Source organism: Bubalus kerabau, chromosome 2 (genome assembly GCF_029407905.1).
Source record: "Bubalus kerabau isolate K-KA32 ecotype Philippines breed swamp buffalo chromosome 2, PCC_UOA_SB_1v2, whole genome shotgun sequence".
Lineage (NCBI taxonomy): Eukaryota > Metazoa > Chordata > Mammalia > Artiodactyla > Bovidae > Bubalus > Bubalus kerabau.
Genome location: NC_073625.1, coordinates 197,514,480 through 197,586,568, shown reverse-complemented (window position 1 = coordinate 197,586,568; position 72,089 = coordinate 197,514,480). Strand labels below are relative to the sequence as shown.

At 45.5% G+C, this 72,089-nt stretch overlaps 1 protein-coding gene and 1 pseudogene across 1 annotated transcript; both read right to left on the bottom strand.

The window, feature by feature from the left end:
• Positions 1–35,073: 35,073 nt before the first annotated feature.
• ETS2 (ETS proto-oncogene 2, transcription factor) lies at positions 35,074–54,819 on the bottom strand. Its single transcript, XM_055569951.1, has 10 exons — positions 54,503–54,819; positions 49,960–50,031; positions 46,559–46,670; positions 45,197–45,316; positions 44,687–44,887; positions 42,752–42,835; positions 41,329–41,553; positions 40,009–40,272; positions 38,357–38,475; positions 35,074–37,279 (listed from the first exon to the last, which is right to left on the bottom strand). The coding sequence occupies exons 2-10, from the start codon at positions 50,029–50,031 to the stop codon at positions 37,064–37,066; spliced, it is 1,413 nt and encodes a 470-aa protein (XP_055425926.1). The 5' UTR covers positions 54,503–54,819; the 3' UTR covers positions 35,074–37,063.
• Positions 54,820–67,954: 13,135 nt separating this feature from the next.
• On the bottom strand, positions 67,955–68,077 carry LOC129645147 (uncharacterized; annotated as a pseudogene).
• Between the last annotated feature and the right edge of the window lie 4,012 nt (positions 68,078–72,089).

Genomic DNA, 72,089 nt, shown 5'->3' with positions numbered 1-72,089 from the left:
CCAATTCCCTGTTTCAGAAGTTTGGACTATTGTCCACTATTGAAACCCATCACCTCTATCAAAATGTAGAGCTCATCCATCAACCCAGAACGTCCCCCTTTGTTCCTTTCCAGTTAGCTATCGGCCCACTCTGATGACCTTGAAGGCAACCACTGTATGACTTCTGTCATCCCAGATGAGCTTTGCCTGTTCTAGAGTTTCGATTAAATGGACTCTTCCAGGATGTGTTACTTGTGTGCATGACTCTGTCACTCAGCATTTTTGAGATGCTTTCACATAATTGCACCTATCCATGACTATGCCAAAGCCTTTGACTGTGTGGATCACAATGAACTGTGGAAAATTCTGAAAGAGATGGGAATACCAGACCATCTGACCTACCTCTTGAGAAATTTGTATGCAGGTCAGGAAGCAACAGTTAGAACTGGACATGGAACAACAGACTGGTTCCAAATAGGAAAAGGAGTTGGTCAAGGCTGTATATTGTCACCCTGCTTATTTAACTTCTATGCAGAGTACATCATGAGAAACGCTGGACTGGAAGACACACAAGCTGGAATCAAGATTGCCGGGAGAAATATCAATAACCTCAGATATGCAGATGACACCACCCTTATGGCAGAGAGTGAAGAGGAACTACAAAGCCTCTTGATGAAAGTGAAAGTGGAGAGTGAAAAAGTTGGCTTAAAGCTCAACATTCAGAAAACGAAGATCATGGCATCTGGTCCCATCACTTCATGGGAAATAGATGGGGAAACAGTGGAAACAGTGTCAGACTTTATTTTTCTGGGCTCCAAAATCACTACAGATGGTGACTGCAGCCATGAAATTAAAAGACGCTTTCTCCTTGGAAGAAAAGTTATGACCAACCTAGATAGCATATTCAAAAGCAGAGACCTTACTTTGCCAACAAAGGTTCGTCTAGTCAAGGCTATGGTTTTTCCTGTGGTCATGTATGGATGTGAGAGTTGGACTGTGAAGAAAGCTGAGCGCTAAAGAATTGATGCTTTTGAACTGTGGTGTTGGAGAAGACTCTTGAGAGTCCCTTGGACTGCAAGGAGATCCAACCAGTCCATTCTGAAGGAGATCAGCCCTGGGAGTTCTTTGGAAGGAATGACGCTAAAGCTGAAACTCCAGTACTTTGGCCCCCTCATGGGAAGAGTTGACTCATTGGAAAAGACTGTGAAGCTGGGACGGATTGGGGGCAGGAGGAGAAGGGGACAACAGAGGATGAGATGGCTGGATGGCATCACTGACTCGATGGACGTGAGTCTGAGTGAACTCCGGGAGTTGGTGATGACAGGGAGGCCTGGCGTGCTGCGATTCATGGGGTTGCAAAGAGTCGGACACAACTGAGCGACTGGTCTGATCTGATTTGATCTGATGATTTTTATTGTTGAGTAGTATTCCACTGTATGATTATACCACAATTTTGTTTATCCCTCTTCCTGTTGATGGGCATTTTTGTTTATTTTTTTGGTTATTGTAAATAAATCTTGCATGTGTCTTTCTGTAGACATGCTTTCATTTCTCTGGGGTAAGTACCTGGAAATGGAATTGCTGGGTCATAAGACAGACAACTGTTGAACTTTAAAGGAACTGCCAAAGAGATGGCTAACACAGTTGAACCATGTCATTCCCTCCTAGCACTGTAAGAGTGTTCCAGTTGCTCTTCATTGCAGCCAACATTTGGCATTGTCTGTCTTTTTCTTATTTTAGCTATTCCAGTGGGTGTGTAATGGCATCTAGCTGTAGTTTTAATTTTCATTTCTCTGCTGACTAATACTGCTGAGTAACTTTTCATATGCTTACTGACCTTTCATATATCTTCTTTTGTGGAATGTCTGCTCAAGTCTCTTGACGGTTTTTAAAATGGTTTTTTGGTGTTTCACGTTAATCTGTAGGAGTTCTGTTATTTACCTTTGTACCTGTCTTTCCCCCTGGTTACTCTCCAGATTCCTTGAGATATTTTACTACTTCTCACTGCAGTGCTCACCACCATTCTTTGTCAATAGCAGGTACTTAATATTTATTGGATTGTGAGCAAGTGCTAGGCTCTGCCTGCTTAGTGGTATAACTTGTTGATTTTTTTAAAAAAATTATTCAGTAAAGTTTATATATTTAATTTTTTGATAGCATCTTTTACTTTTCAGCTTTTGAATTTGACATTAATCTTTTCCAGTACTTGACCTTTGGCAAACATTCAGTATATTTATTTCCAAATGTGTCAAGCCAATCTGGCATATACTACTTGAGTTTGGAAACTATAATAAACTTTATAGTTAATCTTTATAAGACTTAGGAATATCTGAAGTATTCATGATAGGTGGTCTCTTCTAGAGGTTAAAATATTTATAGTCTTAAAAAATAGAAGATTATGACTATCATCTTATGTTTTTTCTCCTCTTCTGAAGTTTATGAGACACTTCTTAACCAAGAACCAGAGCCTAAGGGGCAGAGGAAAAAAGTAGAAATACTTTTATTTGAAGATAAAGATGGTGAGCATCAACAAAGAGAATATTTGAGGCTTTTAAACTCTTGTCTACCTGCCAGGTTTGTCAACCAGAACATTATAAATGAATGTATTACTTTGAAAGAACGCCTGCAGTGATGTCATTTCAAATTCCTAAATTAGTTTCTAGGCAGACTGGCCAGCTCAGGACAGCCAGAGAAATATTTCCACTCATCCATTTGAATTTCGTCTGACTCTTTGCTCTAGAGTATTACCCCGTGTTTTAGAAAAGCTCTTCAGATTGATTCAGAGGAGCATAATCTTGACTTCTGAAAATTATAAGTAGCCAACAAATTTAATATATTTCACTTGTTTGGTTTTAAACTCAAGTCAGTTCAACAAGTCAAAAAATTTTGGATCACCTCAAAAGTTATATTTGCTTGTTGTAGATAATACTGCGTAAAAATATAGAGAAAATGAAAATGATCTGAAAGTGTATCTTCATAAAATAATTATTGATTTTAAATTATAAAATTTATAAATAATTTTATATTAATTAAATTATATTAATTTATATTATAAAATTATAAATAATTATAAATTTATTTTATTTATAAATTATAAATATTATAAAATTAAAATTATAAATAATTTTAAAATAAAAATAATTACAAAATTATTAAAATCTCTTAAGTTTACTTGAAATCTTTTTAATTTTTCTTTTCCTGGGAATTATATCATCTCTAGCCCACAAAAAGGAATCATAGTGAATATACTCTTATGGGTTCTAGGTTTTGTTTATTCAGTTTTGTTTTTTCTAGAATGTTTTTCACACATCACTGCAGATATTTAAGGGCTGTGTTTGTCCATTTTTAATGTGCTTTTTCTCATTGTGTTTGTGCTGCAACTCCATCAAGCTTTATTCTTTTCTTCATGCTGTTAACAAGAAATCTTTGCTATTCATGAGCGTCTATTTTCTGCTTGCTTGATGTTGTTCGGTGTAGAACTTATTGACTGTTGCACATTTATTTTAAAATCTGGCTCTTTTGCTAAGCTTTCCTTTAAATCCCACACATTACAGAGTTGATTCGCTTAGATGTTTAGGTCGCCTAATCTTAAGGTTGTGTATAGTAAATATTTTGTCTCTACCTTTCCAACAGTTACAGTTCGTATTTCTCTTTCAGATCTTATTACATGAGTCAGACCTTAAGCAACATGAAGCACTAATGCTGGAAGCAGCCACGCCTGCCCTGCTTCTGATTTTAATAGGAATGCCTCCGGTGATTCACTATTCAGTAAGATGTTGGCCATGTGTTTGTGTAATTATTATGGTATAAAAGAAGAATCTTTTAGTTCTAGTTCTCCCTGAGGATTTCTTTTTTAATTTGTGAATTTATTTTAGGTGTAATTTGATTCCCTTTAAGCCACTATTAAAAAGTGGGTGTTACTGACATCGTTGGTGTTTTTTTTTTTTAATCTGAGCTATTTATTGAAATTGTATTGAGGTATGGTTGATTTACAATATGTTCCATCCTCTGATTTCAATAATGATCATCTCAGGGACAACTTTATTCTCTTGGTACTTCATTCACAGGCCCACTCATTGTCCCCTCTCCTCCATTATTTTGAACAAATGCCATCATAATTTTATCTATAGCTCTTTTAGCTTTTATCTCTAAAATACAAAGGCTCTAAAAGCTAAAGAGAATATTACTGTTCACCTAAAACAGTAACAATAATTTCTTACTACCATCAAATATCTATTTATTCTTCACCTTTCCCCAATTATCTTCCACATGTTTATGATTTGAGTCCATACTTTACGATTGGTTAAGTTTCCTACATTTTTTTTTTTTTGGAATATATATTTCTCCCTCCAACACTGTTTGCCTTGAAATTTCTAACATATAATTTCTTATTTGCCTTTTCTTGATTATATTTGCTTGAAATTTAGTTATTTTTTTTCTCATTTCTATATTTGCTCCTTTCCCCCTATTTTCTTGATTATATTTGTCTAGAGTTTAGCTATTATATATATGCTTTTAAGAATCAAATACATAACATTGCTATGTTTTAAGTGGATAACCAAGAACCTACTGTATAACCTGTGGAACGCTGTTCAATGTTATGCGGCAGCCTGGATGGGATAGGAGTTTGAGAGAGAGTGCATACCTGTATATGTACGGGTGAAGCCCTTTGCTGTCCTCCTGAAACTATCACATTGTTAACTGGCTATACTTCAATAAAAAGTAAAAAGTTTAAATGGTGAAAAAAGCAAATCAAGTACGTATTTCATTAATCTGCTCTGAGGCTGTAGTCTTTGGCTCCTGCAAAATGTGTTTAGGTTATTGCCATTTTAGTCTCCTTAGAATTCTTCCTCATCTCACCAAGCCTGTTTTCCTCATCTTATACTCCTGGCTCATCTTACATTTTTTTTTTTTTAAAAGAAAGCGAAGTTTATTATTTTTTAGTTTTTTAAATTACAATCAAACTGACGGTGTATAGAAGTACTTGACAGTAACACTGGCCACCCCGCATGTGGGATCCTTGTTCCCCAACCGGGGATTGAACCCAAGCCCCCTGCAATGGAAGGGCAGAGTCTCAACCAAACCTCTAGATCACCAGGGAAGTCCTGCAGTGTTTATTTTTCATCAACCTTATTTCCATCATCTGTGGAAGAGCAGTGAAGACTGTTATGTGCTGACCCCTACCCACTTGATGCCTGGGCAGTGGGGCTGCAGCCCTGTCTCCAGAGGCAGGCTGCGCACTCCAACCTTCAGCAGCTGGACAGCCACTGAGGGTAACCAGGAGCCTTCAGACCATCCTGGGACCTTGAGTGAAGCCAGACAGCCCACGCCACTCCTCTGTTCCCATCTCTCCGTGATCTCTATACAAGGAGAGATTGGATCTGAATTCCCACTCATGCTCCAGGGAGGTGGTGCCATGTGCATACAGAACACCCCAGGCCAGGGCCCACCACATCGGATGCACGGAGCAGAGCGCACCCTGGGCCGTTGGTCACACGTTGTGCTCCTTCCTCGAAGTTCTCATACAATTACTGTTCCCCCAACTCACCGGGCCCAAGCGTCTTGTGGAGCTGGTGACAAACTTGTCCCTCACACGTATATTACCTCTGTTTTTAATGCTCACTGTTCTTTCTCTTTCACCACAGTCAGTTCCTAGATTGTTATTTTCCGATCTTGTTTTGTGGACGTATCACCATCTTGTATTCTACCAAGGATGAAAAACTATCTCCAAAATAACATTTATTTTTCCTTTAGTAAGTGATTTTCAGAAGTTTTTTTCATCCTCCTCTGAGCCTTCAGGATTGTTGCTTCTTTCAACTTTTTTGAATTTTGTATTCAAATTGGTAACATATCTATTTTTTTCCTTTTAGAAATGAAGTACTCTTCCAAGAAGAGACATTTATCTAGACTTAAGTTTGGCCTACAGAAAAACGTATTCACTGTCCTTTTATTGTTAATGAGGTTGCTGATTACACTGGTCAAGGCTCATAGTGGCAGATAACAGAAAAAAAAATATATATATATATATATGTGAAAGTGTATATATATACATATATGAAATGTTAGTCCTTCAGTTGTGTCCAACTCTTTTTGATTCCATGGACTGTAGCCTACCAGGCTCCTTTGTACACAGAATTCTCCAGGCAAGAATACTGAGTGAGTTGCCATTCCCTTCTCCAGGGGATCTTCCTGACCCAGGGATCGAACCTGGGCCTCCTGCATTGCAGGCAGATTCTTGACTGTCTTGAGTCAGCAGGGAGTTTTATACATACATATATATATATATATGTATGTATATATATGTGTGTGTGTATGTATATATATATGTTGTTGTTGTGTTGTGCTTAGTCACTTAGCCATGTCCAACTCTTTGCAACCCCATGGACTGTAGCCACCATATATATAATTATGATTGATTCATATTGCTGTACAGCAGAATTCGACACAACATTGTAAAGCAATCATCCTTCAATTAAAAAATTAAAGTTAGAAAAAAAAGAAAGTGGTTTCTCAGATGGTATTATGAAACTGACAGAATCTCATTGAGACCCAGGACATGAGATTTGATTGCTATACAACCAGAAGCAATGGGAACCAAGGGAAATACCCAACAGTGTGTGGAAATTTTCTAGAGGAACCCTCAGTCAATGCTCACTGCCTCAGTCTCATCACTCACTGCTCAGTACTGAAGTTATTAGGAAGCAGACTTCAGAAGCTCCATCAGAGCTGCCCCAGGGGAACCAGTGTGTCTGTTGCCTTGCTTGCAAAGACCTCCAGTTTCTCGGTGCTTGGCACTGCCTTGTATCAGTTGCATCCTTCTGGTGTCACGTAGGTATTGACTTGTAAGAAATTAAGTCACACACACCATCCTGGCTCTTCCTAAATAAAGGCTTTGGTTTCCCAGCATCTGTTATTCTGGAAGACTCACTAAAAGTTGAATTTCCCTGGTGGCTTAGTCGGTAAGGAGTCTGCCTGCAATGCAGGAGACCCAGGTTAGATCTTTGGCTTGGGAAGACTCCCTGGAGAAGGAAATGGCAATCTGTTCCAGTATTATTGCCTGGAAAAATCCCATGGACAGAGAAGCCTGTCAAGGAGGGGCAGGTGGGGGGCTACAGTCCATGGGATCACAAGAGTCAGACATGACTTAGCAACTAAACTTATCTACCTCACTAAAAGGCAGTAGCAATGGCATCTGAGTGAGCCTGTGAAAAGTTTACTGCCCCAAAAAGTTCAGTGATAGATGGAACATGTCTGTCCACAATCCCAGATCCAAGAGGTCTTCATCATTGGTGACTTTGCTGCTTAAGTACTGGTCTTTACATTACAGTGATTTTCTGGAACTCTCTACCAAAGAAGGGTGTTTTTAAAAAGCAAACAGACAAACAAACCACAGTTCTTTCTCACACTAACTCTAAGGCTTCTTCTGCTTGAATCTGCTTGTTCTGAACTTTATTTTCTCAGATGAAATGTCTTACCAGCAATCTCTCCCCAAACCCTCCATGCCGCAAACCTCTATACCCACTAGTCTTTGAGACTTTCAGTTTCTGGGTGGAAATATAAATATGTGGGGCTTAAAAGGAGAAACCAGTTCTGACAGTAACAGAGTAGTCGACCAGCTGCACCATTCCTGGTTTGGTGCAGATCCTGGATGCATCAGTGGGAAATAGAATGGGGACAAGGAGGGCCTTGAGTAAATCAATTGACTTGTTTGAAGACATTCAAACAAGTTACCTCTTCGCATGTTTTTAGAGGCAATGTCCTATGACTGTATGAAACTCAAAAGTCATTCATTTACATATTAGAAGAGTGCTTTTTCTTTCTTGACAAAAATGATTCAAGACTTTTCAAAAATGGTGCTAGAAAAACTGGATATCTACATGCAAAATAATAAAACTGAAACCCTATCTCACAACAGACACAAAAATGAACTCAAAATGGACCATAGACTCAGATGTAAGAGCTAACACTACAAAACTTTTAAAAAGAAAACAGAGGAATAAATCTTTGTGACTTTGAATTGGCAGTAATTTTTAGCTACAATACCAAAAGCACAAATGACAAGAGAATATATATATAAATTGGGCTTCATCAAAATTTAAAAAAAAAAAAGCACAAAATACACAGACTGAGAGAAGACATTTGTCAATCACATATCTGATAATACACATATCCAGGATACATAAGGACACTAGCAACTTAACAACAGAAAGACAAATAACCCAATTTAAAAATGAGCAAAGCATTTAAATAGACATTTCTGCAAAGAAAATATACAAAAGACCAAAAGATGATCAATATCATCAGTTAAGAGATGTGAATCTAAATGAAAACTCGATACATGTCACACCCAGATAACCACAATGGTGTGATCACTCACCTAGAGCCAGACATCCTGGAATGTGAAGTCAAGTGGGCCTTAGAAAGCATCATTACGAACAAAGCTAGTGAAGGTGATGGAATTCCAGTTGAGCTCTTTCAAATCCTGAAAGATGATGCTGTGAAAGTGCTGCACCAAATAGGCCAGCAAATTTGGAAAACTCAGCAGTGGCCACAGGACTGGAAAAGGTCAGTTTTCATTCCAATCCCAAAGAAACACAATGCCAAAGAATGCTCGAACTACTGCACAATTGCACTCATCTCACACTCTAGTAAACTAATGCTCAAAATTCTCCAAGCCGGGCTTCAACAGTACATGAACAGTGAACTTCCAGATGTTCCAGCTGGTTTTAGAAAAGGCATAGGAACCAGAGATCAAATTGCCAACATCTGTTGGATCATCAAAGATGCAAGAGTTCCAGAAAAACATCTGCTTCTGCTTTATTGACTATGCCAAAGCCTTCAACTGTGTGGATCACAATCAGTTCAGTTCAGTTCAGTTGCTTAGTCATGTCCGACTCTTTGCAACCCCATGAATCGCAGCACGCCAGGCCTCCCTGTCCATCACCAACTCCCAGAGTTCACTCAAACTCATGTCCATTGAGTTGGTGATGCCATCCAGCCATCTCATCCTCTGTTGTCCCCTTCTCCTCCTGCCCCCAATCCCTCCCAGCATCACAGTCTTTTCCAATGAGTCAACACTTCACATGAGGTGACCAAAGTACCGGAGTTTCAGCTTTAGCATAATTCCTTCCAAGGAACACCCAGGGCTGATCTCCTTTAGAATGGACTGGTTGGATCTCCTTGCAGCCCAAGGGGCTCTCAGGAGTCTTCTCCAACACCACAGTTCAAAAGCATCAATTCTTCGGCGCTCAGTTTTCTTCACAGTCCAACTCTCACATCCATACATGACCACTGGAAAAACAATAAACTATGGAAAATTCTGAAAGAGATGGGAATATCAGATCACCTGACCTGCCTCCTGAGAAATCTGTGTGCAGGTCAGGAAGCAACAGTTAGAACTGGACATGGAACAACAGACTGGTTCCAAATAGGAAAAGGAGTACGTCAAGGCTGTATATTGTCACCCTGCTTATTTAACTTATATGCAGAGTACATCATGAAAAATGCTAGGCTGGATGAAGCACAAGCTGGAATCAAGATTGCTGGGAGAAATATCAATAACCTCAGATTCACAGATGACACCGCCCTTATGGCAGAAATTGAAGAAGAACTAAAGAGCCTCTTGATATAAGTGAAAGAGGAGAGTGAAAAAGTTGGCTTAAGACTCAACATTCAGAAAACTAAGATCATGGCATCTGGTCCCATCATTTCATGGCAAATAGATGGGGAAACAATGGAAACAGTGACATACTTTAATTTTGGGGGCTCCAAAATCACTGCAGACGGTGACTGCAGCCATGAAATTAAAAGATGCTTGCTCCTTGAAAGAAAAGCTATGACCAGCCTAGAAGCATATTAAAAAGCAGAGACATTACTTTGCCAACAAAAGTTTGTCTAGTCAAAGCTATGGTTTTTCCAATAGTCATGTATGGATGTGAGAGCTGGACTACAAAGAAAGCTGCGTGCCAAAGAACTGATGCTTTTGAACTGTGTTGGAGAAGACTCTTGAGAGTTCCTTGGACTGCCAGTCAATCCCAAAGGAAATCAGTCCTGAATATTCATTGGAAGGACAGATGCTGAAGCTGAAACTCCAATACTTTGGCCACCTGATGTGAAGAACTGACTCATTGGAAAAGACCCTGATGCTGGGAAAGATTGAAGGCAGGAAGAGAAGGGGACAACAAAAGATGAGATGGTTGGACGGTATCACCAACTCAATGTACATGAATTTGAGCAAGCTCCAAGTGTTGGTAATGGACAGGGAATCCTGCTGTGCCGCAGTCCATGGGTTTGCAAAGAATTGGACATAACTGAGTGACTGAACTGAACTGAACACCCAGTAGGAAGATTAAAATTTTTAAAAGACAAAATTTGGCAAGCATTTGGAGAAATTAGACCTCTCATTCATAGATGGTACTATTTTATTTTTTAAATAGTGAATTACATTTATTGATGGTCTTTTGTTTTTAATTAAAGTATGATTTAGTTGATAGCATTTTTAAAATAGTGCAGTGGCAGTGACTTTGGAAAACAGTTTGGCAGATTTCAAAAATTTACACATAAAGTTACCATATGACCCAGCAATTCAAGGACCTATTTCATATTTAAAACATATATCTACACAAAAATCTATACACTAATACTTATATAATCATTATCTGTGCTAGTTAAGGAGTAGAAAAGCCCAAATATCCACCAACTGATGAATAGATAAGCAATTATTGATTGGAATATTACTAAGCAATAATAAAAAAGATATGAAGTACTGACACTTGATGAATATGGATGACTCGAAAGCATTATGCTATGTGAAAGGAACTAGTCACAAAATACCAGATACTGTATGATCCTACTGGTACTAAATGTTCGTATTAGGCAAATTCGTTGAGACAGAGGGCAGATTAGTGGTCAACAAAGGCTTGAAAGAGGGGAGAAAAAAGAGACTGGTAGTGGATACAGTGTTAATTTTGGGGGTGGTGGAAATGTTTCAAAATAACAGTGTTGGTCATGCACATTTGTAAGTACGGTTGACCCTAGAATAAAACAGGTTTGAATTGTGTGGCTCTATTTATACATGGATTTTTTTTTCCCCAGTGGTATAGAACTACATGATCCATGGTTGATTGAATCCATGGATGCCGAATGGCAGACACAGAGGGCTGACTATGAAGTTAAACATATATTTTCAGATGCAGTGGGTCAACTCTCCTAACCATTGCATTGTTCAAGGGTCACCTGTATATGAAAAGCCACTGAGTCATACATTTTTAAAAGGTGAATTTGGGGGTATGTGAATTCTATCTCAACAAAATTTTATTTAAAAAGTAATGTATGAGATTTGAATTTCAAGCTCATGGCATGAAGTACAGTCCTAGCTTCAGCTAGAGGAATTAACTAAAAAAGAAAAGAAGAAATTGAAGTTCCAAGTTAAAAAGTATTTGAAAGCAAGCCAAAAGAGAGCAGAAGAAAGAAAATAATAAAGATAAAAGCAATAAGTAATCAGATAGAAATTTTAAAAACATAGCATATGTAATAAATTCAAATGTAGTTCATGGGAAAAAAAGACAACAAAGAACGTAGACAACTCTACTTAGGAAAAGAGGGAGAAGCACAACTATAATCACATAAATGACAAAGGAAATAATGAACAAAGCAGAGGAAGTTAAAATAAAATGAGAACCATCTCTGGCCATGAGAGAAGACAAAGCTCTGATTTACCCTCTCACTGTAAACAATTTGAAAATTGGACAAAATTGATTAGACAACTGTTTTTGGACATTAGACAATAGATAGCATAGATCTACAGTCCTTAGTGGGCTTCCCCGTGGCGCTAGTGGTAAAGAACTTGCCAGCCAATGCAGGAGGTACAAGAGATGCGGGTTCCATCCCAGGGGTCAGGAAGATCCCCTGGAGAAGGGCATGGCAACCCACTCCAGTATTCTTGCCCAAAGAATCCCATGGACAGAGGAGCCTGGCGGGCTACAGTCTGTAGGGTTGCACTTGATAGAAGAGTCAGACTCAACTGAAGCGACTTCATATTTGCATCCTCCCTACTCACAGAGAAACAAAAGAGATAAGCCTTTCGATCACTCCAGCTTCCTAACTCCAGACATTTTTCCAGCCGTAGGTGACAGAGGGGCAACTAAGGCAGAGCCCAGTCATTTCATGACTTGAAGAGACAGAGATCAAAATTCTGGGAGACTGGGGCTAGATGAAGTCATAGGGCAGGTTCCCAAACAGGAAAGTGCTACACAGAAAAAAAAGCTGCAGGAACGTGCATCAAGGCTCCTTGGGTGTTTGCTAAGTCCTGGGTTGCTTCTGGATACAGTGGATACAGGCAAAGACTGACCAGGTGCTGTAAGCTGACGGAGTACCGGAGTCACACAGGGAAGGAAGTGTAATGTTAAATTCTGACCAGAGTGGAGAGTCCTCAGTTACAGCCTGGGGCACTCATTGAGGAACCCAGAGCAGTCACACCAGACTGGCAGGGCTGAACTTTCTGTGGAGTCATGTTACTCTAGCCCTTCCCTAGCAAACCGAGGCTCACAGGGATCAGTCTGACCTTCAAGTAACTTTTCTCCATCCAAAACAAAGTCCATCACTCTATACAGGAAAACAAAATCTAGACATTAAAACATAACATTTACAGTAGCCTGAAAAAATTACCAAAAAAATCCCTATGACTAGGAGAAATTCCAATCTTTAGAAGCAAAGCAGAAGTTACAGATGATGGAATTAGTAGACAAGGACATTGAATCGGGAATTACACATAGATTTTAATATTTAAAGGAAAACATAATGAGGAGAGACATGAGATACATTTAAAAGAACTAAATGGAAATTTAGTTCCAGTCCATCCAGTCCATCCTAAAGGCAATCAGTCCTGAATATTCATTGGAAGGACTGATGTTGAAGCTGAAACTCCAATACTTTGGCCACCTGATGCAAAGAGCTGACTCATTGGAAAAGACCCTGATGCTGGGAAAGATTGGGGGCAGGAGGAGAAGGGGACGACAGAGGATGAGATGGTTGGATGGCATCACTGACTCAATGAACATGAGTCTGAGCGAGCTCCGGGAGTTGGTGATGGACAGGGAGTCCTGGCGTGCTGCAGTCCATTGCGTCCAAAAAGGGTTGGACACAACTGAGTGACTGAACTGAACTGAAATGGAAATTAAAGAGATGAAGCTTACAATAAAGGAAATTTAAAAAGCATTAGCAGGAGGAATAATAGTACATTCTAATACTTCAGAAGACAAGACCCATGAACTTGTGGATGTAACTACAGAATTTACATAAAAAGAAGCATAGAGCGAGAGAAAAACTGAGAAAAAATGAACTGAGATTCAATTATTTGTGGAAAATTTTCATGCCCTCTAACCTGATGGTCAAATCACCATCTGCAGTGAATTGGGCTCCCAGGATTTGGGTGATTCTGGGAGCCCAATTCACTGCAGATGGTGATTGCAGCCATGAAATTAAAAGACGCTTACTCCTTGGAAGGAAAGTTATGACCAACCTAGATAGCATATTCAAAAGCAGAGACATTACTTTGCCAACAAAGGTCTGTCTAGTCAAGGCTATGGTTTTTCCAGTGGTCATGTATGGATGTGAGAGTTGGACTCTATAAAGAAAGCTGAGCGCTGAAGAATTGATGCTTTTGAACTGTGGTGTTGGAGAAGACTCTTGAGAGTTCCTTGGACTGCAAGGAGATCCAACCAGTCCATCCTAAAGGAGATCAGTCCTGAATATTCATTGGAAGGACTGATGTTGAAGCCGAAACTCCAATACTTTGGCCACCTGATGTGAAGAGCTGACTCACTGGAAAAGACTCTTATGCTGGGAAAGATTGGGGGCTTGAGGAGAAAGGGACGACAGAGGATGAGATGGCTGGATGGCATCACTGACTCAATGGATATGGGTTTGGGTGGACTCTGGGAGTCGGTGATGGACAGGGAGGCCTGGTATGCTGCGGTTCATGGGGTCACAAAGAGTCGGACATGACTGAGCAGCTGAACTGAACTGAATATGATGGTAGTTGAAATCTCTGAAAGAGAAGTAAGCAGAAAATTACTTGAAGAAATAATGCCTGCAAATTTGATGAAAATTGTATCGTCAGAGAAGCTCAATGAATCCAGGGTAGGATAAAAACACAAAGGCACACACAGGGGTGGATGGGGAGGGAGGTTGGGAGGGGGGTTTCGGAGGGAGGGGACATACATACACTTGTGGCTGATTCATGCTGATGTACGGCAGAAACCAACACAATATTGTAAAGCAATTATCCTCCAATTAAAAAAAACCAAACACCTACACACGCTACACCATAAAACATCCCAATAAAATAGCTGAAAACCAGTGATAGAAAAACTCTAAAAGTAGAGGGAAAAGATGGGCAACAAAGGAGCAAAGGTAAGAATGACTGCAGATTTCTTGCCAGAAACTGTGCAGGTCAGAAGACAAAGGAATGATGTATTAGAGGAAAAGAGATAAAGTGATGATAGATAAATAGATGATAAATCTTGTCAACCTATAATTCTATATTCAGGAATTTGAAAACAGAAGTAAAATAAAATCTTTTTGAAAATGGAATTAAAATAAAATCTTTTTCAGACAAACATAAGCTGCAATAACTCACTTCCAGGATATCTGCTCTTCAATAAATCAAACCCAAGTTCTTTGTATCAAAAGAATATGAAACTTGGAATCACATGAGAGCTTGGATCTAGATAAAGAAATGGAGAGTTAAAAAAAATTGGAAAATATGTGGTTAATATATATTTTTTGCCTCATTTAAAAATTTTTTTAGAAGATAATTGAATATTTAAGAAAAATATAAAAATGTATTGTGTATTTAATATATGAAACATAAAATGTGACAATAACAAATAGAAGGGGAAAAATAGAAGTATAATGTTTTAATGATTGTATATTATACATGAAGTGGCATAATATTATTTCTATGTGGATTGTGATATATTAAAGCTGAATATTATAAACTTTAAGAGTAATCACTTTAAAAATAATAAAACATGAAAAGAATAGCTTATTGGCAATAATGCATGTAAATAGAAGAGCAAAAAAATACACATAATCCAAAAGAAAGAAAGGAAAGAGAATAAAGAAATATAGAAGGGATGGGACAAACAGAAAATGCAACAAGATAATAAATTTAAATTCAACAATGTAATAGTCTACACTCCAAAGACAGAGCTTCTAAGATACAAAAAGAAAGACAAAACTATGATCTTCAGAAAACCTACTTTAAATGTGATGACAAAGATACATACAAGTAAAAAAATGGAAATAGATCACGAAACTAGTAAACAAGATAAATTGAGCAGCTTTATTATAGCTCTGTTGGTAAAGAATCTGCCTGCCGTGCAGGAGACCCCGGGTTCCATTCCTGGGTCCGGAAGATCCCCTGGAGAAGGGATAGGCTACCCACTCTAGTATTCTTGGGTTTCCCTTCTGGCTCAGCTGGTGAAGAATCCGCCTGCAATGTGGGAGACCTGGGTTCGATCCCTGGGTTGGGAAGATCCCCTAGAGAAGGGAAAGGCTGCCCACTCCAGCATTCTGGCCTGGAGAATTCCATGAACTTGTATAGTCCATGGGATCACAAAGAGTTGGACATGACTGAGCAACTTTCACTTCTCTTCACTTCATTAACATAAAAGAAAATAGATTTTGGAAGAAGAATTATGAACATGGATAAAGAAAAATATTTCATCCTGATAGAGGTCAATTTACCACAAAAACGTAACAATCCTAAATGTGTATATATATACAGTAAATAGAGCAAAAACAAACAGGCCTGATAGACTAGGCAAATCAACCATTTTAGTTGGAAATATTAGCATTCCTTTCTTAATAATTTATAGAACAAGTAAACGGAAACTCAGTAAGGATATTATTCATAACTTGACGTAATTGACAAAAAAAGGTCTCCCCACACCAGCAGAATAAAGCATTCTTTTCAAGTGCTAATGGAACATACAAGATAGACTATGTGCTGAGTCACAGAATAAGCCTCAACAAACTCTAAAACGATTGAAATCATACAAAGTTTATGCTTTACATAACAGCAGAATTTAATAAGAAATCAGCAACAGAAGAGTATCTGGAAAACCTTCAAATATTTGGAAATTAAACAGCATACTTCTAAATAACCCATGGCCCAAAGGAGAAACCACAAGGGAGATTAAGAATATTTTGAGCTAAATAAGAATAAAAATGCAAGCAAAATTTGTGAGGTACAGTTTTTTAAAATGAGATGAACTTCCACCTTAAAATTCTAGTAAAGAGAAAGTGCAAACTAAATTCAAAAATAGGAAAAAGGAAATAATGAACATAAAAGTAGAAATCAACAAAATGAAAAACAACAAAATAACAATATGAATGAAACCCACAGTTGCATCTTTGAAAAAAAAATACACAATGAAATTGATATACCTTTAACTAGACTTATTCAGGAAAAAAGAAAGAAAATACAAATGACGACTTCAGGAATGAAATAGAAGCATCACTAGATACTAAAAGATTTAAAAGGATAATAGAAAATATGAGCAATATTACACCAATTACTTCAATAATGTAAATGAAATGATAATTTTTTTCACAGTATTACTTAGTGTATTAAAGAATATCCTTATTTTTAGGATATACAGGCAGAAATATGTGAAGCACAGCTCACTTTCAAACAGTTTGGGACAATTTTGACAATTGGTGGGCTGAAATTTTGACTCTAATTGGTGAGTGTATTTCTTTCCTTTTTTTTTCAGATTTTTTTGGTGTGGACCATTTATAAAGTCTTTATTGAATTTGTTACGACATTGCTTCTCTTTTTTTTATGTTTTGGTTTTTTGGCTGCGAGGCATGTGGGAATTTAGCTCTATGACCAGGGATGGAACTGCCACCCCGCTCCAGCTCCCTGCTTTGGAAGCCAAAGTCTTAACCGCTGGACCACCAGGGAAGCCCCACTGCGTTTCCTCCTTTATCTTTTCTGTATCCTTGAATGTGTTCATAATTCAAAGTTGGGACAAATTGATCAGGCATAAATGCTTGTCAGCCAAGAGGCTCTCACTCCAAATTCTCATTTTGAAATAAGATGATGGTGGGAAAGGCGGGGTCATGACCTTTTTGCCCAGAAGGCAGTGTTGTGACCTTCCCTCTGTGTCAGGGTGAAGCTTCTTGGTGGAGACGCTGGTGGGTTGTGGAACCTCCTATAAGACAAACACAGAGAAGAAGGACCTAGATTACTGGGTGACTAGTCTTCAGCCTTTCACCAGCAGCAAAAGCCAACAAAAATACCGAGTAGCTTAATCCAGGGGTCCAGCCACTCAACAACTTGTAAAATGCCCAGGGCAGTCCGCTTTGGGCCTTGCTCTGTAAACAGAGCCCTGACAGACTTAATTCTTCCCAGAGGTTGGAAAAAGAGGCCTTGACTCACACAGACATGAAACTCAGCCTAATTAAATACTAATTACTCATAAGAGCTTTGTTTACCCAAACTTCCCGTAAACCAAGTTTGGTATGAAATGAGAGCAGGCAGAAAGAAGCATAATAGCTGCTAGGAAAATGACACAGATAGCTTTATTCAGTCCTGAAAGTCTTTTTTTTTATATACAGAAATCATGTTGCTAATTGCACAAGAATAAGCAACACACTGAGTTGATAAACCCCACATGCAGGGACTGAGAACAGCTTTCCTTCATTCCTAAGGAGCTGAGTGTTCTAAATGGGTAGAATTGCAAGTAAAAAACAGTTGACCATCTAAAGCCACTTTGGATGAGACAAGCAGAATTTCCCATATTTCTATATATCTCTTTGTGATGAGAGGCTCTGTCAAGGAGACAAAACGATTTCGTGCTTATGATTTTAGTAAGATATAAGGAAAAGAGGCAATGGCACCCCACTCCAGTACACTTGCCTGGAAAATCCTATGGACGGAGGAGCCTGGTAGGCTGCAGTCCATGGGGTCGCTAAGAGTCAGATATGACTGAGCCACTTCACTTTCACTTTTCACTTTCATGTATTGGAGAAGGAAATGGCAACCCACTCCAGTGTTCTTGCCTGGAGAATCCCAGGGACGGGGGAGCATGGTGGGCTGCCGTCTATGGGGTCGCACAGAGTCGGACACGACTGAAGTGACTTAGCAGCAGCATGAGTTTCCTTTTGGCCTCTGGTCCTGGCTGACGTCTGGGCATCCAGCCACCCTCTCTGTCTGAGTGGAGACCTGAGAGGGAGCCAGAGAGAGGAACAGCATCAAAACTGTCTTGCAGGATGGTGGGACTTCCCTTGTGGTCCAGAGGTTAAAATCCACCTGCCAATGCAGGGGCATGAGTTTGATCCCTGGTCCAGGGAGATCCCACATGCTTCGGGGCAACTAAGCCCATGTGCTGTGCTGTGCTTAGTCACTCAGTCAGGTCTGACTCTCTGCGACCCCATGGACTGCAGCCCACCAGGCTCCTCTGTCTATGGGGATTCTCCAGGCAAGAATACTGGAGTGGGTTGCCATGCCCTCCTCCAGGGGATCTTCCCAACCCAGGAATCGAACCCAGGTCTCCTGCATTGGCGATAGATTCTTTCCCAGCTGAGCTACCAGGGAAGCCCAACCAAGCCCATGCACCCTAAGTACTGAAGCCCACTCACTCTTCCTAGAGCCTCTGTTCTGCGATGAGAGAAGCCACCACAATGAGAAACCCTAGAACTGCAACAATCGATTCCTGGGACGGGAAGATCCCCTGGAGGAGGGATGGCTACCCACTCTAGTATTCTTGGGCTTCCCTGGTGGCTCGGACAGTAAAGAATCCACCTGCAATTCAGAAGACCTGGGTTTGATCCCTGGGTTGGGAAGATCCCTTGGAGAAGGGAAAGGGTACCCACTCCAGTAGCTCCTGTTCTCCAAAACTAGAGAAAGCCCATATGCAGCAACAAAGACCCAGAACCGCTCCCCCAAAATATTAGAAAAAAACATTCTTGCAGGATGAAATCAATCCACTTACACAAGGGGTTAGTTGCTCAGTCATGTCCAACTCTTTGCAACCCCACGAACTGTAGCCCGCCAGGCTCCTCTGTTCATGGGATTCTCTAGGCAAGAGTAGTGGAGTGAACTGCCATTCCCTTCTCCAGAGGAACTTCCCAACCCAGGAAATGAACCCAGGTCTCCTGCACTCCTGCATGCAGATTCTTTACTGACTGAGCTACAGGGAAGTCTAAATTCACTTACCCCGTACTACTTATTTTTCTATGATCCATTTGTTCAAGAAATGGAGCAGCTCCATCATGAATGCCCTGTAGACACACCACTAGGTACAAGACAAAGACAGAATAAATTCCTGTTGTTAAGCAGCTTACATCCTGGTTGATATCATACAATCAAAGTTTTTAAATGGGAAAAAAAGCTGTGAGGAAAGCTTTGGACCCAGAAAATCTGGGTTCTCATCTCAGCTTTGCAGCTAGCTTTTGGGGGGCCCTGAGTAATGAGTCCTTTGACACCCGCCCCCCCCACCCCGCCCCCACCCAACCCAGAACTAGAGGTCTCATACACTGGGTGTGAAAACTTCACCAGATTTCCAATTACAGTCCTTCCTGTCCAATCTTCGTAAGGGGATATCTGAGTACAGTCCGGTGGGGAAGGGCCCGGGTTTTGAGGTAAAGTATTTGGGTTGCTCAGTATTGAATCTCTGATCTTAGTCAAGTCATTTAACTTCTCTCTAAGCCTCTGTTTTCTTCCTGCAAAATGAGATGATCACACTTGCTCAAATGAGACCCCACAAACAAAGCGGCCACTCCACTATTGACCTAGCTGTGGCTACCCGAGGGACACTTAACTGTGAAAAAAGTTTTGCAGTGCAAAGACGATGATCGTTTTGCTTGTAAAGCAAGCAGGAAAGTGGGCAATTTCCTCCAAATGCCCTGTCAGCCAAGGCCCAGCCTAAGAACGTTTGGCTCACAACAGAGAAGGCACCCCACCCCCCTGCCTCCTTCTGATCATCCGTGGTGGGAAGAGCCGCAAAATTCCTTTCAGCTGAGAAAAAATTCCTGGTGGCACGAAGATTCATCATCCACACGGAGTTGACATTCCTTTCAGGAAATGTGTCCATCTGAACAAGTCAGGGACATCTATCATGTGGCCCATCCTGGCTCCAAGACATGCTGCAGGAAGAGCAGAGGGACGTGGGCTCTAGCTGCTGTGTGCAGGCGTGTGCAGGCGTGCCCCTCCCAGTGAATGTGGTGGGGGACGGCTCTCCGGGGTCCACGTGTTGGGGGTGGCTCCCTGCGACCACCTGCGTCTATCCCTCAGGGGCTTTGGGGTAGAAACTTCCAAAGCAAGGCTGGAGCAGTGGTCCATTATAATACCATCATTGCTTCCAATTTCCAGACCATGGTAGATAATTAACAACACAAGGCTGGGATCCAGAGCCCGCAGAGAACCTGCACAAACCTCTAAGAGAAAGACAAACGAACCAATCACAAACTGCGTCAAAGTCCTGAGCAAGTGCTTTATCATAGAGCAGAGGTCCGCAAAGGAAGGCCCCACAGGCCAAATCCTGCCCCTCCCCAGCCTGGTTTATTAATAGCTTTATTGGAAGAAAGCCATCACCCCTGCCCTCCACCCACTTCACTCCCACATGGTAAGTAAGGGGTGCTTTTCTCTCTAGCAGTGGAGCTGACATGGTTGGAGCAGAGACTATGTGGCCTGTAAACCAAAGATTTTACTCTCAGTGCCCCCTCCCCCAACGCCTTTTTTTACTTTTTCTATTTTATTTTACTTTATTTTTTATTTATTTTTAAATTGGAGGGAAACTGCTTTAAAATGTTGTGTTGGTTTCTGCCATAAAACAAGGCAAGTCAGCCGTAATTATACAAATATCCCCTCCCCTCTTGACCTTCCTTCCTGTCCCCCTATCCTACCCCTCTGGATTATCACAGAGCACCAGACTGGGTTCCTTGTGTTACATGCAACTTCAAAGTGAAAGAGGAGAGTGAAAAAGTTGGCTTTAACCTCAACATTCAGAAAACTAAGGTTGTGGCATCTGGTCCCATCACTTCATGGCAAATAGATGGGGAAACAGTGGAAACAGTGGCAGACTTTATTTTTGGGGACTCCAGAATCACTGCAGATGGTGACTGCAGCCATGAAATTAAAAGACGCTTGCTCTTTAGAAGAAAAGCTATGACCAACCTAGACAGCATGTTATAAAGCAGAGATATTACTTTGCCAACAAAGGTCCGTCCAGTCAAGGCTATGGTTTTTCCAGTAGTTATGTATGGATGTGAGAGTTGGACTATAAGGAAAGCTGAGTGCCGAAGAACTGATGCTTTTGAACTGTGGTGTTGGAAAAGACTCTTGAGAGTCCCTTGGCCTGCAAGGAGATCCAACCAGTCCATCCTAAAGGAGATCAGTCCTGGGTGTTCTTTGGAAGGCCTGATGCTAAAGCTGAAACTTCAATACTTTGGCCACTTCATGCGAATAGCTGACTCATTGGAAAAGACCCTGATGCTGGGAGGGATTGGGGGCAGGAGGAGAAGAGGACAACAGAGGATGAGATGGTTGGATGGCATCACTGACTCAATGGACATGGGTTTGGGTAAATTCCAGGAGTTGGTAATGGACAGGGAGGCCTGGCATGCTGCGGTTCATGGGATCACGAAAGTCAGACATGACTGAGTGACTGAACTGAACCAGCTATCTTACATATAATAGTGTGTATATGTTGATGCCACTTTCTCCATCCATCCCACCTTCCCCTTCCCACACTGTGTCCACAGTTCTCTACATCTTCATCTCTGTTCCCTCTTTAAAAATGGGTTCATCAATACCATTTTTCTAGATTGCATGTGTATGCATTAGTATATGATATTCGTTTTTCTCTTTCTGGCTAACTTCACTCTGTATCACAGGCTCTGGGTTCATCTACCTAACTAAAAGTGAAAGTGAAGTCACTCAGTCGTGTCCAACTCTTTGTGACCCCATGGACTATATAGCTCACCAGGCTCCTCTGTCCACGGAATTTTCCAGGCAAGGGTACTGGAGTGTGTTGCCACTTCCTTCTCCAGGAGATCTTCCCAACCTAGGGATCCAACCCAGGTCTCCCTCATTGCAGGCAGATGCTTTACCATCTGAGCCACCCTACCTAACTAGCACTGACTTAAATTCATTCTTTTTTATGGCTGAGTAATATTCCATTGTATATGTGCACCACATCTTCTTTATCCATTCATCTGTCCATGGTCATCTAGGTTGTTTCCATGTCCTGGCTATTGTAGACAGTGCTGCTAGGAACATATAAGCCCCTTTCAGAAAAATCTGCAGATCCTGTAATATAGGGGTCCCCAGTCTCTGGGATCGAATGCCTGATGATCTGAGGTGGAGCTGATGGGATGACAATAGAAATAAAGTGCACAATAAATGCATTGCACTTGAATCATCCCCAAACCACCAACCCTCACCCTAGTCCGGGGGAAAACTGTCTTCCACAAAACCGGTCCCTGGTGCCAAAAGGTTGGGGACCGCTGCAAGAAATCTGAGTCCAATAAGCACATGAAAAGGTGCCCAACGTATTAGCCAAGAGGAACGTGTTAAGCCAAACCCACAGTAAGACACCCTTATGCACCCATTAGAATGGCGAAAGCCCCAGAGCCTGACCATTGAGACAATGATGGGGTAACTGGGGCTCCTGGCTTTAGCACCCATGGCTGAAGTGCAGACTGGCACCATCTTGGAAACAGCTGTACTGCATCCAATACAGATAAACACATGTGCCTCCATGACCAGCAATTCCTGGGGCTCAAGAGAGATGAATACTCAGGGCACCAAGAGACACTTGTGAGAATGCTCATGATATCTTTAGGCACCATAGCCCCAAACATGAACCAACCAAATGGTCATCAGCTGTGGGCCCGAGGTGAATCAATGTGGTATACTCACGTAATGGGATGGATGGTGCACGGCAATAAAAACTATCACAGAGGCAAGGGCGCATCACAGACACAGTGTGGATTCAAGAAGGCGGGTCCCAGGGTGTGTCCTGTGTGAACCCACCCGCAGGGAATTTAGTAACATATGGGTTGGGGGCTCCATACAGCAGTCATCTCCAGGTTGGGGATGATTGATGGGGGTTGGTTGTTGACCACGAGGGCCCACTGGGACCTAGAATGTTCTGCATGTTGCTGGGGAAGGTATCACATGCTGGAGATGTATGTTGAAGGTCCCTAAATGGGACCCCAAAGATTCGAGCACCTGCAGTGGAAGTGTTGTATCTCAATAAAAAAGAAAAATAGAAAGAAAGAAAAACGACCGGGAATCCTTCGGACTTGAACCTTAACACCAGCAGCAGACCGCTGCTGAGTGAGGTGAAACCATAATACCTTCTAAACTTGGCCCTGAAGAGGATTAACATTCCAGAATGTACTGAAGTCCTTCCTAGAAACTCATTTTTCTCCCCTTCCCCTCTCACCAAAGCCCAGGACACTAACTATGGGCTCACCTGGCCCTGGCCTGATCCCTGATGTAGGCGTGTTTTAAGGTGACACCCGTTGGGGATGTGTGTGTGTGTGTGTGTGCGCGCGTGTGTGAGTCCTACTGCAGAAACCCGGGACGCGGGCTGATGCCAGTTCTGCGCTGGTGGTGATGGAGACCCATCCTGTTCACCGGAAGGTGGAGATGCCTCCCCAGGGACAGCTGGTCCCATTGGGGTCCCAGTGGTCTTTCTAGGTGAACCCAAGCCCCACCTTAAGGCGCAAACACTGGGGATCCCGGTCATACTTCGGCCAAGTAAAGCGTCCTTCCTGCATGGTGCACAGGAGGCGGGCAGACGCAGGACGTGTGAAGGAGGGAAAGCCAAGGCAGCTCCTTTGGGTCTCCAAGCAGGTGAACGTCTCCCGTTAGGGGCTGGGACTTGTGCTGCTCTCCGGCAGTCCCCAGGAAAGGCTCGGAAATTTCCCCAGGTTTCACGGGTTGCGGAGGACAGAGGGGTGGACTCACCCCGGGGCCCGCCCAGGGACCTCCCCCATCACCGCACAGGTGGAGCACGTCGCAGCCGCTCAGGTAACGGGGCGCGAGGCTCGGTGGGTCCCTGAACGCCTATTCCAGGGGGTTTGACTTGGCGCCGCCTCCGCGCTCACCCCCGAGGGAGGCGAAGGGCCACGCAGGAAACTTACCGTGAGCCCCAGTCGACAAGGCACCCTCTGTGAAAACATGACCACATGATGGGGGTCGCAGGGGCGGCGGGCCTGCCTCTCCGCACCTTTCCTTCCCGCCTTTCTTGCGACAGAGACGCCCCCCACCTCCACCTCCCAGGAGCCGGCACAGAAAACAGAATGGAGTTTGTTTTCATGGAGCTTTTCCAGAATTACACGCAGGTGCGAACTGTGAGCTCAAGGTCCCTGGAGGAATTCACGATGAATCGGTGTCAATCCCAGCCCATTGCCTGGAAGGTTATTTTTGAAATATTTAAGGATGTATGTGTATGTTATTTTTCTGTTAAAAGTATGAGGTATGGATATCAGACATACATACATTTTTAATATTACCGCAGGTTCCGGCTAACTGAATCCCAGCTTCGAGTTTTTGCAAGCTGTATATTTTGAAGCATCCAGCCGCACTGTATTGGTTTACAGTGGGTGCTGCAGCAAACTGAAAGGCTGGAAAGGACAGAAATGTATTCTCCCCCAAGTTCAGAAGACCGGAAGTCTAACTCAAGGTGTCGAGCCAGGCTGGTTCCTTCTGAAGTCCTGAGCAAAGGTCTTTCCGGGCCTCTCTCCCAGCACCCTCCCAAGCTCTGCTTCTGTCTTCACACGGCTTCTTCCCCCACGAGTCTGTCTGTCTGCCCTTCTTTAAGAACCTCAGTTACCCAGGATGGGGCACCAGCCCTAACCCCATGCCACTTCATCTTGACTAATGACATCTGCAAAGATCCCGTTTCCAATAAGGTCTCCTGAGGTTCCAGGTGGACATGAATTTGGGGGGATGCTCTTCAACTTAGCAGGAGCCCCGAGTGTCCCTATCAATTTTGTCACACCCCACTCCAGTACTCTTGCCTGGAAAATCCCATGGATGGAGGAGCCTGGTGGGCTGCAGTCCATGGGGTCGCTAAGAGTCCGATATGACTGAGAGACTTCACTTTCACTTTTCACTTTCATGCATTGGAGAAGGAAATGGCAACCCACTCCAGTGTTCTTGCCTGGAGAATCCCAGGGACGGGGACGCCTGGTGGGCTGCCATCTATGGGGTCGCACAGAGTCGGACACGACTGAAGTGACTTAGCAGTAGCAGTAGCAGTGGACAGGCAGGAAAACCAGCCCGTGACCACGACCTGAGGGAAGGGCATCTCAGGACATGGGTTCTGGAAGAAGTGTCTGGTGAGCACAGGAGGGGAGGACATGGGCTGGTGAGAAGGTTGCCATGGTAACCGTCTCACGTCTACGGTGGTCCCCCTAGTTCCCGGGGGTCCCCTTCCTCCATAGATCATCCACAGTCCACCCACCCTGCACACACCCACCTCTGTGGATGGCCAGCAACCTCTGCTCCTCCCTTGACAATCTGGGATCCTGGGACGGAGCCATGGAGAACCCAGTGATTTGAGTTTTCAGGGTTCATTAATGAACTTGAATGAAGTTGAAGTTGGATGAACTTGAACTTGAATTCAATTAATGAAGGAAATGCTGTATTTTAGTTGGAAGCCAGTGAACATTAAAAAAAAAACAAAAACAAAATTTTTAATGTTCACTGGCTTCCAACTGGGCTTCCCTTGTGGCTCAGCTGGTAAAGAATCCACCTGCAATTCGGGAGACCTGGGTTTGAACCCTGGGCTGGGAAGATCCCCTGGAGAAGGGAAAGGCTACCCACTCCAGTATTCTGGCCTGGAGAATTCATAAAATGCAGCGTTTCCTTCATTAATTGAATGGAGGCCATACATTACAGCAGGATTAGCCGCACCTCTGATGGGGTCATCAAGCTAAATGACACATATTTCATCCCACATGGATATGGTTGTGAAATCTTGAAATACTGCTTCGAAATTGTAATAGTTATGAGACCTGACACTGATCTTATTCTACAAAATGCCAAGAAAAAAGTGTAGATCATTTTCCACAACTATAATCCAGGGTACAACATGTGGTTTCATTTGTCATCCTCTGAATTTTGTATGTCTAAAAATAGGACTCTGAGAGGGGGCCCCTGATCTCCACCAGCCTGTCCCCAGGAGTCACAGCACGTCCTAAGTGCCAGCACGGCACGGTCAGTTCAACAAGAGTTAAGAGACTCCCCACAACTACACTGTGAGTTAGGTATGAAGAAGCCCCCCACTTACAGATGAAACTACTGAGGTTCACCAAGTGGATAAGTTTCCCCAGGACCCAAAGCCAGTAAGTGGCAGAGTTGGAACTCAAATCCAGAAAGTCTGGTGGGGAGCCTGCCTCGGCGCGTTGACTCAGAGGTGACAATCAAGCTCTGGTCCAGTGAGGTGGCAGGTGTCAGACCCAAAGCTGATGCATCCTTGAGCTAGGTTCACAAGAAAGTGTGATTTTAATTTTTCCTTTTTTAACTAAATTTTTTCCTTTTCCTGTACATTTCCCCCTAGGTACTAGAATAACAAAATTGTCTTAAACCTGCATTGTAGTCTTGGTGTTTGTGTTTATCTGTGTATGTGTGTGTACATGTGTGTATGGGATTGCCACCAATAAGAAACTTTTCACTTCATAAAGTAGAAAAATGTCTAAACGGCAAGAAGTACATGTGTGCGTGCTCAGTCGCCTCAGCTGTCTCTCTTTTGTGACCCCATGGACTGTGGAGTCTGCCAGTCTTCTCTGACCGTGGGATTCTTCAGTCCTGGAGTGGGTTGCCATTTCCTTCTCCAGGGGATCTTCCCAACCCAGGGATCAAACCCATATCTCCTGTGTCTCCTGCATTGCAGGTAGATGCTTTACTGCTGAACCACTGGGGCGAGCCTGGAAATACAATAAAACCTACCGAAAATCAGTGCAAAATGTCAACTCCTCTAAATTATTTAATGGATTTAGGCCATTTGATAAAAATTATGAAGTTTCAGGGATAGTGTATTCGTGTGTTTTTTTTTTTGCATTGTGTTTTAAAACCAATTCAGTTTATTGGGGGCAAATTTTAGATTAACTGTATCCATTTCTAATAACCATTCATAGCATACAGACATGGTCTTTATTATTTCAAACATCTCTATGTTAAACTTCAATGACGGCTTAAGGAATCATGATTTTTGATTTAAATTAAAATACATTATTTATACTACCTTATTCTATAATTTATACTAACTTATTCTAGAGGGTGCAAGACATACAAATAAGTTATTCCTCAGAAATGTATTAAATAAAACTTTATTCAGAAAAAAATCTTACAAATTATAATGCACAATCTATATGAATAAAAATCAATTATGTAACAGAAGCTAAAATAAAAAGATAAAACATCAAAATTCCTTTAAAGAGGGAAAACACACGCTGATGTTGCATCCTGGTCGTGAGTGTCTGGACCCGGCTGCGCTGAGCTGAGTCCCGCCTGCAGGTGACCGCGGGCCCAAGTCCTCACGGCTGGACCCTCCCCCTCGCCGGGGGGCCTTGTGACCCAGGGGCTCCCCTGACCCCTCTGGGCCCCTGTGGGCTGCGGGTGGAGCAGCAGGGGCATGAAGGCCCCTCGGGGAGAGCTGGGAGTTGAACTCGGCCTGGGCCAGCAGCTGCCTGAGGCAGGCATTCTCTCGGGTCAGCTCGCTGAGCGCTCTCTCCATCCCCAGGGCCGCCACCCAGCTTTCCTGAGCTCTTTCCTCGCAGAGACCCACCTCCTGGCGATGGTAGGCAGCGGTTCTCTCCAATTCTTTGCTCATGTCTCCTGCTATCTTCTTGGAGAGGTTGCGGATCTGACACACGGAGTTCAGCTCTCTACACACGTTGAGGAGTTTCTTCTTCGATTCCAAGCAGCACGCTTCCTTCTTGAACAGTCTTCTGTGAAGTTGCATCACGTAGCTGTCGTGTAAATCAGGCAGGCTTTGAAGTTTCCGCTTCAGCAGCTGGATCTCACTGTCGAGCTGTGAATTTTCACACCGCAGGGACGCGTCCTCAACGTGGAGGCTTGTGTGTCCTGGAAGCTCTTCCCTCCTTTGCTGATCTCCCCTCGGGTGTCTGGCGGTTGCTTGCTGTTCCTCTTCGGGACGTGGCAGGAACACACTGCAGCCAGCATCGTCAGACGCCCTTCAGGTCACCCTCCGACCCCTGGACAGGGGGATGGCCGTTTTCTGCTTCCTTCTTTGGCTGGACGTCTGGGTTCCCTTCATCCCCTCCGTCTCTGAGGAGGTCAGGAAAGGGGAAGACGGTCAGCAGGTGTTTTGCTATGAATCTTAGTCGGTTAATCCTGTCTTCCAGGACCCGCTCCTTGAGGGCCTTGGACGGCTCTGGGCCTCCTCCCTGACCCTCCTTTTTCTGGACTCGCTGCTTTTCTCTCTCGATTTCTTGGTCAGATGGTTCTGGACTTTCTGGAAAATCAACATTGTTGTTCAAATCATTCATGTCTTTCTTCTGAGGTCGTTCTCCACCATCCTCTGATGCTTTGAAGGTGTGTTTTCCGTCAGTAACTTGGGAAAGGGAAGAAGACTGACCGTTCCATGCATTCTCCAGGAAGTCCGCTGTGTCCTGAAACGATGACCCGCTCAGGTTTGCGTTCATGGCCGACAAGCACAAGGCTTGTAACGTGGGCGAACTGGCCTCCACCCGAGGAGGCTTGAGGGCTTTGTCAGCCTGAGCCCATGGCCCAACATTCTCACTACATTTTCCGCAGACTTCCTCACGGGCAGAAGACCTTTTCCCTAGTGACTTCACACTTCTTAAATTGTGCCACCTCTTTACCATGAGAACCAGCACCACAGCACATACCAGGATCTCCCAGGGAAACTCAGGGAGACCTGAGTCGTGTGTCCAGCTCTGAGACCACCAGCAGAGTGCCCCATAAATGCTCCAGCATCAGCTGGAAGGCGGATCCCAGGGCGGGCAGCAGGCCCTCCAAGTCTGCGAGGGCTCTACTGCTCTGTCTCTGGTATCCAGTGTCCCGGGGACCTCAGCAGACCACCGAGAACCCTGCGAAGCGTTCCGTCTCCAAGGTAAACAAGTGCCTGACAACCAGGGCTGTCAGTGAGGCTGGGGGAGGGGAGGCCAGCCAGGTTCTAGGAAACAGTTCTCCCTAAGTGCTCTGAAACAGAGTGATCTAATCCCCTACACAGGCCCTGGGGGAGGTGGAAACAGCTGATCTCAGCTTGGATCTGGGCCCTCTAGGCACACCTGGCCCTACAGCAAACCTTGAGGGTCGGAGCACAAGAGCAAGTCAGTGCAAAATGGTGAGACCCACCAAATAGGACCCACAGTCCTATTTGCATTGTGATGATGAATGACCTCGTCCAGACCTTATTTGGTGGAGTTTACCAGCAAATGATTAAATTGTTTCTGAAGGGCTTTACATGGAGATGAATCATGGCTGATACACAATATTTTTGTCCATTTTCTATTTACCCTTTTCCCCCCATTACTGTCTCTTGTCCTTCCAGCCTGCCCAGGCCGTGGGTCCACCTTGAATCAGCCTAGCTGACTCCCCGCCATGTAAACACACAGGTGCGTGCTAAGCCCTGGTCATATGTACACAGCACAGGAAGCCATAGGCACAGGAACAACTGGAGGGGGTCCAATGTGGCAGTCTCAGGCTGTTTTGCCATCTGAACACGAATTTGGCAAGCAGGAGGGGTCAGTTACTCATAGCACATGGACAAAGGCTACGCCATTTCCAGTTGCAAAGGTGTCAACACACCAGCTATGACCAAAAATGGTCTCTCCCCTAAAGTTAGATTTCAAGCACCATCACATGTTCTAACCTTGCCCAGGAATTGCAAAAGGGTTTACACAATAAGGGGTTTCCTCCTTCCCTGCTTGAGTCTCACCCTACTGTCGCGTTCTTACAGAAAAGACAGGTTAACATCTGGCCCAGGTTATGGGACTCTCTCATCCACTCAGAGGACTGAGCTGCTGCCAGCTGCTGTGTGTCCAAGGGCTCTGTATGCTCTGATTGGAGGCTCCTGGGTCATTTAAAATTCAAAGCCAAGGGCAGTCACAGAAGCCTGGGGGAGTCCTGGGTAGCAGTTTCAACGACATCAGCAAAACCCAGTCTGGTTATCTTGGCAAGGCAGAAGCATCAGGAAACAGAAGACCTGGGTTTGAGTCCCGGTTCTGCTCAGTGTCAGCTTTATCACTGAACTCTGAACCTATGCTGCTTCTGGAAACAGAGCGTGGCTGTCAGAAGCCATCTGTTCTTTGCTGAACTCCTGCTGGAAGGCTTTGGCCGTGACTTTAGTGGAACCTCCAGGCCATTGACTTCCCTCAGCCCTAAACCAACAGTGGATCATCCACCCACTCCCCACTTTACGGAGGGGAAACTGAGGCATGGAGTAAGTCATGCGGCCAGGATCACACACCAGTGCTCCAAAAGCTGGACAAGAGTGGTAACTAGAGGTTTAGCTCCTAAGCACAAAAAGCCTATGGCCAGCTTGCTCCATGTTTCCTAAGAGGTGATGAAACAGCCCACACTGCCCCACCCTTGGGCCCTGCCCACCTCCTCTGGCCCCATGGCCACCAAGCTTCCGTCCCCACCCCCTGAGCACTCACCACATGGGGCTCTCTGGCCCCTCATACAAGGAGTAGCCAGGACTCAGGGAGCGGGGGCCCTAAGGGCAGCTCCTAGCTCTGCTTCTTCTCCACCTTGTGGAAAAGCTGGAATATGGACCACACGCACCTCATCTCTTTATGACCTCAGATCTGACCATGTTAGGGAAAAGTATTATTTAAAAAAAAAAAAATCATGATAAAATAAACATTTTTAAAAAGGTTTGGGATTTGAGCGGAAAAAGGAAAAGAAGAGTGCTGCTGATAGAAAAACTTTGAAAAGATCCAGTTCAGCCTGCGTGAATGAACTTTTTCCTTGTCATGGAGACATCAGACCATTCTTTTTGCTTTAAATGGAATATGCTCCATCTAAACTGGCTATGGAAGGGTAAGATTGTAAGCATGGACACAGAGAGACAAAAGAAAAATGTGTCCTCCCTGTACACCCTCACTGCCCCAGTTCCAGCTCTTTTGTTCTGGGCGAGCTTCTCCACTTTCTAGAATAGTTCTGAAAGTGTGGTCCGCAGACAGTACCCTCTCAGGGGGATCCTCAGGATCAAAATGATATTTATAATAACATTAAAACATTCATTTTTCTTTTCTTTTTACTGTGTTTACACTTGCACTGATGATACTTAAAACCCTTGAGGCCTTAGCACTAAACCGTACTAGAGTTTTGCGTCATGTACTTACAGGGAAAAAGCACCAGGTACCTTTAAAAATGTTCTTGAATAAGCAGTAAAAATTAATTTTCTTAATAAGTAAAGGTACATCATTTTGGTTCCTGGTTAACAACATGGGAAATGTACAGAAGATCTGGTGCTGCTGAGGTAGTTCCGTTGTCCTGGGAAATGCGGTTGAGGCGTGCGCTCGAGTTGCGCACTACACTGACCACTTCACACACAACAACGGACAAACAAGGTTTATTCGGATTTGCGTGTCTGACAAGCATTTCCCCAAAGGAAAATTAAGGGAGCCTGTCAGCCAGTGCCAAAGGAACAACAGATTATTTGTTGCTGATGATAAAATTTGAGCTCTCAGGTGAAAAATCTGAAATTTTGAAAAAAAAAAATTTGTGTCTGCCACTGGGCGCTTGATAGCTTCTTAGGACTTTTCTGGTGAAATCGGTGGGGAGCGTAACTAATGTGATCATTTTACAGTGTATGTTGAAATGAGTCAACATTTTGAGGCAGTGTTTTCCGGTGACTAATGCATGTTACAAAATCACACTTGGGTAAAAAGATTCATTCAAGTGCAAGATGGACCCATGGAGTTTCACGATTGAGAAGTTTATTAACATAGCTTCATCTTCCAACTGCAATTCATGCTTAAGAAACTACCATGTGTCAGCTTAGGTGTAGAATATAACAATATCCAGTTATCTGAAACAACTGTAAAACATGCTCCCTGTTCCAGTTACAGATTTGTGTGAGGCAAGGCAGAAAATGAAGAGGAACTAAAAAGCCTCTTGATGAAAGGGAAAGAGGAGAGTGAAAAAGTTGGCTTAAAGCTCAACATTCAGAAAACGAAGATCATGGCATCTGGTCCCATCACTTCATGGCAAATAGATGGGGAAACAGTGGAAACAGTGACAGACTTTCTTTTTTTGGGCTCCAAAATCACTGCAGATGGTGATTGCAGCCATGAAATTAAAAGACGCTTACTCCTTGGAAGGAAAGTTATGACCAACCTAGATAGCATATTGAAAAGCAGAGATATTACTTTGCCAACAAAGGTCCATCTAGTCAAGGCTATGGTTTTTCCAGTGGTCATGTATGGATGTGAGATTTGGACTGTGAAGAAGGCTGAGTGCCAAAGAATTGATGCTTTTGAACTGTGGTGTTGGAGAAGACTCTTAAGAGTCCCTTGGACTGCAAGGAGATCCAAACAGTCCATCCTAAAGGAGATCAGTCCTGGGTGTTCATTGGAGGGAGTGATGCTGAAGCTGAAACTCCAATACTTTGGCCACCTCATGTGAAGGGTTGACTCATTGGAAAAGCCTCTGATGCTGTGAGGGATTGGGGGCAGGAGAAGGGGACGACAGAGGATGAGATGGCTGGATGGCATCATCGACTAGATGGACATGAGTTTGAGTGAACTCCGGGAGTTGGTGATGGACAGGGAGGCCTGGCGTGCTGCGATTCATGGGGTCACAAAGAGTCGGACACGACTGAGCGACTGAACTGAACTTAGTTTCTTTAAAGTGTATCATAACAGATTGATGCAGAAGGCAGAATGTAAATTCAGCTCTTTTTCATTAAATCAGACATCAAAGAGATTTGAAAAACGTAAAACAATGCCATTGTTCCTTTTTTGTAAAGAGTTATTTCTCATAAAAATGTTAATATAGGTGTTATGTCAAAAATGTGGAGTCATATTTTAAAATTTTCTTTAATTTCTAATATATATATATATAGTTAATATTGATGATCAGTGATGTGCTGTTAAATGTATTTCAGTTCAGTTCACTTCAGTTCAGTCGCTCAGTCAGGAAAAGGGGACGTCCATTGAGTCGGTGATGCCATCCTGCCATCTCATCCTCTGTCGTCCCCTTCTCCTCCTGCCCCCAATCCCTCCCAGCATCAGAGTCTTTTCCAATGAGTCAACTCTTGGCATGAGGTGGCCAAAGTATTGGAGTTTGAGCTTTAGCATCAGTCCTTCCAAAGAAATCCCAGGGCTGATCTCCTTCAGAATGGACTGGTTGGATCTCCTTGCAGTCCAGGGGACTCTCAGAATGTATTTAAGCTGCCTTAAAAGGGTTGGTGGGGAGCCCTGATTTGTAGCAAATGCTGATTTTGGTTTTGTTTAAATAAATGTATATTTATTTTTAGCTTCACTGAGTGGGTCTTGGTTGCTGCACAGAGGCTTTCTGTAGTTGCAGAAATCAGGGGTTACTCTCAAGTTGGAGTGCCTGGGCTTTGTGATTGCAGCATGCAGGCTCAGTAGCTGTTGATACACTGGCTTAATTACCCTGAGGCATGTGGAATCTTCCTGGAACCAGGGATCAAACCCATGTCCGCTGCCTTGGGAGGTGGATTCTGATCCACTGCACCACAGAGGACATCCCAGATGCTAATTTTGGTGGTGTATAACTGCTTTCATCCCAACCAAGTTCCAGCTACCAATACCTCACTGATGCAGCGTTGGGGAGAGGCCCACACCCTCAGCTTGGGTTGGCCCATGGCGAGCCAGCTCCAGCACAGCTTGGACATGATCCATCTAAGGTTCTGGAATCCTCACTAATTCTGGAGAGTGGAAAGGAGGTCCAAGAATGAGTTTGCGCTCAGGCGTCCTAGGACCACCACCCTCATCTTGGTCACGTCAGAACTCCAGGGCAGTCGAGGCCTCAATTACAAGTCTTTGAGCTTCCAACCCTAAGGTTCTTCTTTCTTTAATTGGATTTTTAAAAACCTATTTTGGTTTTTGGTCATTCCACACAGCATGTGGGATGTTAGTTCCCTGCTGCTGCTAAGTCACTTCAGTCGTGTCCGACTCTGTGAGACCCCCATAGATGGCAGCCCATGGGCTCCCCCGTCCTGGGATTCTCCAGGCAAGAACACTGGAGTGGGTTGCCATTTCCTTCTCCAGTGAATGAAAGTGAAAATGAAGTCACTCAGTCGTGTCCGATTCTTTGCGACCCCACGGACTGCAGCCTACCAGGCTCCTCCGTCCATGGGATTTCCCAGGCAAGAGTACTGGAGTGGGGTGCCATTGCCTTCTCCATTAGTTCCCTGACTAGGGATCAAACCTGCACCCACTGCACTGGAAGCAGAGACTTAATCACTGGACCACCAGGGATGTCACCACCCTCGTGTTCTTAACAGAAATATCCTTAGGTCTCTTCTGTGAGCTCTGCCGAAGCCCAGGTGAAGACAAGATACCCGAATCTTTCTAATCTCTCCTTGAAAAACCTCTTTAAGGAACACTTTTTGGGAATTGCTTCAGGAAGGTTCACAGTTGGTTCCAGATTTGCTGGGGAAGAGGTGTGTAACGGAGAAGGCAATGGCACCCCACTCCAGTATTCTTGCCTGGGAAATCCCATGGACGCAGGGGCCTGGTGGGCTGCAGTCCATGGGGTCACTAGGAATCGGACATGACTGAGCGGTTTCACTTTATTTTTTCACTTTCATGCATTGGAGAAGGAAATGGCTACCCACTCCAGTGTTCTTGCCTGGAGAATCCCAGGGACGGGGGAGCCTGGTAGGCTGCCGTCTATGGGGTTGCACAGAGTCAGACAAGACTGAAGCGACTTAGTAGCAGCAGCAGCAGCAGCAGCAGCAGAGGTGTGTAAAGTCAGTTCAAAGGGGCTGTGACCTGGAGTGACAGCCACCGAGGGCCGGGCCCAGCACTCTGGATCCACCGCTTCCATGCTGGGGGAGGGAGGCAGAGGGGTGAAGCATGAAGACTCTTACAAGGAGGAACTGATGTAAACAAAATACTTTATTATTTGAGAAAGAAAAGGCCAGATTACAAAACTTTGATATATAAGTCCTGTTTATTATCATGCCAAAGGTTTACCATGGATTTGATTTTCCATAACTCGAGCCATGTAAAATTGCCAACTCTGTAGATAAAAACAGACAAATACTGGCAAATTCATGCAGTCAAAGCCCAAATAAAACGGGCGAGCGGATGGCCGATTTCTTTCAGCAGCAAGATGTTCCCAGCTGCATGTCTGTTGATGTTATAAACAGCTGTCCGGCAGATAAACAGGTCTTGCTTGAGAAGAACATCCTGTGCTTAGCAGTACTGCAAACGGTCTTGTGTGGGTACGAGACTCCGTGGTCCCCCTTCCGGCTCTCCCTTGCTCACCCTACCACCCAATTCCCCCGTCTCATCACACGGAGGATTCGTCTTCAGAGACATCACCACTGGTCCCCCTCAGACGCTAGTGAAGACTGTCTGACTTGGAAACCAACTCGCTCGTTTACAAAAGCCAGAACACAGGCTGAACCAGGGGTTCCTTCGAAAGGACTATGGAAGTCTCCATCACGATGAAGACGTTTTCTTCACATGAACGGCCCCAATGCCTTCTCTTTCCCATCTTGCTGACCCTCTCTTTGCCTCTGGGCATTCTGTGTGCAAGAAAATAAAAACGGTGGACACTCAACAGAAAGGAGCAGCTTGGTGTCGGGAAATCCTGAGACTCCACAGGTAAACAAGATGGGACAAAATCAGGCTCCACTCATGCCCGAGAGGTTTATTAATTAAGCCTCCCTCCCCCTACACCTTCAGCTCTGCATGGTTCATGGTGCTGCAGTAAAAATAAAACTTTCTTACAAATTACATTTTTTTTCCAGTGAATTACTTTTGCAGTAAAAATAGCTGCTACATAAATCCCTCCTGATCTCTGAAAAGGAGTCGCATTATTTCCAAAAATAGTCTTCCTATTTTAATCATACAGCATAATTTGGGGTGTGGGGGTGGGGCTGGGGAAGGAAATGCCTGGTCAGGGGAGGTGAGTCGCTGGGGAAAACAGTTGAACTAAAAAATAAAGCAAGTTTTGTATATAAACTTATTTCAAGGCATGCATAGAAATGGAAAACATATGCCATCTGTCAAGAAAAATACTGCTTTATAGCTTTTACATTACAATTAAAGGAGAAGCAGAGAGGCCAGGAGAGGCCCCCAGATAATAACATTAAGTTTCTTATAAAAATTCCCAAATGTACAAAGTCCTTGCCATAGATAACAACCTAGGCAAAACAAAACAAAACAGGAATGAACCTTCTTAGACCTTATTCCTGTAGGCATATTAAATGTAAATAATACACACTTTACAACTTCTCTTAATCTGCACCAGCAGATTAAATGTTTGCAAAAGGACGCCAGTGCTCTTGAAAACCAGCGAACATGGCAAAATGCCATCTGCATTCCTATTTTCACATACAGTTATATAATTATTTTAAATTACAATATACAGTTTCTGTTAAATAGGTCTGTTAGGGGACTCTGATAACAATTACAAGGTTACAGTCATATATACAAACTAACTTCAGAAACAGAATGTGTCTTTGCCCCCTCCTCCCCCTCAGAACCCAAGAGAGCTCTTGTGCGATTCCTGGCTGCAAAAAGGCAAAAGAAAAATCCAAGAAGTATGCGTCCGTGACACGCTCGCTCCTTTGAGAAGACCCAACAGCCTGACCGATCCTGTCACCATACAGCCCGCCCAGGGCTAGGCCGGGGGCCCCAAGCTTCTTCCTGGGCCGATAGAATGGAATAGCATCGTTAAGTGGCGGGTTCCCGGCAGCAGGCTTTCAGAAACGAGAAACCGTGCTGCTTTCGGCGAAGAACTGCGGTGTCCGATGGAATAAGGCCACTGCTTCCAGTAGGCGTGCCGGATGCGCCGGTCCGGCCTTTCAGGGTCCTGGGACGGGTCGCTTTGACGGCCCCGCTCCCAGCCCGGGCGGGCTCAGTCCTCCGTGTCCGGCTGGACGCCCAGGATGGCGTGCAGTTCCTCGGGCGTGAAGCCCAGCAAGTTCTGCAGGTCGCACACGAAGCGATACACGTAGCGCTTCCCTGACGTCTTGTGGATGATATTCTTGTCGTAGTAATAGCGCAAACCCCGGCTGAGCTTCTCGTAGTTCATCTTGGGCTTGTTTTTCCTCTTTCCCCACCGGCGGGCCACCTGTGGCGGGGATGGGAAAGGGTGCCTTTTAAAACTCCTCGATTGAAAAAAAGCACATGTGTCTCCCTCGTCCTGGCAAAAACCATCACAATACTGTAAAGAAAACTATCCTCCCATCAAAATTAGTTAATTTTTAAAAAAAGAAAGAAAGAAAAAGCACCCCTTTTGCCCTGATGACAATTTGGATGCATGCTTATTGGACCACCACAAAGGGACCGAAGAGATGCCGTCTGCTTTCCTGCTCTGTATCCCTGGGTATTTATCTGGGAATGGAGGGACAGGCAGATGAGGGAGACGGGTCCCCCGACCCACAGCTTCGTCTGCTGAGGCTTCTCCCTCAGTAAAGTGTTTGGGAGCCAAGGGTTCAGAATCAAGGGGTTGGTCCTGAGACAAAGGAAATGCTATGTGCCCCCACCTCCTGGGCTCGCACTCCAAGACCACCGCGTCCATAGCTGCTGCAGTGGGACCGAGGTCACGTGGACACCTCCATTCCTCAGTGCCTCTGCCACCCTGGGTTACTGGGGAGGTGACGCACCACACTCCACAGGTGCCAGAGACCAAGGGCGCCCCTTGCACTATCCTTGAAGGGCTGCTATGGGACCTGCCCTCAGCTTTCTCATCCAGATGGGCTGGCTCAGCTGAGGAGTGGGGCTCAGTATCTGCCCCCCAACCCCCGCAAGGGAAAAAGGCAAATTTCCTACGACATGTTCCAATGGTCAGGCAAAAGCCTCAGTTTATAGCCTGCGCCTTTCGGCTCAATGACAGAGCAAGATGGGGAAGCCCAACAGTGCCACGCGCACAATCCACGCCAGTGTTCTTGCCTCAAGAACCCCATGGACAGAGGAGCCTGGTGGGCTACAGTGCATGGGGTTGCAGAGAGTCAGACACAACTAGGCCGCTGAGTACAGCATATTAAACTGCTTATCATTGCAATAAGACTCTTAAAGGGCCAGAAATTGTCTCCTGCAGAAACGCTCTCATTTGTATATACTTGGGACCCGTTTTTTGCACGCAAAGCCCATGTGATGGAATTAGGTTTGAGAACCTGGAGACTTGCATCCCCAGGTCTGGACATACCTCGTCGGGGTCAGCGAGCTTAAACTCCCACCCGTCCCCCGTCCAGCTGATGAATGACTGGCAGGACTTGTCGGAGAGCAATTCTAGAAGAAACTGCCACAGCTGGATAGGCCCGCTTCCTGCAGGGGAGAAGGGGGTGGGTTAGATGTTTTTAAACACAGCAAGGCTTTAGAGTCACCCTCCTGAAACAAGAACTGTGAGATCAAGTGGTATCAAGTGGGTATCAAGGTGAAGGTGTGGGGCTGGGTGCTGGTGACAGTCTTGGATACTTTAATGGCAGGAGGCCAGACCCCAAGGTGAGGGCTTCTTCCCCCATGCCTCCTGCTCTTGGGAAAGAGATCACCGGGCCCTTGATGGCTGGGCTTGGTCTTTTGGAGAAAAGAAACAAAAAAACAAATTCTGGGCCACCATCTCCTTGGCATCAAAATCCTTCCCTCCATTTAATTGTTCCTTATGTAATAACTTTCAAGGTTTATTTCTAGAGACACCTCGTAGGACAGGGGTGGGGGCGTCAGAAGGGGCCTTTCAGCACAGAGTGAGGCATGTCATTCTTGGAACCCCACGCATAGCTTTCCGACCAGATGACAGTGGCTAAATTGATCCAAGACTTGGTTGACTGAGTGGTCACTGGGGCACCTAGGGGAGTAGCCAGGGCCTTAGCATGTGTTCGGTGAGGTATAAGCTTTGCAAAGTGCTCTCCATATATTCCCCAAGGCACAGTGACCGCATCGTGGATACAGCTGTGACCTGAGTGACCACAGCTAGCGTCCTCCAAGCCCACTTCCCTGTCTGTGAAATGGGTTACTACCAGCCATGCTAGGCTGCCCTACGGTCCCAGTACTGTCCTAGTCAACCACAGAGCTGGCTAGGCAACGGATGATCACTAACGTTAAAATGAAAACCCACCCACACCGTGGCTGTTTCCCTTCTGATCAGGCCCTGACGCCCATGTATGAAAATGACAGCTATTTTCACTCTCCAAGTAATTTTCATGGCTGTTTGTTTTACAGGACAGAAAAGAAATGGGATATCTGCGTATTCTTATTTTAACCTATTGGATTTTTAAAAGCAGGTATTTTTTAAATCCCCAGTGGCTCCATATGGTCAAACTATGGGATTGGGGGGGGGGTGCATAAAAAAAGGGAAAAAAAGCACATTTAAGGACACAGAAAGCAATTAAAAAAAAAAAAAAACCTGGAAATATCTGGTTCTAAAAACAGCTTTAATATTTGTCCCCGCCTAGAATAGCTGTTACTCAAACCTTCAAAATAAGATGGATCTGAGAAGCAGAAGGTAAACAGTGCCTGGGTTATTGGAGGCCAGCTCTGTGCCCCTTCCCCCACCAGGCTACAGTCTCTGAAATTCCAGGCGTGGCTGAGTCAGAGCTTCAGCCTACAGGGCCCGTGTCCCCCACTGTTCTCCTCTCCTTTTGGGGACCGGCCAGGACTGACCAGGTGAGGGAGCAGCCTGGGGACTCTCACACACTATGCTGAGCTCAGCGACCACGAACATCCCTGTCCATATGGCCTCTTTCGGGTGCAGGGAGACAGCTCGCTCGGCTTAAGGATGACACCGCACGCATAAAACCGGGAGCACCAACGCGAGGTCGTCCAGCGAGAAACGCCCTTGATAAACAAGGCGGGCGCACGCACCTGTGAAGCCGGCCAGCACGGCCGCGGGTATAACTGGTTTGCCCTGCTCCACCGGGTCACTCCGGTCCTGGATGTAGTCCTTGAAGGACATGGTCGGCTTGCTGAGGCCCAGGGACTGGCTGCAGTCGTCCTCGAAGCTCTCGAAGGAGGGTACCCGCTGCACGTCCAGCAGAGACGACTGGCTGTTCCAGGACTGCAGCAGCGACTCCGAGCTCTCGAAGCTGTCGCCGCCCGTCTCCGCCGAGTCGTGGTCCCTGGGTTTCCCTGGCAGAGACAAGCACAGGCTCTGACCCCTCTAGGACAACGCAAGGTCAGGCACGACCACCGGCCCCTCCAGGCGTTCGCCCCGCCGGTGCACAGCAGCTCAGGTTTCTCACTGAGGCGCCTGTTTCTTATGAATAAACACGCTACTCAAGCGCCTCTTCCATAAAAGGCAAGAAGACAGAGACATTGTGTAGCTCCGAGCGGAAGGCTACACCGCACGGGAATGGGGAGCCATGCGGATGGATCTCAGACACAATGTGAGCAGAAGACCAACACGAGAACACTTTGCATCCAGTTCAAGAACAGGAAAGACGGTGATGAGAAAAGTCAGGACAATAGCATCTTCTGGGGGTAGGGGGAGTGCTACTGAGTGGGTGGGGGTAAGAGAGAGCCTTGTGGGATGCTGGCACCCTCTCCATCTCAATCTGGGTGGTGGTCCCCAGGGGTGTATATATATATATATATATATATATATAGAATCCAATCTGAGTTTTATACACTGCATACTTGCGAGTGTGCTCAGTCGCTCAGTTGTATCCGACTCTTTGCAACCCCATGGACCGTAGCCCTCCAGACTCCTCTGTCCGTGGGATTCTCCAGGCAAGAATACTGGAGTGGGTTGCCATGCCCTCCTTCAGGGGATCTTCCCACCCCAGGGATCGAACATATGTCTCATGTCTCCTGCACTGCAGGCGGGTTCTTTATCACTGTGACACCTGGGAATATGCATTTTCGTCTCCACAAAGACATCCCATCACCTGCCTCTACTGCCTCCTCCAACAGCGCACTGGGTGGGTGGAGGACTCCCGCTACGGGAGCAGAAACTCTGCTGGTTCCCCAACACCCTCCCGGCCGGACCAGAGCCGGAGGCACGTGAGGAGCAAGCTCGCTGAGCATCGCTGCTGTGGCCGGGTCCCGGCAGTCCAGCCCTTGACCTCCTCCAGGGGCAGAGCACGGGCCGACTGATTAAGAAACTCAGGTCATGGTCTGACTGTGGCCCCGGGAAATCACACCCCCAGCCCCACCGAGAGTGGCGCTCAGGAGCCTGGGTCTCACCAGAAGCGCTGGAGAGCAGGTTCAGGCTGCCGGCCGGGAAGTCCTGCCCCACGGAGCAGTAGTTGACGCTGACGGTGCTGAGTCGGGCCTTGGGGAACATCTGGAAGTCCTGCTCTGGCCCGAGCGTGCTGGGCGCTGAGGACGCTGGACACAAGCCATCCAGGAGGCCGCCTTTAGGGTAACTCTGTGTCTGCATGCCGTACGGCGCCTGCTCCACGCCAAAACCTATAACACAGGACCGCGGGCTGTCAGGCGACATCAGCGTGATGACCAGAGACCCTACACGCCTCCAACCAGAGGGAACGCGAGCAGACCCTCCTGCTCCAGCCCTCCCTCTGCAAGATCTCAGTGGACACTCTGAGGCTTTGACAGGCAGCTTTTCCACCGAGTCCTCCTCTGTTCTAACTGTCCATCTTCTTAGTCCAGGGCCCTTTCCCAAAAGGCTTGCAGCCTCTGGACCCTGGGGGCAATGCTGCAGGTGGATATTCCTAATGCTTCCATGGGAGCCTCAGGATGACAGGGTCACTGGCTCTTTCGCCTTCCGAGGAAACAGGTCCAGACCAACTAAGCAATCTGCCGTCCAGCCTGTGACCCATAAGTGAGCCTGTCCAGTCACCCTGCCCATGCCCGAGGGGACCACCGTAAGCTGCGCTCACCAGCATCAACCACCAGAAACACCGACCCGAATTCCCTAACATCCCAAGTTCAGAGCAAATGGGGTACTGCTGTTCACATACCTCCTGTGCCTGCCACCTTTATCTATTACACTGATCTGACCCCGGCGATCGGCTCACTCCATTCTGCCCCCTTGCGTTATAAATTGCCTCAACCAGCGCTGGCCAATGCAAAGGTTAACACAAGCCACCATAATGCAACGTTAGATTTTCTAACAGCTCCACTGGAAAACTAAAGACACTGGCGAAACAAGTTTGAACATTTTACTTGACCCAAGAGACAGTAAAGAACCCGCCTGCCAATGCAGGAGATACAAGAGACGTGGGTTCAATCCCTGGGTTGGAAAGATCCCCTGGAGGAGGAAACGGCAACCCACTCCAGTATTCTTGCCTGGAGAATCCCAATGACAGAGGAGTCTGGTGAGCTACAGTCTATAGGGTCACAGAGAGTCAGATACAACTGATCAGAATGTATGCAAGAAATCCATTATCATTTCAACATGTAATCATAATTTAAAAATTATTAAGGAGACATTTATATTAAGACTTTCAGATTGGTGGGCATGAGTTTTATCTCACTGCACATCTCAGTGTGGACCAGCAACACTTCAAGTGACCAGTGGCCTGGATTTGTGAGTTGTGACCATTGTGTGGGACAGTGCAGGTCTAGACCCTGGCTTTGAACCCTTTGTGAATCTAACAGGAAGTCTTAGAACCAAGCTCTCAAGGGCAGAATTCATTGCACTGACCTAACGAATTGCTATTAATCCAATGAGGAACTGAGTTGAGGTGCGAATTTTCTTCATACTGATCTTCGTTCTTTTCTTGGTTTTCTGAAAAATTGACAGAGGAGACAGAAAATTACAAATTGAGAGGTTTTAAACGACGCAACGAAAAAAAGTTCCTTTCTGAATTACTGTTCTACGGTTATTCCAGCACAAAGAAATGCATTTTAGTTGCATACTTAATCCAATGGTATTCCGTGTCATTATGTTTTTTAAAAGTACTAGAGACAGCAACGTATTTTCCTAATGACTAGAAAAAGACTTCTAAAATTAGTGCTGCCATTGGCAAAGTTAAATTTTCTATTGTATAATTTGAGCAAACTAGATGATGTATTGAATTCATCCATGTAGTCCACAAAGAGCTAAATGTTTATGAAGTACCCCCTTCGCCAGGGGCTGGGAACACAGCAATTAGGGACGTGGACAGGTTCTCTGCCCTGGTGATGCTTCAGACCCATCACCTCAAACCCTAAGGTGTGTCCACGCGTGGGAAGAGCTACAGAGAGGTCAAAACAGTGCCATGGACTTCCAAGTGGGACACATGTGTCCAGGAACTTTAAAAAGGAAAAGGTTGGCATTCTCTGTGTGAACTTACTTCTACAAACACACAACCACACACACACACACACACATATCCAGACACACACACTGAGGAATCGCAAAATGGGTCCAACATGCCAACAAACAGATTCAAACAGAAACTTGTCAGGTCAGACTTGTCCAGGTTCAGGGAAAATTTAAGGGTCTTTAGGTTTTCCTGGCTCTCAGAAGTCATAACTACAAAGAGCTGATGGGGGGCCCTGAGATCTTTTTAAGATGCTGAGTCTCTAATAGGTGTTGAAACTCAGAGTTTAAAATCAATTGAATGAGAAATAGTTCTCTGAACTCTACCAACAGGCTTATTTTCTTATATTTTTAACTTGAAGATTCCTATATTTTGCTTTTTTTAACTCAATGTGTTTTTTTTTTTTCTTTTATCCAAAATGTGTATTGGGAAGGTTTCCCACTCGTCTTGATACAGGTGGTACGTTGAGCACTGCTTCGGTCTGAAGGAGCAGCCTTCTGTAAGGCTGGTCCTCCTGTAAGGTTGCTCTTCCTCCTGAAGGCTGGCCAAGAACAGCACAGCAGTGAACACACATAACTACTGCCTGTGCACGGCTAAAGACAGGGTGATTCTGTAGCATCTTGGGCATTTCACACCCATGAAACAGGAACTGGGGCTCTGCACGAGGCACTTGTTCCTGCTTCCTCGTCTCTTTTGGAGAGGGATGAAGGAGATACTTGGCGAGAGGCATGAGCTCATGGGGAGGGCGTCACCGCCCGTAAAGCTCAATGTATTTTTAACACTAGTCTCAATGCTCTGTTTAGGTCTAAATCGACATTTTCTACATGAGAGTTCTTTTGCTTGAAGGCTAGTTTCTGTACAATATTTCAGTGTGTAAAATATACATCAATCACTTCTACATTTGTTTATAAACATAAAACAAAAAGTCTTTGTGGGATCCCATCTGGTCTTAGGGAAAATAATTATAAAATTCCCAGTTTATCAAAGGCATGCTTTGGTTGGGACCAACTGATTTCTCAAGGCTCTGTAAAGTGAGCCCCCAAACACGGGCATCCCAGTTGCCTTGACGTCAGAGCCACATGTATGCCTCCGACTCATGAGGTCTGGCAACACTGAACACCTTGGTGACTAAGGCTCCCACCTTGTGGCTAATGCTCCCCACACACGTACTTAAATGGAAATGAAATCTATAATCACCACCATGGAGCTGACTTGTGCCAATGCCACTTTCAGTCCATCTGCCTTCCATCACTGAATCGCTGACCCTCCAGTTAGCATGCACAGCTCCCCCTATCACTCTTTCCCACCACAATCACCCCGTTGCTCACAGGTACCTTTGATCATCTGCTCCAGATGCTCCCAGAGAATATCACCCACAAAGTCGGGCGCCAGCTCCAGAAAGCGCTCCTTGCCAAGGTTACACAGCACCTGCCCTGTCATGCCAAACCTCTGCAGGTTCACATCCACCAGACTGAACTCATTGGTGGCCCAGAGAAGCCACTGGCACACCTGCTGCTCAGTCCACAGCCATGGATCTAGCAGGGAGGGGAGAAAAGCAAGGCGGTGAGGCCAGACGCACTCCTGATTTACCTGCAGAGCCCCGATGGGCACCAGGGCTCAAGGTGATGAGCCAGCAGATACCCAGGAAGATGCTGAGGTGCTAACAGCAGAGCTGGAAGAAGTGTTCAGAGGGGTGGCTCAGCTCAGCTTCATGAGATCTCTGCCCCTCTTTCCAAGACACCCTAGGCACATGCTTGAAATGATGCCATCTCAAGCTATGGTAGCCCGACTCCCCCTTCTAGCACAGCGCAGGGCAGAACACAGCTCCAAGAAGCAGCACTTACTCTTTGGGATCCCCAGCCGGCGTTGCTCCTTTTTGAAGCCACTGAAGGTGGCTTTTAAGGCTTGACTCATCACAGCCTTGCTGCATGGGGTCAGCAGAGGCAACTCACAGTTGGCTGAGTCTAGAAAACAAACCCCATGGGGACGTTAAGAGTTCCAGCTGGCCACAGCACAGGGAGAATGAATAGGGGAGGAGGGAGGGAGTCTTAGCTCCTATGGAAGAACAATGAGGATCCTCAGTCTTCAGCATCATTCCCCAGAGGAGTGTAAATATTAATATAACCAAAACGGTTTCTGAACGAAACTGAGAAAATATATTATAATTTAATAAAACACGTATTATTTTAATCATTATGTAACTATACTTCTTAAAATTTAATAACTACCCTTATTGGAAAAAAAAAAAATGTAAAGCAACACTCAAGTCGAATTTTTGCCAAACTTCAGAAAGCAGTGATCGACACCTAGGTAAGGTTTCTTTTGCAGGCCAACCAGTCTTACATTTTTGACAACGGATGAAGTTGTGTGGTTTCTCACCAAAAGCCTTAAGGGGTTGTCAATGGCTAATCTGGAAGTGACTTCCATCCATTAAACTAAGCTGCAGGCAAAGGGACAGCAGTTCTGCTAAGAACACATAGTACTTAGCACCTGTGACGTCAATTTTTTTGAAAAACAACCTTCTCTGCATTTCCTCAGCAATTTCAAGAATGATGAATGGCGGTCACGTGACAGCACACTTACGCAAGCATATGCGTTTTAATTCATTTTCTGGGCTCTATTTTTTAGCACTGACTTCATGTGACAAAGTCATCTCTGGAATGTCTCCCGCTAATAACGCTATCATAGTAATCACAGAGGCATCACCTGATGTGCTATTCCTTTCAAAAGGAAGAACACTGATAGGAAGAACTACAGGCACAAAGGCAGATGGTTAAAGATGAGCAGGAATACTTTCTGCCCCAAAACTGGAGGTGGGGGGGAGGAATCTAAGCTAAGGACGTGAACCTAGGATGAAAAGGTGGGGCGCACTGTGAGGTCCACTGGTCTGCGTCACAGAGGGGACTGGGAGACGGGGCCTGGGCTGGCTGCAGAGTTGCAGCAGCCTAAGGAGCCGCTCAGGGCCCCCTGTGGTTTGCCCCCAGCAGGGCACCTCCTCTCCCTGGGGTGTGTCTGGCAGGTAAGAACTTCAGAGTCACCAGCTGCATAAAAAAGAAGTGTTTTCTCCCAGATCCCAGCCTCTGTCTGACTTTTCATACAAAGATTCAAGACACCAACATGCATCCCTTACGAACGGTCATCTATGAACTGAGATCCTTAGGGACATCACGCTCAATTGTCAAGTCTGAGTAACCATGAGAAATTACCATGAGAAATCGAATCCAAGCCGGTTGGCACTTCCTGGAGTGTTTGCTCTTCATTTAGGGAGGGGAAAACCGCAAGCAGGGACCCATCAAAGGTGTCAAAGGCGGCCTGGCGCTGCAAAGGCAAGAGGAAAAGAAAACGGAAACGTTGGCATTTACACTTAGTTAATGACCTGTTTTAAAAGTGGTCCATGGGCAGCCTCACCAAAACACCCTGATTCAATTTGCCAGTTATAAAGCCACGCATGGCATTGACCAGTTGGCACTCTGAGCAGACTTCTGAGAAGATCCAAGTGACCCAAAGGATCTCTTTACTCTGGATAACTTACAGGCACACCTTGGAGATGCTGCAGGCTTGGTTCCAGACCACCGAAATAAAGTAACCATCACAGTAAAGGGAGTCACAGAAATTTCTTGGCTTCCCAATACATATGCAAGTTACTCTTATAGTATTAAGTGTGCAATAGCATGGTGTCTAAAAACTGTGCACATACTTTAATTAAAAAATACTTTATTGCTAAAAAATGCTAACCATCATCTGAGCCTTGGTAATCCTTTTGCTAGCAGAGAGGGTTTAAAATATGTCGAGGATATATGTGACACAGAGACACAAAGTGATCAAATGCTGTTGGAAAAATGGTGCCAATCAATGCTAGACTGCAGGGTTAGCACAAGCCTTCAATCTGTAAAAAAAAAAAAACTCAGTATAGCAAAGTGCAGTCTATCAAGGTCTGCCTGTCATCAACCACAGAATCAGAATGACTGGGAATTTTCTTTTAATGGCCTAATCAAGTTAAATGTATAAGTTAAGCAAACAAACCTAAAACCCAGAGAGTCTTAGAACAGAGCCTGGAGGGACTCGGAGACCACCTCAATCCAAACACCTGGCCCTTCTCAGCTAAATGGGTGAGACCCGCAGGCCGTGTGCATAAGGAAAATGCCTCTTATGCTGTTGTACAGCAGAAACTAACACAACAATGTAACACTATCCCCTAATTAAAAAGAAAAAATCCTATGAGAAATCATAATGGAAAATAATACGTTTAAAATGTACATGTATATCTATGTATATATGTGTAATATAACCAAACCACTTTGCTGTATAACAGGAATTAACAACAATGTAAAGTAACTAGGTGTGTGTACAGGTAATAGTATCTGACTTTTTGCAACCCTATGGACTGTAGCCCTCCAGGCACCTCTGTCCCTGGAATTTTCCAAGCAAGAATACTGGAGTGGGTTGCCATTTCCCCCTCCAAAGGATCTTCCAGACCCAGGGATCAAACCTGTGTCTCCTGCCTCTCATGCCTTGGCAGGCAGATTGTTTACCACCACACCTGCTAAGAAGCCCTACTATATTTATACTTCAATATATAAGAAAATAAATAATGAGGGAAAAAAAGAAAAAAAATGATCCATGGCAAAACAGCTTCAGCTCACTGCAGTTAAGATGAAAGGCAGGGAAAGAAAAATATCAAATGACAAAAATCAAACAAAATACATATGAGAACATTCTTTAAGATTTAATTTTGTAAAAATGTAGTGTATTGAAAAGGTCACTCCGTTACTGCCTCCCATCATCTATGAAGGGGAAAGATTTCCAAAGAAAACAGATTTAAAGTTAAACTACCTACAATTTAGGGGAAGAGACAGACACAGAAAGATAAGCCTGGAGCTGTGAGAATTTCAAATACAAATGGAAAAGCCTGTACTGTAAGAGTCATTTGTAAGTAACAGACAAAGGCCTGATTCATCATTGCCTAACTTGTGGAAGAAAAACGTGAAGAACGGCTATATTTTTCCAACATAAGCTGGAAATCCCATGTCATGTGTAATGCAGTGACCCATTTGTTGAGTCATCAATTAGAAAGTGTGTAACACATTTACAGATCCAATGGTTGGTGTGCTTTCTGTTTAGAAATGCAGAACAGTGAATGACATAAGAGGGTAGGCAGAAGTTGGAGCTTGGCCCAATGATGTTGGCACCCAGCCCCCCAAAAAACCCAAAGCAGGGATACCCAACTGCCCAAGACGCACGGGGGCAGGGGGGTGGGGGACGGGGAGAGGCCAATCATGGACGTGTGAAATACTCATCTCGACTTATAGAACAGCTTATTAAATAGCTTATAAAATAGCTTATAGCAATGCTAATTTTGGTGACATACCGGATAGATTTTTTAAATTCCTGGCGTGGAAGCCGGGCGTGCTGCAGTCCAAGGGGTTGCAAAGAGTAGTACAGGACTAAGCAGCTAAACAACAAAGCATGGCCCAGGTGACTAAGAAATGCCTTTCCTTTCCTGACTGCACTTCTGTTCTGTTTTTAAAACCAAGAAGCCAAAAGACAAGATAAATTCCCACTGCGTATTTCAAGACATCAGTTTCAGCAAGAACGATTTCTTCTCCAAGCCCAGAAATCACACAGGCCTAAGCTCTTCGAGTTTATAGGAGAAATTTTCTCTCTAGAGGTGTCATTTCAAACTTAATATTACTGTAATTTCTTGTATGGTTTCTGCCAGGCCACAGTGAAAACGTCTGACCAGACTGAACAACAACAAAAACCTCACTAGCTTGAAATCTGATCAGTTTCATGATACTCTGGAGAGACCTGTGTCGGTTTTTGCCTCCTGGGGTTTGATCAGACAAACAACCTCATAACGATAGTAAAAAGCGGAACATGCCAGAGACACAATATTATACAAAACACTACCAATCTAAAACCACTGCTTCTGAGACATCTTTATCACAGAACACTAAAAAAAAAAAAAAAAAAAATCAAATCTCGCTGTCACATTTGGAGAAGGCAAATGGGAAATTATCAATTTGTGTTGCTAAAGAATGTTCCCAAAAGGGAGTGAGATAGAAGCTACATGAAATGTTTATTATAAGGGAGGAGGCTGTTTAATCTGTTTTTCTCTTTGTTTTTAAACAGCCGCAATTGTCCCAGGAAGGACAGACTGCCTGAACCCCACGGGCACTGACCCTTCTGATGAGAGCAGGAACAGCAGCCAATAACTGGGCTTGCCTGCCTCCTCTAAGCTCGTTCAGCTCTTTGCCATCACTTGAGGAAACTTCCTGGGTGGATAGAATAGATACCTCCTCCAGTTCTATTCTCTTGAGAATTTATGGAACGTTCCACCTGGTAGGAGCCTCAGAAATCAACTACCAAAGGTCTCACCATCTACAAATTGAATGGTTTCCTTCATATCTTGGAGGATAAGTCAAACAAACACCAGGAAACCCATTTAACAGAGGAAAACACTGAGACCCAGAGATTAAGCAAACAGTCCAGAGTCACACAACCAGTCTCACAGCTAGAACCGGTGTCCTGGGACCCAATTGTTTTTTCACTCCAAGAAACTGAGCTTTCCAATTTTCTAAGTTTTTATTAAGACTCGTTCACTCACCTTGAGTGTCCCTCTGTAACTGCTGGCCACAGGGGCCACCTGGTCCATGTTCTTGATTCCAAAATCATTCATCTTTAACAAGAAGAAAGAAAAATTAAGAGTTGAAAGAGGCAACAAACCAAGGCGATTGTTAAACCCGCACCCACACCTCAGTTCAAGTGCTCCAGCCCTAACAGGTCATTCAGAACCAAATGCCAGGAATTCTTCTCACAAAGGTGATGCTACTCAAGGAATTAAATAATAATGCCGCCTGCAGAATTCCCTTAGGATCTGAAGGGCTCAGATAAAGCTGCCTTCCGGCTGGCTGGGATAGCAAGGCTGGGGGCCTGGGTCCTTCCAGGACAGGAGTGCAGAAGACCTGTTTTTCATCGCCAATTTCAAGGTCGGGTCAGGGTGTAGGAGCTGTTGGGGGCTGTGGGTGGGTGGGCTGCCCGGCCATGGACCACCTCCTGCATGCAAGGGGCAGCCAGCTCAACCTGGGAGCTCCAGGGCCAGCCGCCACCGCCGCTCCTGGGCAGATCCAAATCCTAGAAAGCCCACTGGAAGACCCGCCTCGGAGGCGCCCTCCCCCCATCTCCAAGCTCAGGAAGCACAGAGAAAGGAAGAACCGCGGCTTGAGATGAAACTCTCCTGCATCATCTCAGATTCTCCAGCGTTGAGCACACAAGCTCAAAATCCTGCATTTGCGGGCTGCTCAGCTGTGAGTTTCTTTAAGAGGAAGTAACTCCGACTGCGGACCTGCCTTACTTACTTGGATGGCCTGGGCTTTTGCCTTGGACCCGCGCTGGCCCGTGTGCTAACCACGTGTGACTCCTGAGCACTTGGCCCTGGACTAGGGTGGACTCAGATGTGCTTGCCCTTGGTTTCCAAGATTTCGCAGCGAAAAGTCAGCTATCTCAGTATTGACTCTTTGTTTACTGCGTGTTTATGTAATATTCTGAATGTGTTAGGTTAACTGAAATTAATTTCATCTATTTCACTGTATTTAACTGCGGCCCTTGGAAAACTTAAGAGCTACATGTATGACCTGCAACTGGACAGTTCCCTAAGTGACCTGTGATTTGCTGTAATCAACTGAAAACTTATCTGGGGCCCTAAAACGTTACTGTTTGCCAGGGTAAGTTAAATATTAGTTCGTGAGACAAGTACTTAGATAATCCTGCCAGAGCATTAGATGAAAAAAAACAGAGCAACTGAAGCTTATTTCCAAGTACCCTGGGAAAGCCCCCATGACAGTAACCCACCCTCCTGGCTTCAGGACCAGGAACAGGAGGTCTAGAATAGGAAACTTCATGGGTACCTCTCACTGCCCATTCTGAGGTCTCCACTGGGTGCTGCTACCTGTTTCAACCAAAACTTTGAGTAATTAAAATATTGTGCAATGGATAAGGCTGACTAGCAGAGGCAAACAGCATATTTTCCTGTAACTACTTAATCCGAGTTTGTCCTTTCTTGTTTTCTCTTTATGGTCAACATTATGGCTAAACCAGACCTCCTAAGGACTCAGCATACAGACACACACACACAACCCTTGTCTAGAAAGGCAGTGTGGGAGGAGAGTCCCTGCCACGGGGGAGGCCAGAGACACTGGGTGTGTGTGTGGGGGCGAGGGGTGTGCACGCTCCGTAGTGTCAGAATCCATGACCCCATGCACTGGAGCCTGCCAGGCTCCTCTGTCCATGGAATTTTCCAGGCAAGAATCCTGGAGTGGGTTGCCATTTCCTACTCCAGGGGATCTTCCTGACCCAGGGATGGAACCCGTGTCTCCTGCACTGGCAGGTAGATGCTTTACCACCGATCCACCTGGGGGGTGGGGGCAGTTGTTAAAAACCTCTGAGGGCAGGTCATCATCAGGGTGGCCGGTGCAGGCTGGAAAGGTTTGACAGTAAATAATGGGGGGTGGGGAGGGGGTGTTGTTCTGGATCAAAAGGGACTGCGTCTGTTCAGAATCCCCACTTGGTGAATCCTGTCAACCACAATCAATCAAAAATCAATATACACTACGGATGATCACTGCCCTGGTAGGTTCCTACTTTCAAAGAGCTAAGCCTGAGCTGGGGGACCACGCCTTGTCACCTTACTCAACAGTCTGATATCCCTGGGAGGTAGATGTTATGCCATCTGACAGAGAAGCTACAGAGACACCCCCGTCCCAGGACTTTGCCCAGGATCACAGGGCTACTGCAGGATGGGGGAAGCCCTCAGGGGCACAGAGCAGACCAAAACACCTTGGAGGTATGGCCTGACCTGAGCTCCTCCTTGAGCCAGGATCCCTTGAACGGTGAGGCCTCGACCCTCCTCCCAGCAGTGAAGAGCAGAGATCACACACAGATACCATAAGCCTAGGCTCCTGCTGGCTGACTTTGCACAGATGCAAAATGCTCCTTAATGGAGAGCTTTATGCCACTGATCTGCATGAATGAAGCCCTGTCACCTGTTGATGACATCAGCAAGCCTCAAAACAGGAGACCAAAATGAAAGGACATCTTGGGTGTCAGTTACCCATCTCCTTCTCCTGACTTGCAGACTTTACTCCACATTCTTGAGCTCCACGGAGATGGACCGAGAATAGATGTGGAAGGCCATGGAGCAACCTTGCCTGGTTTTTGTGTACAAATTCTGAGAGGAAAGACAGTCTACCACTCCCATATAAAGAGCTCTAATTACCAGCTGCGGAATAGAATTCTTTTGTTGTTCGGCTTTTAATTTGTTTTGTAAAAACCATGTAGAATCAAAGTGCTCTACCAATCATTTCTGGCAAACACATAGCTAATCAAATTTAAGTTCCCCTGTTTTACTCAACAGGCTCACAGGTGGCTCAGTGGTAAAAAATCTGTTTGCCAACGCAGGAGACACAGATTCAATCCCTGGGTTGGGAAGATCCCCTTAAGAAGCAAATGGCAACCTACTCCAGTATTCTTGCCTGGAGAATCCCATGGACAGAGGAGCCTGGTGGGGTTCATGGGGTTGCAGAGAGTGAGACGTGACTTAGCGTCTAAACAACAGTTCTACTCAACACGGCTTGTGAAGACAGCAGACAGGCCAAATCAGTCCACATAAATCAATTTCACATTCAGGTCTTTTTGCCATTGCCCTATTGATCGCTGCTCTTGAGCAACAACAGAAAAAAATGGGTAAATGGCAGACATGTTCAATTTTAAAACAAGTAGAACTTGCCCAACAACAGTACCCTTATGGGAACAAGTGATTGCTTCTACGAGATTAGAGCACAGGTTTGCATTTAGGCAAATTGGAAAAGAAAAGAAAAAAAAAATCAAACCCTAAGCGCACTTTTGAAGATTGGTTTTCTTTTTCCTTTGAAAGCTATCAATTTAGAGAGAGGAATGACTAATCCCAGAAATGAGTGTTAGACTATTTCCCTGCAGGACACACAGCACACTAGTTTACTGTACTGTGATATTATTCAGAATTTTAATAAACCTTAACTTAGAGATGTATCTCCCTGATTGGTGGCGGTGTGGGATGGCAGACAGCGCACAGGCGCTTCCACTGCATGGAACAAGATGAATCTGTTACCGGTAAATTAACATTAATTACCCCTATCTCCAAAGGGGGCTGCTCATTTCTTTATTCCCTAAATAAACTGCAGGTCAAATACTATTTTAGGATACCGTACAATTGAATACAGGCCAATAAAAAAGTCTCGAGTGCTTAAAAAAAAAAAAAAGCCATATACGCACAAACGCTGTTACCCCTTCGTCCAAAATGCTGTAAGATCCCGAAATTAGAGGCAGCCTTGCGTACCCATAACCCCATTTCCGACACTGTCCCCACATTCACCTCCCAGCATCAAGGGGCCCGAATGCAGAGGTCCTGGGGAGCCCGCGGGGGTCTCGGTAGAGCCGCCGGACCCTCCCCGCGCCCCCGTTGCCTGCCGCCCTGGCAGGGCCCCGGACGCGCCAGCGCAGGTGACCGGGAGCGGGGGTGGGAGCCGCAGTTCCCCAGGTGTTTCAGGCGCCCCGGATCTTGCCGGGCCCGGCGCCCTCCGGTAAGTCACCTGCAAACCGGGGCGCGAAAGGGGCCCTCAGACACCTTCTCTCGCGTCCCCCAAGCCCCCAGGCGAAATCAGGTTCGCCGGGCGCCCACCGGCAGGAGCCACCCCCGCCTTCACGCCTGCGTTTCCTTTTAAAACAAAAGCAAGTGAAACGAGCCGGCGCGCCCTGCGCGCCCCAGCCGCCTCGGCTACCCCAGGCCCCGCGGCCCAAGTTCGGAGCCGGCTCCGCGCGTCACGGCCGGGCCCACCCCGAACCCTGCTCGCCGCCCACCCACCTACCCCCAAAGCCACTCGGCACCTGGGGAACAAGAACCCCAAGCGGACCGATCCTGGGCGCGACCCCAGAATCCCAAGAATAGTCGCCACCCTGCCTGGACCCCGGCTGCGCCCCGGGGATCTGGGGCGCCACTCGCGTCCCCAACTCAGTTCCTGGGTTCCCCGGGAGAGAAGCGGGCGCCGCAGGGCGCTCCCCGCCCGCCGACCCCCGCCGGACCCCGGCCACCCCACCCGGCCCGACCCCGCTCTTACCGCGCCGCTTCGGTCAGGGCCGCCCGGGGATCGGGGCCCGGGCTTCCTCGGTGCGCGCCGGGGAGCGCGGGGGCGCGGGCGCGCGAGTGGGGCGCTCGGGGAAGCCGGGGGCGGCGGTCGGGCTCGGGGCGCTCGGGGAGGCCGGGGCGGACCGGGGACGGCGGGCGGGCTCCGGGAGATCCGGGAGGCCTGGGCGGGCCGGGGACGGCGGGCCGGCTCGCGGCGATCGGGGCGATCCGGGCTGTGGCTGCACCGCGCTCCGCGCCGCCGCCGGAGGAAGTAACCGGCCGGTCCCCTCCGCCGCGCGCTCTTCTGGAGCTGGGGTATCGGGGGGGAGGAGGGAGGAGGGAGGAGGGAGGGGACTTCGGGACAAGGAGGAGGGGCGGAGGGGGAGGGGAGAGAGGAGGAGGGGCGGCGGAGGGGGCCAGGCGGGGAGCCTGCGCGCGGAGAGGAGGGGCGGAGGGGAGGGGAGGAGCACGGAGCCGGAGGCGGAGCCGGACCTGCCCGGTCGGACCTCGCCCGGCGCCTGCTGTAGCTCGGCGGCCGCTCGCGCAGGGCCGCTGCGGACCTGGGCCTCCGACGTCCGGCGCCCCGGGAGCTCAGGAAGAATCTTTCTTTTATTTCTTTCTTTCCCGGGTCCTCTGCTTTAACCCCCAAAGGTGCCCTGGCAGAACCGGAGTAGCTAGCTACCGCCGGTGCCACCGAGTGGCCGCGGGGCTTGGTCCACCGGGGGACTCATTGTGGCCCCATTCTTGGACATGCTTATGGACTTAAGATTTCCGATCGTTTTTATTCCGAGCGTTCTGTCGTGAAAACACGCAGAAATGACAAAGGTACCCTCGGTCTGTCACGAAGTCCCCTGCTCCGGAAAGCCGCTCCCCTCGCCCCAATCCTGCAGCCTCCACGTGAGTGGCGCCCCTAGAGTTGAGCGGTGCCTTGGTGATAACCAGCCTTGGCTGAGCTTCCCTGGGTTGTGCTAAGTGGCTTCAGTCGTGCAGACTCTTGGCGACCCCCTGGACTGTAGCCCGACAGGCTCCTCTGTCCATGGAATACTCCAGGCAAGAACACTGGAGTGCGTAGTCATTTCCTCCTCCAGGGGATCTTTGAACCCAGGGATTGAACCGGCATCTCTTACATCTCTTGCGTGGGCAAGCGGGTTCTTTACCTCTAGCGCCTGGGCTAATCCTCCGTGATAATTCTCCAAGGCTTCATTGTCCTCGCTTTATATATGAGAGAATCGACCCTTAGGGCAAATAACTTGCCCAGTCAGAAAACATACAGATGGGAAATTCAGGGTTGAAACTCCAGTTTATCTGACTTCCAACTATGGTCAAAACTGTGACCGGTACCTCCTGTTTCCATTTTTAGCAGGAAATACTTGAATCTCTGGCTAGAAATGTGCACATTTCCTATTCAGATTCAGATCAGCTTCTCAATATTTTGGTGGAAGATTTAGTTTCCCAAAGGTGGGTGTAGAATAAAATAGCTCAGCTTAGGCAAGGCCAGGGACTGGAAGTTGGTGCATCTCAGAGACCACAGTGCTGTGAAAGGAGAGGGAAATGGGCCTCACTTCTCTGTTGCCAAGGTTCCCGGTTTCCATGGCAACCCTGAACCCAGGAGTTGTTCAGATAATTGAGATAGTATTGCACCTTAATGTTTTCAGGTACCTGAGGCTCTCCAGGACTCACCATAGCATAGGTCAGAGGCCGGGTCTATACAGCTCAAACCACCAGGAGCAGAAACGGTTGATCGTTCCAGCAGATTGAACGGATTCTAATGGCTTCTCTGTGTACATTCAGGCCTGGATCAGAAATCGCAGATAGATAGATCAGGAAGGAATTTCATAAGTGGGATACAGATCCATAGTAAGTTACCATGGAGACATGAAGAGTATGCTATCTTTTTTTTTCTTTAACTGTACCAGAAAATACTCATTCAGGCTGCAGTTTCAGCTAACAGAGGGACTTTCCCTCTAGGCTACTGAAAGCATCTGAGAAACTTGGAAAAGATAGCCATTAGGTCAAGTTCAGTTGCCCGGAGTGGGGCTGCCTTGTCCTGTATACATGGGTATCAGTGCTAGGTGACCAGGGGCCCCCTGGGCCCCTGAGACCCAGTGATCTTTGGGAAGACATCTTTCTTCCTTGAAGAGCTCAGAGAGGAGGGGCGTTTCCAGCACATCAGAGCAGAAAGACATCAAAAGAAGGGTCACAGGATTTTGAAGACAGTCCGCTCATGACAACCAGCTTTCCCTGTGCTCTAACTGGCTAAACCTTGGGGGGATTCTCAGCTGTATAGAACCAAGGGTGATTATGCCAGCCTAGGCTGTGATGGGAGCTCAACACAGAGCCAAATTTGCAAATTTGTCCATCACCTGGTAGAGAGAGGTTCAAAATGATATAGCTATTACATGTCTTTTTCCAAGCTCCCCTCTGTGAGCATTTTATGAAAAATCCTTTAAAATATATACATCAATATATGAAAAAAATCATTCCTACCCTCTCGGATATAAATGCATGAAAACTTATAGAAAATAATCTAGCCAGGGGCGTAAGTGCAGAGCTGGAAAAAGTACAGCAGCTGAAAGAGAGAGGAAGCTCAGGGTACCCACAACTTGGACTCTTGACTCCCACCCAGACTTCTGCCACTCCCTGCTCCTCTCCCCAGGAGCCCTGGGCTCAGCTAAGCAGCGCCCTTACCCTGGGTCCTACGCAGTAACTAACCCCCTCTATGCTTGGCTGGGTCACCGGCCCATAATCAAATGGGGCCGTACCGGGGTTCCTAACATTTTTTACCTTCCTGTTATTTGTTGGTTTCCTAGTTACTCAGCAGAACTAAAACCCGGCATGGCTGCAGCCTGTGATTATTCATTGACTATTATGGCTTGATTCACAAGGAACATCGGGTTTTCCAGTGAATTAAACCCAATAAAAGTATGACCCTTGGGCTTCAAGATCAAAAGTCGAAGATGTTAGAAGGAAATTAAAAGTTGGGGCATGCATGGGCTGAAATGACCAGACACACCATGTCAAGCTGAGTGTAGGAGTAGCCTTAACTCTTCCCTTAAGAAAGAAGGAAGCTCATCGAAGAGAGGAAGAAAGAGGAATTATAGCAGAATTAATGCATTATAAGTACTAAATTTCCAGAGAGTAAAATGCACATAGAGTTCTTTAGAATCCAGATGTAATTATTAAAAATGATTAGCTTACCTAGTCATCCTGTAAAAACTACCACAACAAAAATGGTTCCTTAGAAACATGTCTATATTTACCTTGAAATCTTAATCAATAGGCCGTATACAGTTTGAAGCGGTTTCCAGCTGCAACAGACATCATATGGTCTGAGGTATATCATTTATTCATTCAGCAAACACAGTGTCAGCTGCCGAGAAGACAGATGAATAAAGGCTTAGTCCCTGCTCTTGGAGAAGTAAAAATAAAGTCCACAGTTCTGCAAATACCATACACAAATGCGAGACTTTGGAAATCCTAGAAGGGGATAGGCAGTGGAGGAGAAAATGCACTTAGATATAATTTAATTCATTCATTCACCTTGTGGATAAAGGTCTGTCTAGTTAAAGCTGTGTTTTTTCAGTAGTTATGTATGGATGTGAGAGTTGGATCATAAAGAAGGCTGAGCATCAAAGAATTGATGCTTTCAAACTGTGGTATTGAAGAAAACTCTTGAGAATCCCTTGGACTACAAGGAGATCCAGGTCCATCCTAAAGGAAATCAACCCTGAATATTCATTGGAAGGACTGATATTGAAACTGAAGCTCCAACACTTTGGCCACTTGATATGAAGAGCCAACTCATTTGAAAAGACCCTGATGCTGGGAAAGATTGAGGGCAGGAGGAAAAGGGGATGACAGAGGATTAGATGATTGGATGGCATCACTGACTCAATGGGCATGAGTTTGAGCAAACTCTGGGGGATTGTGAAGGACAGGGAGGCCTGGTGTGCTGTAGACGAAGGGGTTGCAAAGAGTCAGACACGATTGAGTAACTGAAAAAAATTCATTCATATTCTACCACCTATGTTTCCTTTACTGACCATTCACCTTGCAGTCACTGGGTCATGTCTGGCAGGAGTTATTCTACTGATACATGTTAGGGTCAAGGAACAGATGAGGACTTCCTGGTGTTTCAGTGGTTAAGAGTCCACCTGCCAATGAAGTGGACATGGGTTCCATCCCTGGTCTCTGAAGATTCCATATCCTGTGGAGCAACTAAGCCCACACGCCTCAACTACTGAGCATGCACTCTGCAACAGAAGCCACAGCACTGAGAAGTCCTTGAACCGAAACTAGGGTAGCCCCTGCTTGCTGCAACTAGAAAAATCCTGTGAAAAGCACCGAAGACTCAGCACAGCCAAAAATAAATGAAAAACAACTTTAAAAAGGAACAAATGAAATTTAATTTTAAAGCACCCCCATCTCCCTTCACCTCACACAGCAGATAGGCACACGATGCATACACCATGCAGTTGCCCTCTACTCATGCCCATCTGCTGTCAGAGGTTCCCAGAATCCAGGCCAACTGGGGGTGATCCAGCACCCTTGCAGCACCACTCGACCCCCCCAGACTGGTTCCACACTACTCGAGAGCAGGTAGTTTGGTTCTATACTTCTCTTTAAGATTCCTCAAAACAACCAACATGCAACTATGGAAGGTCAAAAACTGCCCCTAATGTCCTGTGTTAATTTCATCTGCTTTTGGCAGCCTCATTCAGTTCAGCTCAGTTGCTCAGTCCTGTTCGACTCTTTGCAACCTCATGGACCACAGCAGACCTGGCCTCCCTGTCCATTGCCAACTCCTAGAGTTTACCCAAACACATGTCCATCAAGTCAGTGATGCCATCCAACCATCTCATCCTCTGTCATCCCCTTCTCCTCCTGCCTGCAATCTTTCCCAGCATCAGGGTCTTTTCAAATGAGTCAGCTCTTCCAATCAGGTGGCCAAAGTATTGGAGTTTCAGCTTCAGCATCAGTCCTTCCAATGAACACCCAGGACTGATCTCCTTTAGGATGGACTGGTTGGATCTCCTTGCAGTCCAAGGGACTCTCAAGAGTCTCCTCCAACACCACAGTTCAAAAGCATCAATTCTTTGGTGCTCAGCTTTCTTTATAGTCCAACTCTCACATCCATACATGACTACTGGAAAAACCATAGCCTTGACTAGATGGACCTTTGTTGGCAAAGTAATGTCTCTGCTCTTTAATACGTTGTCTAGGTGGGTCATAACTTTCCTTCCAAGGAGTAAGCGTCATTTAATTTCATGGCTGCAGTCACCATCTGCAGTGATTTTGGAGCCCAAAAACTGGTCCTTTGTGATTGATCCCTGTGGGCATGAAGGCAGGACAACTAGATAGAGCAAGCCCGTGATCTTATCCTTTGATGGGCCAGTCTCCCTGGGGTCCAATCCCAGCTCAGCCTTTCATTAGCTATCCAGCTGCGACTCTGGTAAGCTACATAAACTGTCTGGGCCTCAGTTTCCTTTTCCATCATTTGCATAATAGCCATGCTTTTCTCCTAGGGCCGCTGGACGATTAAGTGAGTTCAAGTTTCTGAAACTCTTAGAACAATGCCTGGCACGTACAGGTTGTGACAAACAAGCCAGAGCTCTCCTGACCCTGCAAGGGTTGATCCCACCATCCCCTTCAGCCACGTCTAATGACCACCCAGTTCTACACTCTAAGCAGGATCTTGACTCACAGCAAGGAATAAGATCAAGGCCAATGCCGTCCATAGGCGTACATGGTTTCACTGTAATTCTCTGGCCTTTGGTAGCAGGATATCAAGGAATAAACACTGAATTTTAAAATTGGAAAAAAAAATGAGAGTTAATAAGTGAGACCAACTTCTGTTTTTATAAGAAATCTAAAGCCTACTGAGGATCAATTTCTTGCTGTTGGTCATAAGACTATTTCCTGGTGGACCTGGGGCCCCAGTCCAGGCCAGCTGCCCCCCATGCCTCCCTGATGCAGTCATATTTCCTTTTAAGGCAGTGCTCTCAGAGTATATGAGCCGCCTTCAAAATCTACTGTGATATTAAGCTGCATGATGACAGGCTCTAGGCAAGTCTGAACAACAAAAATAGTAAGAGGGACCCGTTGTATTCTGAAGAATTGATAATCCCTAAATAAATGTGTCTGCAATGTGAGTCAGATCTGAGGAGATATAGGATTTCAGAGGTGTGCGTGTGTGTTCTGAATCACAAAATGATTCCCACAGTACATGCTGGACTGAATGATGCTTTGAGCACCAGCATGACTATTTATCTTGCAAACTGGACACCGAGCTGCTAGTCTTCACACAAACGAAGAGTTAGTCACTGCTGCACCCGCCAGTCCAGCCAGTGATTAAGGAAGGCTAATTCACATTGCCGCTTTTGGTGACAACATAAAACCTGGATTAGCATTGTAAAGCCCAGGAATGTGACAGAAGCAACACGTGAATAATCATTAAAACCGGGTATTTATGTTATGTCCATTTGAAACTGCTCCCCTCAGGCTGGGACTCGAACCCAGTCAAAGCCCAGATTAGGATTTGAACCCCTTTCGTTGAGATCACACACCTGGTCCCAGGACTTCATGAGGCTCAGGTTCTTTTTATGTTCTTTATGTTCTTCAGGTTCTTTATGCACAGAAGGAATTCCGTGAAAGCCAAAGTGATAGGTAAGAAGTGAATTTATTGAGAGAGATACACATTCCATAGACAGAATTCGGTCCATCTAAAAGGCAAAAATAGCCCCCGGAGAAACACATTCCACAGAGTGTGGGCCATCTCAGAAGGCCAGAGGCTCTGAGATATGGGGTGGTTAGTTCTATGAGCTGGGAAATTTCATAGGCTAATGAGCGGGAGGATTGTTCCAACTAGTTCGGAGAAGGAGTGGAGATTTCCAGGAATTGGGCCACGGCCCACTTTTTGGCCTTTTATGATCAGCCGTGGAACTGTTAGGGCACCTGTGGGTGTGTCATTTAGCTTATGGTAATGTATTATCTTCCCTGGTGGCTCAAATGGTAAAGAACCTCCTATAATGCAGAAGAGTTGGGTTGGGAAGATTCCCCTGGAGAAGGAAATGGCAACCCACTCCAGTACTCTTGCTTGGCAAGTCCCATGGACAGAGGAGCCAGGTGGTCTACAGTCCATGGGGTCACAAAGTGTCAGACACGACTTGGCAACTAAACAGCAGCAGTGTATTACAATGAGCGTGTATAAGGCTCAGGGTCTGCTGGAAGTTGAGCCTTCCTCTGTCTTGGACCTAGATGATTCTAACCAGTTTATGTCATATCCTCTACTGGGATGTCATTCTTTTAAAGGCTGTGCCCCCTCCCTCCCTCTTGTTTCACGTTCTTTTGACATTTGGCTTTCCAATTGCTGCAAGACATTTTCCCTCGTTTCTTTACTTTTATGAATTCCAGTGTCTATGTCTATTTCAGACCCATGGAGTTGCTAGTGTCTCTGGTTTATAGTCATTATGTAAATCACCTCTTCTCATTGCAGCTAATGCTGGATTTACCTCTCAGTGCCAGACTTGTCACCTCGAACTTGCCTCTTTGTTTCTGGTTGAGGGTGAAGAGGAGAGACCACACAACACTCTCAGCTGTCAAGGGGAAGAACCCCAGGACTCATCTTCTGGAAGGTTCTCACAGAACTCTACAGGGGGTGCCCCAGCTCTCTGAGCAAAGAAACAGTCCTGTATTTGCCCCCTTATTAAAACAAAGCAGAGATGACTCGCAGGGACACACCCCTTCCCCACCTCCCACTTTGGAGAAGGAGTGGAGATTTCCAGGAATTGGGCCACTGCCCACTTTTTGGCCTTTTATGATCAGGCTTGGAACTGTTAGGGCACCTGTGGGTGTATCATTTCCATTTACACGTGGAAAAAGGGACAATGAGGGGACCAGGTCCCAGTTGCCATCATGAAATTCTTTATACTTAAAAATTTTTACATTTTTTAAAAAATTACATTTTCATTTATTTATTTTTTTGGTCACGTGCTGAGAACTGTGGGATCTTAGTTCTCTCACCAGGGATTGAACCTGTGGTCTCATCTGTGAAAATGCAAAATCCTAACCACTGGATTGCCAGGGAATTCTCTTAATAATATATAAGAGGCTCTTTTCCATTTTGTAGCTGCTGCTGCTGTTAAGTTGCTTTAGTCATGTTCAACTCTGCTACCTCATAGACGGCAGCCCACCAGGCTCCCCCGTCCCTGGGATTCTCCAGGCAAGAACACTGGAGTGGGTTGCCATTTCCTTCTCCAATGCATGAAAGTGAAAAGTGAAAGTGAAGTCGCTCAGTCGTGTCTGACTCTTAGCAACCCCATGGACTGCAGCCTACCAAGCTCCTCCGTCCATGGGATTTCCCAGGCAAGAGTACTGGAGTGGGTTGCCATTCCCTTCTCCCTCCATTTTGCAGAAGGCTCTGCAAATTATGTAGTCAGTCCCTGGTGAGACATTTTTCCCATGACTTTCCCCACATGCAGGGAGCCAGAGGGCACTTCTATCATACAGAACACACAGCAGACAGGTGGCCATCAGCCCCCTGCTCCCAAGGCAGCAGGTAAGAGCCTCTGTGTCAGTCTGACTTGGTCTTTTCAAACTACATACTACACAAACTCACTTAAACACCTGTATTGTGATATAATCCACATACTGCAAAATTAACCCATGTAAAATCCTAGAATGTGAAGTCAAGTGTGCCTTAGAAAGCATCAATATGAACACAGCTAGTGGAGGTGATGGAATTCCAGTTGAGCTATTTCAAACCCTGAAAGATGATGCTGTGAAAGTGCTGCACTCAATATGCCAGCAAATTTGGAAAACTCAGCAGTGGCCACTGGATTGGAAAAGGTCAGTTTTCATTCCAATCCCAAAGAAAGTCAATGCCAAATAATGCTCAAACTACCACACAACTGCACTCATCTCAAATTAGATCAGATCAGATCAGTCACTCAGTTGTGTCCAACTCTTTGCAACCCCATGAATCGCAGCATGCCAGGCCTCCCTGTCCATCACCAACTCCCAGAGTTCACCCAGACTCACATCCATCGAGTCAGTGATGCCATCCAGCCATCTCATCCTCTGTCGTCCCCTTCTCCTCCTGCCCCCAATCCCTCCCAGCATCAGAGGCTTTTCCAATGAGTCAACTCTTCACATGAGGTGGCCAAAGTACTGGAGTTTCAGCTTTAGCATCATTCCTTCCAAAGAAATCCCAGGGCTGATCTCCTTCAGAATGGACTGGTTGGATCTCCTTGCAGTCCAGGGGAACTCTCAAGAGTCTTCTCCAACACCACAGTTCAAAACCATCAATTCTTTGGCGCTCAGCCTTCTTCACAGTCCAACTCTCACATCCATACATGACCACAGGAAAAACCATAGCCTTGACTAGACGAACCTTTGTTGGCAAAGTAATGTGTCTGCTTTTCAATATGCTATCTAGATTGGTCATAACTTTCCTTCCAAGGAATAAGCATCTTTTAATTTCATGGCTGCAGTCACCATCTGCAGTGATTTTGGAGCCCCAAAAAATAAAGTCTGACACTGTTTCCACTGTTTCCCCATCTATTTCCCATGAAGTGGTGGGACAGGATGCCATGATCTTCGTTTTCTGAATGTTGAGCTTTAAGCCAGCTTTTTCACTCTCCACTTTCACTTTCATCAAGAGGCTTTGTAGTTCCTCTTCACTCTCTGCCATAAGGGTGGTGTCATCTGCATATCTGAGGTTATTGATATTTCTCCCAGAAATCTTGATTCCAGCTTGTTTTTCTTCCGGTCCAGCGTTTCTCATGATGTACTCTGCATATAAGTTAAATAAACAGGGTGGCAATATACAGCCTTGACGAACTCCTTTTCCTATTTGGAACCAGTCTGTTGTTCCATGTCCAGTTCTAACTGTTGCTTCCTGACCTGCATACAGATTTCTCAAGAGGCAGATCAGATGGTCTGGTATTCCCATCTCTTTCAGAATTTTCCACAGTTTATTGTGATCCACACAGTCAAAGGCTTTGGCATAGTCAATAAAGCAGAAATAGATGTTTTTCTGGAACTCTCTTGCTTTTTCCATGATCCAGCAGATGTTGGCAATTTGATCTCTGGTTCCTCTGCCTTTTCTAAAACACATAGTAAAGTAATGCTCAAAATTCTCCAAGCCAGGCTTCAGCAATATGTGAACCATGAACTTCCAGATGTTCAAGCTGGTTTTAGTAAAGGCAGAGGAACCAGAGATCAAATTGCCAACATCCGCTGAATCATGGAAAAAGCAAGAGAGTTCCAGAAAAACATCTATTTCTGCTTTATTGACTACGCCAAAGCCTTTGATTGTGTGGATCACAATAAACTGTGGAAAATTCTGAAAGAGATGGGAATACCAGACCATCTGACCTACCTCTTGAGAAATCTGTATGCAGGTCAGGAAGCAACAGTTAGAACTGGACATGGAACAACAGACTGGTTCCAAATAGGAAAAGGAGTTCGTCAAGGCTGTATATTGTCCCCCTGCTTATTTAACTTATATGCAGAGTACATCATGAGAAATGCTGGACTGGAAGAAACACAAGCTGGAATCAAGATTGCTGGGAGAAATCTCATTAACCTCAGATATGCAGATGACACCACCCTTATGGTAGAGAGTGAAGAGGAACTACAAAGCCTCTTGATGAAAGTGAAAGTGGAGAGTGAAAAAGTTGGCTTAAAGCTCAACATTCAGAAAACGAAGATCATGGCATCCTGTCCTATCACTTTATGGGAAATACATGGGGAGACAGTAGAAACAGCGTCAGACTTTATTTTTGGGGGCTCCAAAATCACTGCAGATGATGACTGCAGCCATGAAATTAAAAGATGCTTATTCCTTGGAAGAAAAGTTATGACCAACCTAGATAGCATATTGAAAAGCAGAGACATTACTTTGCCAACAAAAGTCCATCTGGTCAAGGCTATGGTTTTTCCAGTGGTCATGTATGGATGTGAGAGTTGGACTGTGAAGAAAGCTGAGCGCCAAAGAATTGATGGTTTTGAACTGTGGTGTTGGAGAAGACTCTTGAGAGTCCCTTGGACTGCAAGGAGATCCAACCAGTCCATTCTGAAGGAGATCAGCCCTGGGATTTCTTTGGAGGGAGTGATGCTGAAGCTGAAACTCCAGTACTTTGGCCACCTCATGCGAAGAGTTGACTCATTGGAAAAGCCTCTGATGCTGGGAGGGATTGGGGGCAGGAGGAGAAGGGGACGACAGAGGATGAGATGGTTGGATGGCATCACTGACCTGATGGACATGAGTCTCAGTGAACTCCGGAGTTGGTGATGGACAGGCAGGTCTGGCGTGCTGCGATTCATGGGGTTGCAAAGAGTCGGACACGACTGAGTGACTGAACTGAACTGAACTGAAAGTGTATGGTCAGTGGTTCTAGAAATATTCACAAATATGTGCAGTTGTCACCCCAGTCACGTTTAAGACATTTTAATCACCTCAGAAAGAAGCTCTGTTTCCATTAGCCGTCACCCCATCAGCCCTTCTCTCCCCTGCTAGCCCTGTGTAATCACTGATCTGCTTTCTGCCTGCCTATTCTATGCTTTTCCCATGTACAGAAGTGTACCATTTTTTGTTTTGTTGTTCAGTCACTCAGTCACTCTTTGTGATCCCTATGGACTGCAGCACACAAAGCTTCTCTGTCCTTAGCTATCTCCCAGAGTTTGCTCAAAACTCACGTCCATTGAATCTGTGATGCCATCCAACCATCTCACCCTCTGTGGTCCCCTTCTCCTCCTGCCCTCAATCTTTCCCAGCATCAGGGTTTACTAATGAGTCGGCTCTTCCCATCAGGTGGCCAAAGTATTGGAGCTTCAGCTTCAGCATCAGTCCTTCCAAAGAATATTCAGGGTTGATTTCCTTTAGGATTGACTAGTTTGATCTCCTTGCAGTCCAAGGGACTCTCAAGAGGCTTCCCCAACACCACAGTTTGAAAGCATCAGTTCTTCACCATTCAGCTTCTTCATGCTCCAACTCTCACATCCATCCACGACAACTGGAAAAACCATAACTTTGACTATATGAACCTTTGTCAGCAAAGTGATGATCTCTGCTTTTTAATACACTGTCTGGGTTTGTTGTAATAGCTTTTCTTCCAAGGAGCAAGCGTCTTTTGTGATTGGCTTCTCTCACTCAGCCTACTCTTCTCAAGGATCATCCAGGTTGTAACCTGTGTCAGCATTTCATTTTTCTTTATGACCCGTATATATTTTATTATATCCAATTGTTTGGTTTCTGTTGGCAGCTATCTGTGAAACATCTGGCCTGTGATTGAGGCTTATAGCATCTTCAATGCCTAGAGAGGGCTGACCAGTGATGCTCTTTTCCTGGACCAGCCTGGGCAGCAGAGGAAGATGCAAAGCCAGTTGGGTAGGAGGTGCCCTGGGCTGTGCCAGACGGTCCGTCACAGGGCTGCGTTCAGGCCTCCTTTGTTCTTCTCCCACGGTGGCTGTCACGGCAGAGGGCCACCCTAGGAACAGCTGGGTCTTCCTCATTGGGGAGAGGAGAGGAGATCAATGAAGCCCTTCCCTCTCTGAGCTTCAACTCACTCGATAACAAGGGAGAAGAATATTTGAGGAATCTAGCTGCTTGTCTCTTGTACCTTTATTTTCACTTTGGTGTTTGTATAGAAAAAAGAGTGAACTATTTCCCTGAAAGAACCACCTGATCTGGTTTACTTAAAAAAAAAATTGACATTTTGCTTATCCATTCACTCACTCATTCCTTCCTTCATTCATTTCAGTTTTATTGAGGTACAATTGGCATAATTTGACATTTTATTTTGACAGGGAAGTAGGATTTGGTGGTAAGCGTGAGTGAGCAGGGGAAAGCACCAAGCTCTCATGAGTGCAGACCCACCACTGGTCCAGGGGGCCATAATTAGGGATGTATTTGACCCCTCGTATCTTCCCTGGTGGCTCAGATGGTAAAGCATCTGCCTATAATGTGGGTAGATCCGGGTTCAATCCCTGGGTTGGGAAGATCCCCTGCAGAAGGAAATGGCAACCCACTTCTGTACTCTTGCCTGGAAAACTCCATGGACGGAGGAGCCTGGCAGGCTACAGTCCATGGGGTCACAAAGAGTCAGACACAACTGAGCGACTTCACTTTTCACTTTGGCCCCTCAGCCATCCGGGATGAGCCGCTTTTCTGCCACCATGTTTCAGATTCATCCACGTTAAACTTAGCAAATCCCCACTTCTTGGAGATGTGGACCTTCCATCAGCCAGGGAACTTGAACTTGGCCTTGCAGAGGGCCTCAGTCGGATGCTCCTTGTTCTGCAGCTTGGTGTGGATGGACTTTATGACTTGGCCATTGTGGACCCTGGCCACTGTGCCCTGGGCCTTTGCAAAGGCATCGCAGATACCTATCTGCAGCCTAGATTGAGGGCAGCAGGCCAGTCATGAATGTCCCCTGGAAAGGGCTGTTTCCAAGGTCCCTTAGGGCAACCCACACAGGCAACAGGCTGCATATACTACCTGACATTTGCAATCACTGCACACCAAGCCCCTATGGGGAATGGAGCATAGTTGGCTTGGCTGCAAATATAATTTGACATTTTAAAAATGATTTGTCAGTGTGACTTGCACATTTGAATACTTATTTCTAAAGGCTTTTAAACACTGTATTTGTTCTCAAAACAGCATCCAGAGGGATTCTGTTAAAACATCTGTCAGACCCTCTCTCCTCAGCTGAAGCCCTCCAGTGGCCCAGGGTGACTCAGAGGAAGAGCTTGAGGCCCTCCGATTTCCCCTCCCGACTCTGAGGCCTCCATCTCTCAGATGTCTCCTCTTGCCCCAGTCCTGCTGGTCCTCAGGGCACCAGCTGGCCTCCCCCAAACACCAGACAGGATCCTCTCTCTCCTGGGAAACCTCTTTCCACGTCTAAAATTTAATCCATTTTTCATCTAAGAGCCTGACTTTTTTTTTCCCTAAAGCCCTTGTCATTATGTAATTTTCCTTTGACATTTTTGTTTTTTACCCTGTTCACTCTCCCTGAATATTCATAGGAAGGACTGATACTAAAGCTGAAGCTCCAGTACTTTGGCCACCTGATGCAAAGAGCCAGCTCATTGGAAAAGACCCTGATGCTGGGAAAGATTGAGGGCAGGAGGAGAAGGGGACAACAGAGGATGAAATGGTTGGATGGCATTACTGACTCGAAGGACATGAGTCTGAGTAAACTCTGGGAGTTGATGATGGACAGGGAGGCCTGGCATGCTGCAGTCCATGGGGTCGCAGAGTTGGGCACGACTGAGTGATAGAACAACTCTTCTTCTCCCCTGCATGAATTCTATTTCAGCAGGGTGGGGTTGTACCCATTTCAGGCACTACTTTTCTGCAGAACAATTCCTAACATGGCACTCAATACATATTTGTTGGGTAAACGACACTCATGAATTCCAGGGAATTTTTGTCACCTTTCTGAGAAACAAGTATAATGTTAGTTTGTACGTATGGATGCAGCTGTTCCAAGTTTTGCCAATAAAAAGAGATAAATACATTATGTGAAGTATTTCATTTTTTAAAATTTTATTTTATATTGGAGTTTAGTTGATTTACAGTGTTGAGTTAGTTTCAGGTGTAACAGAAAAGTGATTCGTTTATATTGATATTAATACATATATATGTGTCTGTTCTTCTTCAAAGTTTTTTGGCATTTACATTATTACAGATTATTGAGTAGAGTTCCCTGTGCTGTACAGTAGGCCGTTGTTGGCTCTGTTGTAAATGCAGTAGTGTGTAGGCGTTAATCCCAAACTTCTAATTTATCCTTCCCATGCCCCATCTTTCCTCTGTTGGTAAGCCTAAGTTTCTTTTTGAAGTCTGCAAGTCTGTTTCTGTTATGTAAATAAGCTCACTTATATCATTTTTAAGATTTCACATAGAAAGTTAATGGTTTTCTTTCTTTGACTTCACTTAGTATGGTAATCTCTAGGTTCATCCATGTTGCTGCACATGGCATTATTTTATTCTTCTTTATGACTGAGTAGTATTCCATTGTATGTATATACCACTCTTCTTTAACCATTCCTGTATTGATAGACATTTAGGCTGCTTCCTTGTCTTGGCTGTTGTAAATAGTGCTGCAATGAACATTAGGGTGCATGTATTTTTTGAATTAGAATTTTGTCCAGTATATGCCTGGGAGCAGGATTGTTGGGTCATTAGTTCAGTTCAGTCGCTCAGTCGTGTCTGAGTCTTTGTGACCCCATGAATCGCAGCACGCCAGGCCTCCCTGTCCATCACCAACTCCCGGAGTTCACTCAGATTCACGTCCATCAAGTCAGTGATGCCATCCAGCCATCTCATCTTCTGTCATCCCCTTCTCCTCCTGCCCCCAATCCCTCCCAGCATTGGAGTCTTTTCCAATGAGTCAACTCTTCGCATGAGGTGGCCAAAGTACTGGAGTTTCAGCTTTAGCATCATTCCTTCCAAAGAAATCCCAGGGCTGATCTCCTTCAGAATGGACTGGTTGGATCTCCTTGCAGTCCAGGGGACTCTCAAGAGTCTTCTCCAACACCACAGTTCAAAACCATCAATTCTTCGGCACTCAGCCTTCTTCACAGTCCAACTCTCACATCCATACATGACCACAGGAAAAACCATAGCCTTGACTAGACGGACCTTTGTTGGCAAAGTAATGTCTCTGCTTTTCAATATGCTATCTAGGTTGGTCATAACTTTCCTTCCAAGGAGTAAGCATCTTTTAATTTCATGGCTTCAGTCACCATCTGCAGTGATTTTGGAGCCCCAAAAAATAAAGTCTGACACTGTTTCCCCATCTATTTCCCATGAAGTGATGGGACCGGATGCCATGATCTTCGTTTTCTGAATGTTGAGCTATAAGCCAACTTTTTCACTCTCCTCTTTTACTCTCATCAAGAGGCTTTGTAGTTCCTCTTCACTTTCTGCCATAAGGGTGGTGTCGTCTACATATCTGAGGTTATTGAGATTTCTCCTGGCAACTTTGATTCCAGCTTGTGTTTCTTCCAGTCCAGCATTTCTCATGATGTACTCTGCATATAAGTTAAATAAGCAGGGTGGCAATATACAGCCTTGACGAACTCCTTTTCCTATTTGGAACCAGTCTGTTGTTCCATGTCCAGTTCTAACTGTTGCTTCCTGACCTGCATACAGATTTCTCAAGAGGCAGATCAGATGGTCTGGTATTCCCATCTCTTTCAGAATTTTCCACAGTTTATTGTGATCCACACAGTCAAAGGCTTTGGCATAGTCAATAAAGCAGAAATAGATGTTTTTCTGGAACTCTCTTGCTTTTTCCATGATCCAGCAGATGTTGGCAATTTGATCTCTGGTTCCTCTGCCTTTACTAAAACCAGCTTGAACATCTGGAAGTTCATGGTTCACATATTGCTGAAGCCTGGCTTGGAGAATATTGAGCATTACTTTACTAGCATGTGAGATGAGTACAATTGCGTGGTAGTTTGAGCATTCTTTGGCATTGCCTTTCTTTGGGATTGAAATGAAAACTGACCTTTTCCAGTCCTGTGGCCACTGCTGAGTTTTCCAGATTTGCTGGCATATTGAGTGCAGCACTTTCACAGCATCATCTTTCAGGATTTGAAATAGCTCAACTGGAATTCCATCACCTCCACTAGCTTTGTTCGTAGTGATGCTTCCTAAGGCCCACTTGACTTCACATTCCAGGATGTCTGGCTCTAGGTCAGTGATCACACCATCGTGATTATTTGGGCTGTGAAGATCTTTGTTGTACAGTTCTTCTGTGTATTCTTGCCACCTCTTCTTAATATCTTCTGCTTCTGTTAGGTCCATACCATTTCTGTCCTTTATCGAGCCCATCTTTGCATGAAATGTTCCCTTGGTATCTCTAATTTTCTTGAAGAGATCTCTAGTCTTTCCCATTCTGTTGTTTTCCTCTATTTCTTTGCATTGATCACTGAGGAAGGCTTTCTTATCTCTTCTTGCTATTCTGTGGAATTCTGCATTCAGATGCTTATATCTTTCCTTTTCTCCTTTGCTTTTTGCTTCTCTTCTTTTCATACCTATTTGTAAGGCCTCCCCAGACAACTATTTTGCTTTTTTGCATTTCTTTTCCATGGGGATGGTTTTGAGCCCTGTCTCCTGTACAATGTCACAAACCTATGGATCATATATTAGCTCAATTTTTAGTTATTCAGTGGTTATTTATAGTACATTGCTGAACAATGAAAACCAGAATAGTGGCAGACCTTGTGTTTACATAGTACTTTATGATTTTCCTAGGCTTACCTTCTATGAAATTACTTATTTTGGATAGCAGTACTATTTCCAGTTTAAATGACTTGCTCCAAGTCACAGAAGTTGCTGACACCTTGATCTTGGACTTCTGGCCACCAGACCTGTCAGAGAATTAATGTCTATGTTTTCAAGCCACTGAGTTTGTGGTACAGAAGCCACAGGAAACTCATGCAACCTTTTTTTCTGAGACAAGATACTGAAAGAAGAGAAAGAAGCCACCAGGGATGAAGTTAAAGGATGGGAAGCTTTCTAAGAAAGTAAAGGGTCTTAGTAGGAGTAAGAAAGTTTTAAGTAC

What these genes read in the sequence shown, in the direction of transcription:
- ETS2 (XM_055569951.1), bottom strand. Translation starts at nt 50,031, where the DNA reads ATGAATGATTTTGGAATCAAGAACATGGACCAGGTGGCCCCTGTGGCC. An exon ending in CCGGCTGGGGATCCCAAAGA is followed by an intron (nt 44,888 to 45,196) that starts GTAAGTGCTGCT and finishes CCTCCCTGCTAG; the next exon opens with ATCCATGGCTGTGGACTGAG. An exon ending in AGCTCGCTGACCCCGACGAG is followed by an intron (nt 37,280 to 38,356) that starts GTATGTCCAGAC and finishes TCCCCGCCACAG; the next exon opens with GTGGCCCGCCGGTGGGGAAA.